This window comes from Phascolarctos cinereus, unplaced genomic scaffold (genome assembly GCF_003287225.1).
Source record: "Phascolarctos cinereus isolate Bilbo 61053 unplaced genomic scaffold, phaCin_HiC Scaffold_7;HRSCAF=346, whole genome shotgun sequence".
Lineage (NCBI taxonomy): Eukaryota > Metazoa > Chordata > Mammalia > Diprotodontia > Phascolarctidae > Phascolarctos > Phascolarctos cinereus.
In genome coordinates this window covers 190,881,181-190,953,269 of record NW_027556180.1, presented here as the reverse complement: position 1 = coordinate 190,953,269, position 72,089 = coordinate 190,881,181, and positions in this window count along the sequence as shown.

Genomic DNA, 72,089 nt, shown 5'->3' with positions numbered 1-72,089 from the left:
AAATCTGATGAGAGTAAGGTTCAAACAATGCTCACCCCCCCCTTCTTTCTCTCTGATTTAATAGGATGTTCTGTCTTTTCCTGGAATGTAATTAACCCTTGTCTGTCTCCTCATTTCTCAGTATATTTTCTAAAATCAGGCTTATCCACTTACTTGGATCCATTCAACCCACTTGATTTTTTGTTTTGGTCATTACAGCAAAGTCAACTAATATCCACCCCCTTTATATATACTTCTTTAACATGGTATAATAAGAATACAGTTCTCAAGAGTTGCAAGTGTCATCTTCCCTTGTAGGGATGTAAACAGCCTGCCTTTATTAACAATATTTTGTATCTGTCTGTCCCATTTACCTTTTTATATCTTTCTTGAATCTTGTACTTGAAGATCAATTCTTTTGTTGATCTCTGGTCTTTTTATCATGAAGGTTTGGAAGTCCCATATTTCAATGAATATCTGTCTCTGCCTTTGAAAAATCACGCTCATTTTTGCAAGGTAGTTGATCTTGGCTGCAATGCAAGCTCCTTTGCCTCGTGGAATATCATGTTCCATGCCCTGTGGTCTTTTAATGTAGAAGCTTCAAGGTCCTGTGTAATCTTGCCTGTGGTTCCATGATATTTAAATTGTTTCTTTCTGGCTGCTTGAAGCACTTTCTCTTTCATCTGATAATTTTGGAATTTTGCTATTATATTCCTTGGTGTTACAATTTGGGATCTCTTCCAGGTGGTAAGTGGTGTATTCTTTATACAGTTATTTTACCTTCTGGTTCTAGGACTTCAAGGCAGTTTTCCTTTATGATTTAATGAAAGATACTGTCCAGGATCTTTTTTTCATCATGATTTTCAGATAGTCCAGTGATTTTTAAATTGTCTCTCCTGGATCGATTTTCCAGGTCGGCTGTTTTACCAGTGAGGTATTTTATGTTTTCATCTTTTTTTTCTTTTTTTGGTTTCTGTTTGACTGCTTCTTGCTCTCTTATAGCGTCATTAGTTTCCATTTGCCCAATTCTAGATTTTAACAGGTTGTTTTCTTCTGTTAGTTTTTGTACTTCCTTTTCCAACTGGCCAATTGTGTTTTTTAGGGACTTGTTTTCTTCAGTGTACTTTTTTTTTTAAATTGGCCAATTATATTTTTTAAGGACTCTTTGACCTCTCTCATTAGACTTTTAAAATCCTTCTTGAGCTCTTCTAAGAAGGCTTTTTGGGCTTTAGACCAGCTAATATTCCCTTTTGTTTGCAGATGTGGGTTTGTTGACAATGTTGTCCTCTTCAGAATTTCTGTCTTGATCTTCACTCTTCTCATAATATGAATCTATGGTATGTTTCTTTTTACTCATGGTGTTTCTTTATTCCATGGCCTTTAAAGAGATCGAGCTCTCCTGCTGGGGAACAGAGGGTACTGACCCAAGCTTCTTGTGTTGGGAGCCTAGATCTTGGTCACTGGCTTTGTGTGCTGGGGCCTCTTATGTTGGCAATTGGAGGCTGTAGGGTTTTGGCAGCTTACCTCATGTTGGGCTGGAATCAGCAAGGCTGGAACTTTCTGGAAATCCTAGGTTGCCTGCTCTTCTTTCTTTTAGCTTTCTTCAATTCCTTTTAGATGGGAGCTGCAGGGTGTTTATCTGCCTGGAACCCCTTGAACTGCTGCCTCCCTCATTTCTGCTAATGCACTGGGAAATTCCTTTGTGGTATAGTGCTGAGGTACCTGGTGGTTTTCTGAGCTGGTTTCCACTGGTTTTCCTGCCCTCACTGATGCACTTGGAGATCCAGGTGTTGGTGTATGTTTGCTCTACCACCTGGTCTTCAGGATCTCTTCCTGGTTAGCAGTTGGAGGCTGTAGGGTTCTGACAGCTTACCTGGTGTTGGGTTGGAATCAGCAAAGCTATGACTTTAGGAAAACTCTAGGTTGCTTTCTTTAGCTCATTTCAGATGAATGCTGCAGGGTGTTTATCTGCCTGCAGCCCTTTGTAGTGCTGATTCCCCTATTTTTGCTGAGGCACTGGGAGACCTATTTCCTGGGTTCCTGCACTGCTGTTCCCCATCTTTCTTCTAGTTTGGCTGTTCCAGGTTTTTTTTTTTTTCTAAGGTGATATTTTCTGGGTTTTCAGTGGTCGATAGGGGAGGGTGAGAGCAACTACCTTTTTACTCTGCCCTTTTGGCTCCTGGAAGTGGAAGTCAACTTGATGGATTTCTGAAGATCACAAGATACCTTGATTTGCTGTGAGAACCAGATACATTTCCACAAACAAATGAAGAGAGTAGCTAACTGTCGTTGTATCTTGTTGTATATCTTTGCTATGTTAGGTGAATGTACTTTTCCTTTTGTCAATTGTTTAATGACTCATGTGAGTGCCTCATTTTGTCCTAAGATTGACCCTGAAGAAAATTCTGGTGTTAAGTGCACTCCAACAATGAAAAAATGAAATAAAAATAACTATGAGACTTCACCTTATAATTGCTTATATGATCTTAAGCAATTCACTTAATTGCTCTGTGACTTGGTGTCCTCATCTGGAATGTGAAGGGATTGGATTTGATGACCTTTTTGGTCCCTTACTGCTTTAATTTTGTGATGCTGTAAATTAGCAAAGAAAACACAAAATATGAACATTGTTGAAGAGATGTGGGAAGACTTGTACACTAATATACACAGGGTATGTGGGCCTGTGAATTGGCTAAGTCATTTTAGAAATCAATTTGGAATTATGCAAGAAACATGAGAGAAGAATCTGTTCCTTTGACCCAGTGATCCTATTTATTTAGCCTATATGCCATCGAAGTCAAAGACAAAAACAAATGTATAATGCATAGTAAAATATCCATAGTAGAAATCCTTACGGTATCAAAAATATTGGAAGAAAAATGGATAACCATGTGGGGAACAAATTTTTAAAAAGAAATTATGTAATACTCCTATGTAATAGGAAAATATTGAAGTGCTACTTTGCAACATGATAGAATGAATATGAGGAATTCCAAGAAAACTGAGATTCCTATATAAATCTATTTAGAACAAAATTAACATAAAATAATAATACATGTAATGACTTCAAAAATGTGATTAAATTAAATTGTTGTAAAAGGAAATAAGATTCTGAGTAATAATTAAAAAAAATCACAATGAAGATCTTCTCCTTCTCATCATATTTACTTTTTATCCAAACATAATGTATTTTTATTTTCTCATAAAGCAGAAAAAGGAACCATATAGTTAAATTGTGGATCTCAATAGATGTTTTCTTGGTCCCTGCTTTAAGTCACTTATATGCAAAATACATTTTTTTCACTTGAGTTATATTCTGTTTCTTGAGTTAATTTATTTAAATATATTTTTTTAAATGCCAACCATTTTGCATATGAATAATTAAGTACTGAAAGTGGCATGATCTGTTTGACACTGAGAAAATGAAGATACACTGAAATAACCATTGTATCAAATAATTTCAACTTATAACCCTTTGTAATATAAGCCAAACACTTTATTCTGTAGAGTTATATAGTTTTAAGGTGGGGTAGAGGGGAACCAAATCTGTGCACATTTACAAATAATAAACTGAGCACAGAATTATGTTTCCTTGATGTTAAGAAAAATGTTGGTTATTACTAATAAATATTCATGTAAACTAATTTTAAAGGAGATTTTGTGTATATTATCATTCTCTTGCAAATATTTGACACCTACAAATAAAAAATTACATCCTTTTGGGTATAATTAATTTTTGAAACATAGGCTTATATGCCTATATTAGGCAAATTTATATCAACATTTACCACTTTTATACTATTCAGCTTAACTAAGCAATCTGACAAATATTCATAGCTTACCTTTCCTGTGCTATGGGCAGGTATTAAAAAGATCAAAATAAAATAATATCTGATGTCACATCCACTGAGAGTTATAAAAGGTATACAAATAACTTCCCTCTTTCATAATATCCTATTTCTGTCCAAGACACCATCATCTTTCCTGTTTCTCAGATTTCTAATCAGCATTATTCTAGAATCGTCACTCTCTTTCAGTCCATACATCTAATCAAATGACAAATTTTGCTATTTCTGCCTTCACAACATCTTTTAAATCTCCACTCACAAACATACCAGCTTAGTTCAGGCCTTTGTCACCTCTTCCATTGATAATTACAACTGACTCATAATTGATCTCCCTTCTTCAAATGTCTCACTTATTCTCCAGGCCATTATATATCCTAATGCCAAAGTAACTGATGCATGTAACTACCCCATAGTTAGCTCAAATTGTTTATCTTTTGCCTCTAAGATAATATATTAACTACTTGTCTAGCTTCAAAGCTCTTCACCCCCTAGCTTCAATGTTTCATGTAGCTTTATGGGATATTACTTCACCTGATGCATTTTGTAGTCTATATGCACCAACATTCTCTCTGTTCCCCACCCACAAAACTATTACCTTCTCCCATCATCCTGCATTCCTTTTTGATAGTTCCTTCTTAATTTTACATGATAGAATCTTCCCTTCTTACCTCTGTTCTTTAAGACAAAGTTCAAGTACTATCTTCTGCAAGAAAATCTTCCAAGTTCCCCCATACTGCAAAGGCCTCCCTTTACCTCTCTGTTGATAAACATTTAACAACTAAGCCTAAGGAAAAAAAAAGTGTCCATTACAAATACCTAAATTTAATCCACATTATTAGCATCTTCTTAATCACTTTCTTAACTGTAGGAAATCAATAACACACTCAATCTCTGATTTGTAGTATGAGCCTAGGTATACATCTTTATACTTAAAATGTAATGATCAATTCTTCAAGATGATACAAAATGTATCTAATACTTTTATCTCTATCCAAACTGCCTGATATTTAATTAATTTTATGTAGATATATATATATATATATAATATACATATTAACTTTATATTTATGTTCTCTATATATTTATGTCTATTTATCTCTTTCATTAGAATGTAAGTACACTGGGAGAATAGGTTGTTTCGTTTTTTGTGCTTATAGTCTCTACATGGCACATAAATGTTTTTATAAAAACTATTGATTTTAAATTATTTAAGTTGCATAATAACTCTAATAACTGGGAAAAGTGGGAAATCAGGAAAGGTTATACATGTAAAGTGGTCCTTGATTTAAAATCCAAAGAAAGCTAGAGATTATAAGAGATAGAGATGAGTGGAAATTTATTGTAGACATGGGAAAGAAGAATAAAATCAGAGAGCTCAAACTGTATGAGGACTAAGGAAAAGAGCCTGTATTTATTTTTAAATTAATTTATTTTGATTTATCAACAATCACTTCCAAATGCTTTTGAATTTAAAATTTTTCTCCCCCTCTCTTCCCACCTCCCTCCCCAATATGGCACACAATATGATACAGCATATATATGTACATTCATATTAAACATATTTTCACATCAGCGGTGTTGTAGAAAAGAGCCTATATTTTGCAGATCAACATTTACTTTGGAAAAAGAAGTTTCATGTGTGGTCAGAAGCCAGTTTGTAATTGATTGAAGAGTGAAAGTCAAGGAAATAGAGACAAGCATAAACAGCTCTTTCCAGAATTTTGATAGTGAAAAGGAAAAGAATTGAGACTTTTGAGATGAATGGAGGAGAACAGAATTGGGATATTGGGAATAGCCACAATGCAATGCCACTTGAGTGCATTACAGCCTCATGCTAACAGAGATTTAGGAAAAGTGCAGGGATTTTCTTTTTTAAGGTATGTTTCTTTTTAAGGGTTCAGTTACCATCCCAATCACTCCCTCTTAAAACAAATAGGACTCAAATTCTTTTGGGATAAGGGATGGAGGTCTTGGCTTCTGAAATTGCTTCCTGCTGGCAAGGGGCATAGAGCTGTCCCCGCCTTGAGGGGGATCCCCAAGAGGAGATTGACCAGAACAGAGTACAGGTTGCATCCAAGGGATTAATTAGGGGTACATTGGCTGGTACTCCCTGTTTGTTACCAACTGTAGGTGAATGGCTTGTACTCTAGAAGACATAAATCTGACAGAAAAGATTGCAGAGCCCATAAATAGGGAGAAGCAAATGTGTAAGAGTCCCATTAAAATCATTTATATTCGCCCTTCAGGATTATCATTAACAGTTAAAACTACAACTTTAAAAGAGAGTGCTTACCTAAGTTCAGAAGCTAGATTCTTTACCTTGAGCAGGACGTGCTAAATCTGGGTGATGCTTCCAGGCCAAAGTTGCCCCAGGGCCCAAGGTCATTGACAGTAGGGCCCATGCTGTAGAGGGTGAATTCAGAGGTGGAGAGGAGGGTGAAACTCTCTTCTCCTCTGAGAGGGGTTGACAGATACCCTCTTGACTGAAGGGAAGGGAGTGGGAGAAGTGAGTGACCAGGGTTGTAAGGAGGTGTTTCAAAATTCCTTAATGATCGATCACAGAATGTCTGGAATCTGCTAAGATGATTTTAGCTCTTCTAACTTTTACCTGTAGCCTCCATGAAGGAGGATTCAGGAGTGTAGAGGGAAGGGAATAAGTAAGCCTCAGGGAACCAAAATGATTGATCACAGAACCAGTGGACTGAGAGCCTGAGAGTGTCAAGTGCAAGAAATCCTAGTAACTGTCTACCCCAAAATCACCTCCAAGCCTTCTTAGGTGCTTAGAAAGTGACCCTAACTGCAGGGCCAGAAAGAAGGGGGGAAGCTCACATACCTTCCAGCTTGCCTACAGAAGAACTTGGGGTTAGACAGAGGTTTAGAGGTTTAGGGGTGCTGGGGCTCCAAAATCACAACACATAGGTCCTGTCTGAAGGAATTCAACTCAAGCCTTCTTTCAGTCAAAGACAAGGTTTATTAAAGATAAACCATAAAGGCCAGACTCAAGGAATCTGAACATTAGTGAACCATTGGCTAGATTTTAAGAATCTAAGTCTGATTATTTTTTAAGGAAGGAAAAATTTAAGCATATTTCCAAAGGAAAAGACCTTTGGAAAAGAAGGGTGAGATATAGAAAAGAAGGGGAATATAATGAATATATATTAATCATCTACTATGTCCCAGGTGCTATGGTAAGGACTTTAAAAATACTATATCATTTAATCTCCATAAAAATCCTGTGAGGTAGGTGTAAAAATGAAGAAAAAAATTAAAATAAATAAATACAAAGAGACTGATAAGATGGAGGAGGGAAGAGGGAGAGAAGAGAGGATTGATAAGGCAAACTCATAGAGGATATTGCAGAGGATGTATTCAAGGGCATCCACTGATGAGGTTTCCTTGGAGAGGAAATGGGTTAACTGTTTCTCACAAAATAGAGCAACAACAACAAAAAAGGAATGGAAAGGAATTATGAGAAGTATAGGGATAGGGGATAGGAGAGAGAGGGAAGTCATGGTGGATGACCCTGATTGTCTTTTTAAAATAAAAGATACTCTGCTGCAAGGGAAAGGGAAAAGTATTATATAAAGGACTGATGGAAGAAATAGCTTTATAATATTTACTAGCAGATATAATGCAAAAATCGAATCAGGAAAGCATAAAATAATTTCCATCTAACAGTGACAGTTCGGTTGTTATTAGGAACCATGCATGGTTTGTGTACCCAGTTAAAGAATCTGTGGGAATCTCAATGCTTACAATTAGATGTAGAAAAGAAGGATGGTTAAGGTAAGCCAGGGATGGGTGGTAAAAAATGAGTAGTGATAGGAAAAGATGAAAAAGAAAAAGGCATATCTATATGTGAACTGGTCAACCATAAGTACGTTATTCATACCACAAGGCTCTCTCTTGGGACTTCTCTTCTTCCTAAATATGCCCTTGATAACCTCACTAAATACCATATGATCAATACTTATATTTTTGCAAAAGACTCCAGAACATATTTACATTCTCTCTGTCTCTGTTTCTATCTCTCTCTCCCCCTCCTCTCTCTGACACATGCACAACAATCATGTAAGAATATATATATAAAATTTAACATTTTATTCTATAAATGTTTACATTTAGATGATGGAGATAATAGAAAAAAATGAATTAAGCTTAAATATCTTTTAAATTGTTTTTTAGATATTTTAAACTAAGTGTCCCATAGGCTTTTCAAACTTTAGAAATCTAAAATGAAATTCTTTATCTTTTCCCCAAAACCTAACTCTTCTTCTTCAGATCACCGCCAGCCTTTCATTCAACCAGGTTCTCAACCTCTACTACATCACTGAATTTTCTCTTCCCTTCACCTATGTAGCCGATCAGTTGGAAAGTCTAATTGATGTTATTTCTATAATGTCATGTGTCCTTGACTTTCTATTTTCTCCATGGCCATTATGATTGTTCAGACCCTTATTTCCCCTGCCTAGAGTATTTGAAGTAGCATTTGACTCTGGAGTCATGCAACTTGGTTCCAAATCTAGCCTCTACATATTCATTGGGCAAGCTATTTAATATTTTCCCTTCATTTGCTAATCTATAAAATCAGTGTTTTGGGCTAGGTCATTTCTACCATCACTTCCAGTGATGAGAATAAGGATCTACCATCTCTGATACAGTTAATGCATTCTCTATTAAAGTAATTTTCCTTAAGCACAAGTAAGTTACTCCCCACCTCAGTAAACTTCAGGGGTTCCTTATTACTTCTAAGGTAAAATAAAAATTTTGTTGTCATCTAAAGTCCTTCACAACCTTCTTCCACCATAATTTTTTCAGTCTTATTTATATATTAGTCCCCTTCATACACACTATATTATAGGTACAATAACTTTCTTACTTTTCCCTATGCATGTGCCCATCTGATTCTATGCTTTTGCCAAGTCTCCATTATTGGTATGTATTCACTTTTTACCTGTGTCTCTTCATATCTTTAGTTTTTGAAGATTCAACCCAATTTCAATTCTCTCCACCAAACCTTTCTTGATCTCTTCTCCTCCCCATATACCATATACTATCTCTTAGTTCCATTATTTATAAAATTTCTTTGCATTTGTTTTATGTGTGTGTGTGTGAGTGTGTGTGTGTGTGTGTGTCTGTTCATCTTCCCCAAAATGATGTAAGCTCCTTGATGTTAGGTAATATTTTATATTTATGTCATATCATCAGCACTTAGTGCAGTATCAGCACTTATTGAATATTTGTTGACAGATTGATTGTCTAATTGGTATATTGAGGGTGATGATGAGCTGTAAACCATGCTTCCACTCTGTGGCTAAGGTGAAATGAAAATGTTATCAGAGCTGAGAAGCCATTAGCATGCACATACATTGAAATTCTGATATGAGAACAAAGATTGGAATAGAGAAGACTTCACTCCTTATGTAATGGGAGAAATTGAGCTACAAGGGGGTTGATACATGTTCTGACATCAAGACATCTAGCCTAGGTCTATAGCATCAATGAAAAATGAATGAATCAGTTTATCACATTCCTACAATACCACAAGAACTCTCATTTAGTATAAACAAATTCCATTTCGTTGTATTTTTTTTAATTACACTTTTTACATTTTTGGTGCTCAAAGAAACCTATCCATGAAAAATTAAGTTGAATAATCTCATCACCTGAGGTCAAAACAGTCTTCCAGTACATTTTAACAACCCATCTTTCTAGCTCTACCTTCAAATTCATTTTGTCTGACTAAATTGGACTGAAAGGAGTAACATTCCTTATGATCCCCCCCAACTATGATTTTGTTCATACTTTTCTGATATCTGAAAAGTGTTCTCTTTGTCATCTCTCATGCAAATCCTTCCTAATCTTTGTATACCTGAAGCATTTGAATAGTACACAGAGAAACACATCTAGTAACGTTCTAAAGCACAAACTATTGCTCATGCTGTTCCTTTCTCCTTGAATTGTTTTTATAAATGTTAAAGCAATCATCAGAGTGTAATTTAAGTCCTGCAAAGCTTCACCAAAATGACTCTACCCCATGGTAATATCTTCTATCCTTGAAATTCTGTAACCTATCTCATATTGTCCATTTCATTCTTTCTTTGTTTCATACATACCTCAATATGTATATCTTGACTGACCTTCTATGTTACAAGCACACAAGATCACATATACTTAAAATTTTTTTCACTTATCATCTAGTAGTATTATGTTGTACAGAGAGTAGAAACTCAATAAGTTCTTATTGAATGGATAAATACATACATACATGCATACATATATATATACATACATACATACATATATATATATATATATATATATATATATATATATATATATATATATATGATACTAGCTTCTACTTTTTATAAAACTACGTCTGGGGAAAATATTGTTCTATTTTATTGTAAGCACTTGAAGTGCCACAAACAAATTGTGTCTTTTAGAACATTATGATGCTCTTTGTTGCTATAAAGGCATACAGATGATTTCCTAGTGTCCCATGTTAAGGGGTTATTGAACTATATAACATAAAATGCGTAATATTAACCTTTATATTACAACATGTTTTCAAAAATCCCTCTTTCTGTATACAATAAGGGATCTGTTGTGCAAGTACTCATTCTATTGTTGTCATGGATTCTGTGTTGTTGAGTGGCTTCTAAGAGCAAATGCCACTACATGTGCTTGCCCTTCTTTCTTTCAAAAGCTTTTCCTCAGTCAGAAAAGGGCAGAGTTAATTGTTTATATCACTCAATTTTAGGACGGATCAGTCTTGCACAAATGATTCCAATTGTTTTTCACTACTAAAAAAAGTCTACATCCAAATTCATGGTCAACTTTTTTCTTTTCTAAAGCAGTTTCACATAACGGAGTGACACTGTGTGCGTAACCATCACTTGAGTCTCTTTGTATCATGAATTTTTCAAGTTTTTTTTATTAACAACTTTCATTTTACAATATATTATCCTTTGCTGATGGATTATTGACTCATCTCCATATCATTAAAATATTTTTTTTATTGGAATGCTGTGGACTAAAGTAGAGAAGCTTGACAAAGTATTTTTTGGTTGGCTAATTTTCTGAATGTTTATCTGTTTCATTTTGTCTGAGATAAGTCAAGATTTCTTTTACTGAAAAGAGAAAAAATATTTTTTTCATGAAAAAAATCCTCTCATGATTTATAATTGCATCATGATGATGGTAGAGAGAAAGTACCTTGTACCTAAGAGTTTGCAATGAAAGTTATAGAATAAGCAAATTGACAAATATTCAAATATAGTATTAACTGTATTATCAGATGACACAACACAGGCATAGAAGACCTGTTCTGTATTGTGTTAGATCTGGTAACATCATTGAAATAACTGCCTCTTTCTGGAAGGTTGACAAAGGACATAATTCCATTCCAGATGACAAGAACTTCCTAAAGACATCCTGAGTGTCTCAACTTATTAAGCATACATTGTGTAATTCTAAATGAATCAGAATATACAGATTTGTGTGTGTGTGTTTGTATTACAGAGACTAAGAGTCAGACAGACACAAAGACAGAGGCAGAAAGACAGAGAAAGAGACAGAGATTGGACGTTGTCAGGAAGCTTTTACACGAAAATTTAAAAAAAAAAGTTTCCACTGCACTCAGTACCTTGATATCTTACTCTGCAACTTGAAGCAGGTAAATTACAGTCACCATCTTTTTCATTAGAACCTTATCATTAAATGTGTATATTATAATTAAGACAGTTCATTTCTCTGTAGCATATACAGTTTAAATTGTGTTCTCCCATAGATCCTATTTTTAGTTACTATAGTGAATTGTTTACAAATAACTTACATATATTTTCTCATTTAATAATGATATCAATGCTGTGAAATGTATTCTGTTATCATCCTAAATATCCTTCAAATAAGGATATGGAGACTTAGAGAGGCTAAGTGACATTTCCAGAGTCACAAAGCTAGTGCTTGTGTAGGGCAAGAGGTGTGATTTCCGCTGTGTAGTAACTCCTAATATTGAAATTCTCTACAGCAAAGTCAATGTATACACATCTGTAACTTATATTTTTATGAGTTGAATCTGAGGATCAAAGAAGATCAATAACTTGTTTGGTTTGTGTCATAGGAAGTATCTGAACCTAAGTAATTCCAATTCCATACCAAGTGTCATATTATCTATGTAACAATGCCTTGTTTCAATTATGAAATACTCACATGGATCTGTAATCTATCCATTCAGAAGTTCTCTCCAACAATCCCCATCAATCTCAATCCATGACTGATTATTGTTTCTTCAGGATTTTTTGGGGGGCAATTGGGGTTAAGTGGCTTGCCCAGGGTCACACACCTATTAAGTGTCAAGTGTTTGGTTTGACGTCAAATTTGAACTCAGGTCCTCCTGACTTCAGGGCCAGTGCTCTCTCCACTGCACCACCCAGCTGCCCCAATTCTTCAGGACTTTCATCTGTATCTTCCCAAAAGTTTGTCACAAGGAATCCACACAATATGCTAAAAACCTTTCTCACTTTCTCCTTGTACCTTAAGGGTCACAATGAAACACTTATGTTTTTCCTTACCCTCTTTATTGGGTCAGTTCATATTCTTCTATCATTTATCTCTATGGTAACAAATCATACCTGAGTTCTTTGGAGTTCCTTGTTTTTTATTTATTGAAGTTTGCTCATATACATAAAACACCTTTCCCTTGCCCTGTGTAATATTCATTTCTAGTTCTTTGGAGTGTTTGCTCCATGTTTACTGCCATATGTAATTAAGGTGTATGATAAGGATTTAGTATTTCAGATATCTATTAATTACATAACCTTTGAGAGAAATTACAGTGGTAATATGCACAGTGTTTATAAGTCCCTTGTAGCCTATTACCAAGCATAATTTCCATGTAAATGCCATGACATGAAATGTATACCTGAAAAAGGAATGAGACAGCCAAGTAGCAAAATTGAGGGATTGACAATCTAATGATGTACTAGTTAAAGAACAAGAGTAAGTAAGGTTCTCAATATTATGTGAATACATTATGGAGGTTTTATGGACAGTTTACTAGAATCATACAGGAAGAGAATACATGGAAGGTTTTTGATCTGTAACAGCAAAAGGAGAAAACACATGCAGTGTTCCTGCTTCATCAGGATTGTTACTGCTCTATCAGGCTCAAATTTGAACTCAGGCATTATTCTCAATTAAAAAAAAAGTAGATTTCCTAGCATAGCATTCTGTTAGTCAATATTAAAGGAAAAGAAAAACTAAGTAAACATTAAACAAATACTAAAGAAACAAGATGTGGCTCATCTCTTCAACCCTATGAAGCTATTTTGAATAGGCAATCTCATAGATATATCTACAGTTTGGATGTCAGCTCAGTCAGAGATAAGGAAAATTTGCTCAATGATGCTACACAAAGTAAATATTAAGATAGATTAAATCTCATGAATAAGAACCATTGAATTACTTATTCATCCATATTGTTTGTATAGATTACTCTTTTATTAATATATTTTTATTTATCTGCAATCACTTCCATAAGCTTTTGAGCTTTAAATTTTTCTCCCCCTCCTTCCTCTCCTCCTCCCCAAGACACCACAATCTGATATAGGCTGTACATATACTTTCCTCTTAAATGTATTTTCACATTAGTCATGTTGTAAGAAAGAATTAGAACCAATTATAGGAAACACAAGAAAGAAGAAAAAAACAGAAGAAAAAACAGAGCAAATAGTACACTTTGATCTGCATTCAAACTCGATACTTCCTTCTTTGGATGTGGATAGCATTTTCCACCTTGAGACTTTTGGAGATGTCTTGCACTGCTGAGAAGGGCAAAGTCTATCATAGTTAGTCATCACACAACCTGGCTGTTACTGTGTACAACATACTTTTGGTTCTGCTCACTTCACTCAGCATCAGTCCATACAAGTCTTTCCAGGTTTTTCTGAAATCAGCCTGCTCATCATTTTGTACAGCACAATAGTATTCCATTACATTCATATACCACAACTTAATTCAGCCATTCCCCAATTGATAGGCATCCTCTCAATTTCCAATTCTTTGTCATGACAGGAAAAGCTGTTATAAATATGTATGTACATGTGGGTGTTTTCCCCATTTGTATGATGTCTTTTTGATACAGCCCTAGAAGTGCTATTGCTGGGTCAAAGGATATGCACATTTCAAAGTCCTTTGGGAATGGTTCCAAATTGCTCTCCAAAATGGTTGGATCATTTCACAACTCCACCAACAATACATTAGTTTCCCAATTCTCCCACATCTTCTCCAACATTTATATTTTCTGTTTTGCCATGTTGGCTAATCTGATAGAAGTGATGTGATACTGAAGAGTTATTTTGATCTGTATTTCTCTAATGAGTAGTAATTTAGAACATTTTTTTCATATAACTATAGATTGCTTTAATTTCTTTGTCAGAAAACCACCTATTTATATCCTTTGACCATTTCTCAATTAAGAAATGACTTGTATTCTTATAAATTTGACTTACTTCTCTATATATTTTAGACATGAAGCCCTTATCAGAAACACTGGCTGTAAAAATTCCTTCCTAGTTTCCTGCTTCATTCCCATCCTTTTTTGCATTGGCTTTGTTTGTGGAAACACTTTTTAATTTAATATGATTAAAATTATTCATTTTGCATTCCATAATGTTCTGTATCTCCTGTTTGGTCATGAATTCTTTTGTTCTCCATAAATTTGACAAGTAAACTATTTCTTGCTCTCCCAATTTGCTTATTGTATCAGCCTTTGTATCTAATTCACGTACCCATTTTGACTTCATTTTGGCATATGGTGTGATATTTTGGTCTATGCCTAGTTTCTGTCATACTCTTTTTCAGGTTTCCCAGCAGTTTTTGTCAAATAGTGAGTTCCTATCCCAGAAGCTGGGATCTTTGGATTTATCAAATAGTAGATTACTATAGTCATTGACTATTGTGTTTTGCATACCTAACCTATTCCACTGATCCACCATTCTATTTCTTGGCCAGTACCAAGTAGTTGTGATGATTGCTGTTTCATAGTACCATTGAAGATGTAGAATGGCTACGCCATCTTCCCCTGCATTTATTTTCATTAGTTTCCTTGATATTCTGGACCTTTTGTTATTCCAAAAGAATCTTGTTATTATTTCTAGCTCTATAAAATAATTTTTCGTACCTTGATTGGCACAGCAATGGAAAAGTAAATTAGGTTAGGTGGAATTGTCATTTTTATTATATTATTTTAGCCTACCTTTGAGCAACTGATGTTTTTCCAATTATTTAGATCTGACTTTATTTGTGTGGAAGCATTTTGTAATTGTGTTTTATATAGCTCCTAAGTTTCTTTTGGAAGGTAGACTCCTAAATACTTTATAGTGTCTACAACAACTTTGAATGGAATTTCTCTTTCCATCTCTTGCTGTTGTGCTTTGTTGGTAATATGTAGAAATGCTGATGATTTATGTGGGTTTATTCTATAGCTTGCAACTTTGCTAAAGTTGTTTATTACTTCAAGTAGTGTTTCTACTTAATTCTCTAAGTATATCATGATATCATATGCAAAGAATGATAACTTTGTTTCTTCTTTGCCTATTTTAATCACTTTGATTTATTTTTCTTCTCATCTTGCTAAAGCTAACATTTCCAGTACCATATTGAACAACAGTAGTGATAATGGATATCCTTTTTTCACCTCTGATCTTATTGGAAATGCTTCTAGCTTACCCCCATTAAATATGATGCTTATTGAAGGTTTTAGGTAGATGCTACTTACCATTTTAAGAAAGACTCCATTTATTCCTATGCTTTCTAATGTTTTTAATAGGAATGGATGTTTTATTTCATCAAAAACCTTTTCTGAATCTATTGTGATAATCACGTGGTATCTGTTTTATAGTTATCTTGTTTAACTATTCTGATAGTTCTCCTAATATTGAACCAGCCCTGCATTCCTGGTCATAGTATATTAATCTCATGATAATTTGCTGTAATCTATTTGCTGATATTTTATTTATAATTTTTGCATCTGTATTCGTTAGGGAACTTGATCTAAATTTTCTTTCTCTGTTTTTACCTGCATTCTGAATGTCCCCTTCTTTCAATCTGCCCTCCCTTGTATCACCTCTGTCCTTCTTTTACCCCCTTCCTCTTCTAGTTTCCTATAGGACACGATGGATTTCTATACTTTGCCTGTATATGTAATTCACAAGTTGCACATAAAAACAATTTTTAACATTTGTTTTTAAAATTTTGAGTTTCAAATTTTCTCCCTTCCTTCATCTCCACCCCCTCTCATTGAGAGGGCAAACAACTTGATAACAGGTGATATATGTGTAGTCATGTGAAATGCTGCTTTTATTTTTCTTCAGCTTATAAATATCTCTGTTAGTATCATTTGGTACACCTTTTCTGTGCAATTCTTTATCAATAAATATTTCAGTTCACTTATATCCCACATCTGCATTCCCATGGTCCGCTGGATAATATTCAACTTTTAATAATTGAAAATGGTGAGGCTCCATGACTTTTACCACACAACATCACCTGAGGAACATTGTTAGAAAGATTGGCATTTGTTTATGGGAGAAGCTTCAGGTTTTTAAAAACTCTACGAAGTCTCCCAAAGCTAACCCAGAATGTTCTCATTCTTTAAGTCAAGACCCAACTCAAATACTCATGTAATGTCAATCCAACATAAACACATAATCACATGTAAATATGTGTATATACATACAGATGTTTGTAGACACAGAAACATATCCACATACAACTGTTTCTGTATATGACTGTTTCTAAATTTGTGTGTGTGTGGTGGGGGGTGTCGGGTGTAATAGAGTAATGTTTTTCCAACTCTGCTACCACTCTTTTATTTTTGCTCCACTGTACCACTCTGCCTCCATTTCTTGATTGATTGATCAAGGTTTTAGAGTGGTCATCAATCTGACACTGAAATTCATGTTCATTTTGTTTCTTACCCAACCTGTTATTTCATTGTTATGATAAAGAAATGATAAAGCTTCATCTGATACACATTGCCTCATTTCATGCTAACATTCAGGGGGATATTAAAATTATAGTAATTTTTATTCCTTCCATGAAAGTTTGCATAATTTTGATTTATTCATAAAGGTACATTGTTGCAGTTGAACATTCAAAGTGTCACTTGCTTTACCAGATTTTCTTAATAGACCATCAAAAAACTCAGTAGGATCTTATATTCTCTGTATCTTTCATCTACTTGTATGACCCTATGGATTTTATAACTTGCTTTTGTCATAATTTGTAAAAGAATTCTCTTTTGGACCTTCATCATGGTTGACTACTTACATTAATCTCAAAATTTTATACACATAGGAATGCAAATATGTGTGTGTGTGTGTGTGTGTGTGTGTGTAATTATGTACATGTAATAGATTATGAATATGTAGCAGAATGTACGAGACTTGGTCTGGGCTGGGTATGAGGTGTGGGAGGCCTCTATGTGTGAGACTACAAACCAACAATGATTTTTTTTAAAGAAACACAAATTAGATAGCGTGCTATGCTTATTTTTAAAAAAGAATGTAATGTAATATATATGTATAGCAAGGTATAAACACTAAATATAGAACTATATATGAATATATTGAACTCATGCATAAAATAAAAAAGAACTGTGGAAAGGATTAAAAATTACATTATAAAAATGTATCCATTATAAAAATGTATTACAGTATAAAATGTATATAATGTATATATTATAAAAATGTATACACTTAACATATAGGGACCTTTTTATTGTTATTAAAGGTAGGAAACCAAAATAAATACTACAGCTGCTGCAATCCTTATTTTTGTGTGATAGAGAGATAGATATGGATAGATATAGATCTATCTATCTCTATAGATATATTTGCAAATGTGTATGTGTGTGTGTGTGTATAAACTGTTATATGAGCAAAATAAGGAAATTATGTTATGCTTAAAGAACAACATAATCAATAAAAACTAATATGAGTGAGTGTCAGAATAAGCAAGAAGGTACAAGAAAAACTAACTGAAATGAAAGAAAGGCTTGATAAGTAAGTAATTATACAAAATTTAAGATCCCTTTTAAGAATTTCACAAATCTAGTTTTTTTTTAATGAAGTTACAAATAATGGACCTAAATAAAATGATCTAAAAGAAATTGATAGAAATATTACATTTTAATGGAAAACTTTTAAAATGCACTAATTTTAAGGTTATAAATATATTTTCAAAATTGATTTCACATCAAAGCACACATAGTGCAAAGATAATTTTAGAATATATATTAACCTTACCTTTAAAAACCACAACAGAATCAAAATTTAACATAATCAGAGAGAGAAATCAAATTTATAATTGTAAATTGAAACTAAATAATGCTATCCTAAATGAATAGTTCAAAGAATAAATCAAGCTAACAATACTTAAATTAAAATGAGTGACAAAGGCAGTGGGAGGCTTTTTAGCCACACTGTGGATCAGCAACTCAGTGCCTTTGGACTTGGCTCAGTAGGCCAGCTATGAGGCTTCCAGTCTCACTACAGAAAGCAAATTGAAAGCCCACATAAATCATCGGCATTTCTACATATTACTAACAAAGCTCAGCAGCAAGAGATAGAAAATTTCCATTTAAAATAATTGTAAACAATATAAAATATTTTGGAGACTACTTTCCAAGGGAAACCTAGGAATTATATGAACACAATTACAAAACACTTTTCATGCAAATAAAGTCAGATCTAAATGATTGGAACAATATTAATTGCTCATGGATGGACCAAGCTCATATAATAAAAAAGACAGTTCTACCTAAATTATTTTACTTATTCAGTGCCACAGCAACACATATGTGTGTATACCTGTGTGTATTTACATGCATACATATGTGTATGTGTGTGTGTGTATGAAAGAACTAGAAAAAATAACACAATTTATCTGGAAAAATAAAAGGTTAAGAATGTCAAGTGAATTAATGAAAAAAAAACATGAAAAGGAAGGTGAACTAGTTATATCAGATGTAAAACTGTTATATAAAATGGCAATCATCAAAACTATTTAATAATGGCTTAAAAATAGAAGGACAGATTAATGTAGTGGGTTAGGTACACAAGACACAGTAGTCAACAAATATAGTAATTTACTGTTTGATAAACCCAAAGATTCCAGCTCCTTGGTTAAGAACTAACTATCTGACAAAAACTACTGGGAAAACTGGAAAATATTATGGCAGAAACATCTCACACACTGTACCAAGATAAGATCAAAATGAATACATGATTTTGACATAAAGGATGATACCATTAACAAACTAGGAGAACAAGGGATAGTTTACCTGTTAGATCCATGGAAAAAGAAAAAATGCATTACCAGATAAGAGATAGAGAACATTGTGAAATACACAATGGTTACATTAAATTCAAAGCTTTTGCTCAATGAAAATTGATGCAACCAAGACTAGAAGGAAAGCAGAAAGCTGGGGAATATTTTTTTACAGACAATGTTTCTGATAAAGGCCTCATTCCTAAAGTGTATAGAGAATGGAATCAAATTTATAAGAATACAAGTTATTCTCCAGTCGATAAATGGTCAAAGAATATGACAGGCAGGTTTCAGATGAAGAAATTAAAGCTTACTATAATCATATAAAAATGCTCTAAATCACTATTGATTAGAGAAATGCAAACTAAGACAACTCTTAGGTACAACATCATATCTATCAAATCAGCTCATATGATGAAACAGAGAAATGATTAACACTGGATAAAATGTGGGATATTTGGAACATTAATGCATTGTTGGTGGAGTTGAGAATTAATCCAACCATTCTGCAGAACAGTTTGAAACTATGCCTAATGGGCTATAAAACTATTCATAACCTTTGATCCAGCAATACCATTGCTAGGTCTGTATCCCAAAGAGATCATTAAAAAAGGGGAAAATTTCCAGAAATACAAAATATTTATTGCAGTTATTATTGTGGTGGCAGAGAGATGGAAATTGAGGAGATGCCAATCCTGTGGCCCTGAGTCCTCTAGATCCTAAACTGAGTCCCCTTGACTGAGTTCAAACTTAACAGAAGAAATCCCCTTAATTAAAGGATTTGTTCTGTGAAATGTGGACTCAGTGAAAGGGCCATACCCAAGGACCTGGAGGGCCATGGGTGGCCTTAAGGCCTCAAGTTCTCCACCTGTGCTAGTCAATGAGCTAAACTGTGGGGATAAGAAAGATAAAATCAATAAGTGAAATAAAGCAAACCAAAACTATTCCCTGAATTTTTTCTTTGGTGAGGCAGTTGGGGCTGGGTGGCTTGCCCATGCTCACAGAGCTAATCTAATAAGTTTCTGGGTCTGAATTTGAGCTCAGGTTCCCTGGACTCTGGGACCTATGATCTATCCACTTTGCTATCCTAAAAAATACCCTGATCCTAAAGAGCTCATCTGTGTTATGTATAGCTGTACCTCAAAGACATTGCGAGTTTGGTTCCAGACAACAGTAATATTGCAATAAAGCAAGTCACATAAAAAAAAAAAAGAAATTGAGGGGATGCCCATCAATAGGGCAATGGCTGAACAAGTTGTGGTATATGAACATAATGGAATACTATTTTGTTCTAAGATATGATGAATAAGTGGATTTCAGTAAAACCTGGAAAAACTTTTGTGAACTGATGCTGAGTGAAGTGAGCAGAAGTAGAACCTTGTGCACAGTAACAGCTATATTACATGATGATCACCTATGATAGACTCTGCTTTTCTCAGCAATACAATTATCCAAGACAATTCCAAAAGGCTTGTGATGGAAAATGCTGACCACATACAGAAAAAGAACTATGGAGTCTGAGTGCATATTGAAGCATACTATTTTAATTTCCTTTATTCTTTTTTCCCCTTTCTCATGGTTTTTCCTTTTTGTTTTGACTCTTATTTCACAAGATGACTAATGTGGAAAAATGTTTAGTAGTATTGTACGTGTAGATGCTTGCTGTCTTGCAGAGAGGGAAGGGAATGGAGAGAAGGAGAAAATTTTAGAACTAAATATCTTACAAAAAAGAATGTTGAAAATCAGATTTACGTGTCATTAGAAAAAAAATAAAGTTCTTTGAAATGTTAAAGAGTAAAAATATTGCTTCAACATTAATTTCTTAAGAGCCTAATATACTAAACACTTGGGACACTGAGACAGGCAGGAATATTATACTTTACAGAACACTTTAGAGATTTCAATGAGCTGTACGTGTTACCACATTTAACTCTCATGACAACCCTGGAAAGTAAATGTTATCATTCTCCTCATTTTATAGATGAGAAAATTGAGGGAGACAGAAGTGGAGTGACTTCTCCCTGGTCACATAGTTAGGAAGCTTCCGAGACTATTTGAACTCAGAGCTTCTTGACTCTGGATCCATTACTCTATCCAATGTGTCACCTTGTTGCAAGGACATTCTGTTTTCAAGGTCCAATGACAAAGAAAATATGCAATCTATTTGTATGAATATGACATACAGCATAAACTGTACACAACCTTGAAGGGAAGATATTGTGATTAAGGAGTACCAGTAAAAGTTTATTGAAGAATGTGGAGCTTTAGTTCTGACTTCAAGGAAGACTAGGCAGCCAGGTGACTGAAATAAGGTGAGAGAGAGTCAGACAATCAGGATAAGAAAAAAAGGGGAAAGGTGAGGAAAGAAAAAAAAAAGAAAATGTGGGGAACTTTATTAAAATAAAGAAAAGACATTACTACCTATTTTTCCCGTGTATATGAAGGACCATGAATAAACTCCAACTGACTTGTTGCTGAAACATTCCATGTTTTCTCCAAAATAAGAATGATCAATGCTTTTTAAGAGGAGGGAGACAATACCATATAGATCATTTGGGAAAATAGGTGAAGAAGGAGTCTTAACAAATTCTTTTTATGATACAAATATGGTGCTGATACCTAAACCAGGAAGAGTCAAAACAGAGAAAGAAAATTGTATACCAATTTTTCTAATGAATATAGATGCAAAAATGTTTTTAAAAATATTAGCAAATAGATTACATCAACTTATCACAAGAATAATACACTATGACCATGTAGTATTTATACCAGGAATGCAGGGCTGGTTCAATATTAGGGAAACTATTAGCATAATTGAACATATCAACACCAAAACCAGCAGAAACCACATGATCATCTCACGAGATGCAGAAAAAGCTTTTGACAAAGCACAACACCCACTCCTATTAAAAACACTGCAAAGCATAGGTAGAAATGGAGTCTTCCTTAAAATAATAAGTAACATCTACCTAAAATCTTCAGCAAGCATCATATGTAATGGGGACAAGTTAGAAGCATTTCCAATGAGATCAGAGGTGAAACAAGGATGTCTATTAACACCACTGTTGTTCAGTATTGTACCCGAAACATTAGAGAAGAAAAAGAAATTGAAGGTATTAGAATAGGCAAAGAAGAAACAAACCTATCACTCTTTGCAAAAGATGCGATGATATACTTAGAGAATCCTGGAGAATCAAGTAAAAAACTACCTGAAATAATCAACAACTTTAGCAAAGTTGCAGGCTATAAAATAAACCCACATAAATCATCAGCATTTCTATATATTACCAACAAAGTCCAACAGCAAGAGATAGAAAGAGAAACTCCATTTAAACTCCATTATAAAATATTTAGGAATCTACCTACCAGAACAAACCCAGGAACTCTATGAACACAATTACAAAACACATTTCACCACACACACACACACACACACACCACACACACACACACAAAATCATATCTAAATAATTGGGAAAACATCAGTTGTTCAAGGGTAGGCTGAGCTAATATAATAAAAATGGCAATTCTACCTAAATTAATTTACTTATTCAGTCGCATACCAATCAAACTACCAAAAAATTATTTCATAGACTTAGAAAAATTAATAACCAGATTGATTTGGAAGAACAAAAGATCCAGAATATCAAGGGAACTAATGAAAACAAATGCAGGGGAAGGTGGCCTAGCCATTCCAGATCTTAAATTGTATTATAAAGCAGCAATCATCAAAACTACTTGGTACTGTCTAAGAAACAGAGCAGTAGATCAGTATAATAGGTTAGATATGCAAGACACAACAATAACTATACTAATCTACTATTTGATAAATCCAGAGACTCCAGCTATTTAACAAAAACTGCTGGGAAAACTGGAAAATAGTTAGCAGAAACTGGACATAGAACAACATATTACATCCTGTACCTAGGTAAAGTCAAAATGATTATTGGATTTAGATATAAAGGTGGATAGTATAAGAAAACTAGGTGAGCAAGGAATATTTTACCTTTTAGATCTATGGAGAAGGGAAGAATTTTTTACAAAAAAGAGATAGAAAATGTTATGAAATTCAAAATGAATAATTTTGATTACATTAAATCGAAAAGTTTTTGCACAAATGAAACCAATGCATCCAAGATTAGGAGGGAAGTAGAAAACTGGGGAAAAAATTCAACCAGCTCTGCTAACAGCCTCATTTCTAAAACATATAGAGAACTGAGTAAATTTTTTAAGAAAACAAGTCATTCCTCAATTTATAAATGGTCAAAGGATATGAATAGGCAGTTTTCAGAGGAAGAAACTATCTACAGTCATATAAAAATGTTCTAAATCACTGTTGATTGGAGAAATGCAAATCAAAACAACTCTGAGGTACCACAACACACCTATCAGAATGGCTAATCTGACAAAACAGAACTATAATAAATGTTGTAGAAGATGTGTGAAACTTGGAACACTAATGCACTGATTGTGAACTGATTCAACCATTCTGGAGAGCAATTTGGAATGATGTTTAAAGGGTTATAAAATTGTGCACACCTTTCAACTCAGCAGTAGTACTTCTAGGTCTGTATCCCAAAGAAATAAAGGATTGGAAATTTAGGGGATGCTCATCAATTGTGGAATGGTTGAACAGGTTGTGGTACATTTATGTAGTGGAATACTATTGTGCTATAAGAAGCAAGAAGACTTCAGGAAAACTGCCCTGAATTCCTAGAACCTGAAGGTAAAATAAGCATGGAAAGAATCCACCAATCACCTCCTGAAATAAATACCAAATTGAAAATCCCAAGGAATACAGCAGCCAAATTACAAAATTACCAGGTCAAAGGGAATACACTGCAAGCAGCCAGAAAGAAACAATTTAAATATCATATAACCACAGTCAAGATTATGCAGAACCTTGCAGATTCTACATGAAAGATCATAGGGCATGGAATACAATATTACACAAGTCAAAGGAGCTTGGATTACAGCCAATGATTAACTACTAAATGAAAACGAGTGCAATCTTTCAGGGGAGAAGATGGATATCCAGTGGAATAAGGGATTTCTAAAACTTCCTGATAAAAAGACAGAAAATTTGATCTTCAAATACAAGACTCAAGAGACACATAAAAAAGTAAACAGGATAGGAAAAAACCATATCATTAATAAGGTAAAATTGTTTACATCCCTACAAGGGAAAATGACACTTGTAACTCTTGAGAATTGTATCATTATTACATCATTTCAAAGGGGTATACATAAACAGAGGTATAAGTTAGATATAACTTAACTTTGATAGTGAAAAAAATGATAAATTATGATAAAAACAGTGTAAGTGGGTTAAATGGATCTAATTAAGTGGATTATGCTAATCTAATAAAGAGATTGGACTGGGAGAAAATTAAAGGAGGAGGCAGACAAGGGTAAACCATATTACAGAAAAAGGCAGTAAAAACATATTACAGTACAGGCAAAGGGGCTGTAGGGAGGGAGATGAGAATTGTTTGAACCTTACTCTCATCTTATTTGGTTCAAGGAGGGAATAACATATTCAGTTAGGTACAGAAATCTTACTTGCCCTATATTCAGTAGGAGGGAAAACGGGAAAGAAAAGGGAGTGGGGATAGAAAGGAGGGAAGAAATGGTAAGGGGAAAGGGGAAAAAAAAGGTAAGGGGCTAAAAGAAGGGAGAGGGGACTGAGGAAGGAGGGACTGAGAGAGGCAGGGTCAAAAGCAAAACTAGTGAGGAGGGAAAGGGAAAAAAGAAAAAAGCATAAACAGGGGGGAAACAGGATGGAGAGAAAGACATAGACAGTAATCATAATTGTAAATGCGAATGGGATGAACTCTCCCACAAAACTGGAGGGGATAGCAGAATGGATTAAAAACCATACTACAATCCGTTGTTTCCAGGAAACACATTTGAAAGGGAGGGACACACACAGGGTAAAGGTAAAAGGCTGGAGTAGAATATATTGTGCTTCAACTGAAGTAAAAAAAAAAAGGATTGGTAGCAATCCTGATCTCAGACAAAGCAAAAGCAAATAATACATCTTATTAAAAGAGATAAGGAAGGAAACAACATCCTGCTAAAATGCGCCATAGACAATGAAGTAATATCATTACTCACCATAAATGCACCAAATTGCTCTCCAAAATGGTTGGATCATTTCACAACTCCACTAACAATATATTAGTGATCAAGTTCTCCCACATCTTCTCCAATATTTATCATTTTCCTGTTTTGTCATGTTGGCCAATCTGACAGGTGTGATATGGTACCTCAGAGTCGTTAAAGAAGTTACAGGAAGAAATAGACAGCAAAACTATGCTAGACTCAACTTCCCCATCTCTCAACTAGATGAATCAAACCACAAAATAAACAAGAAATAAGTTAGGGAGGTGAATAGAATTTTACAGAAGTTAGACATGGTAGACCTCCAGAAAAAAGTGGAATGTGATAGAAAGAAATATACTTTTTTCTCGGGACATACACAAAAATTGACCATATACTAAGGCATAAAACCTCACAGACCAAAGCAGAAAGGCAAAAATATTAAATACATACTTTTTAGATGATGATACAATAAAGATTATATGCAATAAATGGCCATGGAAAGATAGACCAAAAATTAATTGGAAACTAAATAATCTAATCCTTTTTTAAAATTTTATTAATTTATTTTGATTTATCAATAATCGCTTGCATATGCTTTTGAGCTGAAAATTTTTCTCCCCCTTTCTCCCCCCCACCAGACGGCACATAATTTGATAGAGACTTTACATTTACACTCGTATTAAACATATTTTCACATTAATGAAATTGTAAGTAAAAATTAAAACCAATAGGAGGAACCATCAAAATGATGAAACAAAGCTCAATAGAAGGTAAAAATAAGTGATAGCGATTCGACTTCCATAGTTCTTTCTTTGGATGTGGACAGCATTTTCCATCCCTAGGCCTCTGCAGATGCCTTAGATCCTTGTAATGCTAAGAAGGGTTCAGTTTAACAACACTAGTCATTGCATAATACGGCTGTTATTGTGTACAAAGTCCTCTTGGTTCTACTCCCTTCACTCAGCATCAGACCACATAAGTCTTTACAGGTTTTTCTGAAGTCAGCCTGTTCATCATTTCTTATAACACAATAATATTCCATTACATTCATATACCACAACTTGCTCAGCCATTCCCCAATTGATGGGCATCCTCTCAATTTCTAATTCTTTGCCACTACAAAAAGAGCTACTATGAATATTTTTGTAGGTGTGCGTCCTTTTTCTATTTCTTTGATGTCTTTCCATTTTCTTTGATCTAGGGATATAGCCCTAAAAGTGCTATTGCTGGATGAAAGGGTATGCACATTTTTGTAGCCCTTTGGGCATAGTTCCAAATTGTTCTCCAAAATGGTTGGATCATTTCACAACTATACCAACAGTGTATTAGTATTCCAATTTTCCCACATCTTCTCCAACATTTATCATTTTCCTGTTTGTCATGTTGGCCAGTCTGATAGGTGTGATGTGGTACCACAGAGTTGTTTTGATACAATTTAGAGCATTTTTCCATATGATTATAGATGGCTTTAATTTCTTCAACTGAGAACTGTCTTTTCATACCCTTTGACCATTTATCAACTGAGGAACGAACGGCTTGTGTTCTTATAAATTTGTCTCAATTCTCTATATATTTAGAAATGAGGCCTTTATCAGAGAGACTGATTGTAAAAATTCTTTCCCAATTTTCTACGTTCCTTCTAATCTTAGTTGCATTGGCTTTGTTTGGGCAAACACTTTTCAATTTAATGAAATCAAAATTACCCATTTTGCTTTTCATAATGTTCTTTATCTCCTGTTTGGTCATAAATTCTTCTCTTCTCCATAGATCTGATAGGTAAACCATTCCATGTTCTCCCAGTTTACTTATGGTATCAGCCTTTATATCTAAGTCATGAACCCATTTTGAATGTATTTTGGTATATGGTGTGAGATTTGGGTCTATGCCTAGTTCCTGCCATGCTCTTTTCCAGTTTTCCCAGCAGTTTTTTTCAAAGAGTGGGTTCTTATCCAGAAGCTGGGGTCTTTGGGTTTATCAAATAATAGATTACTATAGTCATTGACTACTGTCTTGCATATTTAACCTATTCCACTGATCCACCTCCCTATTTCTTAGCCAGTACCAAGCAGTTTTGATGATTGCTGCTTTATAATACAATTTAAGATCTGGAATTGCTAGGCCACCTTCCCTGCATTTCTTTTCATTAGTTCCTTTGATATTCTGGACTTTTGTTTTTCCAAATGAATCTTGTTATTATTTTTTCTAACTCTATAAAATAATTTTTTGGTAGTTTGATTGGTATGGCACTGAGCAAGTAAATTAGCTTAGGTAGGATTGTCATTTTTATTATATTAGCTTGGCCTACCCATGAGCAACTGATGTTTTTCCAATTATTTAGATCTGATTTTATTTGTGTGAAAAGTGTTTTGTAATTGTGTTCATAGAGTTCCTGGGTTTGTTTCGGGAGGTAGACTCCTAAATATTTTATAATGTCTACAGTAAGTTTAAATGGGATTTCTTTTCTATCTCTTGCTGTTGGCTTTGTTGGTAATATATAGAAATGCTGATGATTTATGTGGGTTTATTTTATAGCCTGCAACTTTGCTAAAGTTGTTTATTATTTCAAGTAGTTTTTTACTTGATTCTCTAGGATTCTTTAAGTATATAATCATGTCATCTGCAAAGAGTGATAGCTTTGTTTCTTCTTTGCCTATTCTAATGCCTTCAATTTATTTTTTTCTCTCATTGCTAAAGCTAACAATTTCAGTACAATACTGAATAACAGTGGTGATAATGGACATCCTTGTTTCCCCCAATCTTATTGGAAATGCTTCTAGCCTGTCCCCATTACATATAATGCTTGCTGAAGGTTTTAGATAGATGCTATTTATTATTTTAAGGAAGACTCCATTTATACCTATGCTTTCTAGTGTTTTTAATAGGAATGGGTGTTGTATTTTATCAAAAGCTTTTTCTGCATCTATTGAGATGATCATGTGGTTTCTGTTGGTTTTGGTGTTGATATGCTCAATGATGCTGATAGTTTTCCTAATATTGAACCAACCCTGCATTCCTGGTATAAATATTACCTGGTCATAGTATATTATTCTTGTGATAAGATGATGTAATCTATTTGCTAATATTTTGTTTAAAATTTTTGCGTCTATATTCGTTAGAGAAATTGGTCTCTAATTTTCATTCTGTGTTTTGACTCTTCCTGGTTTAGACATCAACACCACATTTGTATTGCAAAAAGAATTTGGAAAGACTCCATTTTCACCTATTTTCCCAAATAGTCTATATAGTATTGGAATTTATTGTTCTTTAAATGTTTGATAGAATTCGCATGTAAATCCATCTGTCTCTGGAGATTTTTTCCTGGGGAGTTCATCAATGGCTTGTTCAATTTCTTTTTCTGAGATGGGGTTATTTAAGTATTTTACTTCCTCTTTGGTTAATCTGGGCTATTTATATTTTTGTACATATGTATCCATTTCAATAAGATTGTCAAATTTGTTGGCATATAGTTGGGCAAAATAATTCCTAATTATTGTTTTAATTTCCTCTTCCTTGGTGGTAGCTTGCCCTTTTTATTCTTGATACTAATAATTTGGTTTTCTTCTCTCTTTTTTAAAATTAAATTATACTATAGTTTAACTGTTAATTTAGAAAAAAACAATGAAACAAGAATGGAAAAATAATTGTTTGTTGAAAGTTGATTTCTTTTAAAATTATTAATACATTATATATATGAAAATGATAAAAAAAAACAGAACAAAGTCTAATCCCAGAAAAGAAATAAGCAAATTAACATAAAAGAATGACTGGACTTGTTTACATATCAAAGACATACTTTTGTAATTTTTCGTATTAAAAGAAAGGAAAGTTAGTTTTTATGATTTTAGTAGATCAATAAAAACCTTTTTGAATATGTTAACAGGAAATTTGTTGCCTTTTTTGTTGTATAAATTTACATCTTGTTAGGTAGTATACATTCTTTTGCACCTGCTTTCTTCATTTTACATTAGTTCATGTGTTATCTCATATAGCCATGGTTTTTTCAAATTTATTGTTCTTTATGTCATAATAACATTTGATTACTTTTATTTGTCATAATTTGCTTAGCTATCTCTAGTTATTAGGTTTATAGTTTTCTTTGTTATTTAAAAAATGCTAACATGAGTAATTTTCCACAAATATCATCGACAATCTATATGGTTTTAAAAAACAGAATTACTGGGTCAGAGAATATAGTTTCATGACTTTTATTTTATATGTACGTATAACTTTATGAAATCAATTCGAGTTGTCCTCGTATGTCTTTTCCCACAGGTCTAAAACTTTTAATTTCCCCCCTTGTTTTACTAGCCTTCCAATGTAGTGGGTATATGGTTATGCTGCAAAATTCTTTAAGTTTTTCTGATAATTAGAGATTTAGAATACATTTTTCCTATTTTTCTTAGTATCACTATAGTATTCTAACTTTTAATTTCAGTTATATACAATTATATATGAAAAAAAATCAATGTGGTATACTTGATAGAAAGCCATCCTTATAAGATTTACCAAACCTTGTGTCCAATAAAAAAAAATGCTACAAATTTTGTCACCGACCTTGCATTTCATTTTTTCAACTGCTTTTCACTGTTTGTTGAACCTGATACTGAATATAGTATTTGAACATCCTTTTTTGTAATATTTTAATAGTGTTTTTCTTTTCACTCATAATCAATGTTGTCTTTGGTCACATTTTTCTCTATTTTGCTGAGAAGAGTGTTTTCTGAGCTTTTAAAGTCTTTTTATGGTAACTATTGTCTATCTTTCAAGAAGTAGTGAGCTGTCCTTCATCATTTAAAAAACAAAACAAAAAAAGCAAAAAATAATCTTTGTCCATTTTTTCAGGAGGAGAATGTTAGCAATACTAGGTTATTGGGGGCAAGTCTCCTCAAGAGAAGTTCTTGGATAATTTATCACATATAATACGCTACTCATGTTGTCTTTCTTCATTGACTCAAATTTTAACAACTTGCATTTTGGCTTCTGATTTAATCTGTCAGATTATTCACATAGATCAATCACATAACTATAAGAGTAATAGAATATAACTCTTAGATAATATAACATATTTATGTCCAATATTTAGGTTTGCAAAGAACATTCTGTATGGTAACCTTAAAAGGCAGATGTTTTGCTGTTCCACATATACAAAGGAGCAAACTGAAGCTCTTAAAGATTAACTAATTTGCCTTTGGTAGCACAGCTAATAAATGTTAAATCCACAATTAAAACCAGAACACCTCTAGTTTGAGTGCTTTTTACACCATAGAACTCTACTTGCAAAATGTATATCAATATGATCTCCCTTCTCAAGTAAAAAATTACACAATAGAAATAGGACACATACTTAATGTATCTGAATATAAAAAAAATTCAAAAAATGAGAAAAATCATTTCAAACCTTATTTGTAAGGGTAATGATGAGTATCAAGTACACAATGCTTGCAAGAAGCCTCCTTGAAGCCCAAATTTACAAACAAAAATTTGAATTATCCTGAGAATCATCCAAGCTTTTTTGAGCAGTGGGAGTGACTTGCTTGAGCTCTCCTCCAAACCCCTCTGAATACCTGTAAAAAAATGACTCCAAGCAAATTCTAGAGCAAAATAACCCACAAAAAGAGTGAAATAAATTTCCAGGCCAAGAAAACCTGGATGGGAACCAGGCTAGGAGAGGAGCATAGTTCAGCGTGTGACTCACAGGCTGCAACGGCAAACAGTAGTCCTCTGTGAACCCAGAGGAGTAATTAGGGGATTGAATCAAAGGAAGCTGTGGTGGTTTCTAGACTTCTCAACAAACAATCACCAAAGACAACTTAGAAAGTCAATCAGAGAGGTCTATCTGACTACAGTGAGAGAGAAGCTCAGTCCCACCCCAGTCCCTGTAGCTCTAGGGTGGCTGCTGCTTCTGAAGCTATCACCCCACAGACTGAGGGGGAATCTGTGGCTAATCAGAGGGGGATTGCAGGGATCTCTTTGCTGGTGCTGAAACAGTATTCTCTTGCTTTGCCCATGCTTGGATCTGAGTCATAATTCTGAGTGGTGGTCCTGGGGTAAGTAAGAGCACTGGTGTAGAGGAGCTTGTGGTGGTGGTGAAGAGGGAATCCTCCTCACAGTTCCAGGGCAGAAAATAGTGCATGTGATCACTCATAGAGCAGAGCACAGGCCATGAAAGGATAAATACCTCACCCTTGATCATACCACCTTGGAAGAACTGAAAATTTATAGGTCCCTAGAAGTATCTCTGGAATCAGCTGCACAAAACCCCAGAAACTTGAGAAAGTACATTCTCCATACTGGAAGCAGACCATTACCTAAACAAAGAGTTTAAAATCAAGTAATTGGCTGGTATCATGAGAAAAAAAATTCAGACCACATAAAACCAGAAGAAGACAACAAAGTCAAAGCTCCCACATCCTAAGCCTCCAAGAGCTCAAAAAGGATTTTCAAAAGCAAGTAAGAGAAGTAGAGGAAAAACTGAATAGAAAAATGAGAGTGATACAAGAAAATCATGAAAAAAAACAAATCAACAGCTTGCTAGAGAAGATTAAAAAAGAATACTGAAGAAAATAACATCTTAAAAAAATAGCCTAGCTCAAATGGAAAAAGAGATCCAAAAAGCCAATGAGGAGAACAATGCCTCTACTTTTAAAAATATCATCATTTTTAAATATTTTATTCGCATATCAATTTGGAATTTTTTGTGAATAAGATTGAAAGTCCTTTTCTCTTATTATTTACTAATTTTAAGTTTTAAATAAGATTTTATTACATTTATTATTTTGGAGGTAATTCTTTTCTAATTTTTTTTCCCCAGCAGTGTTAGCCAAATAGGGGGTTTTCCTCATGTGGCTTGTATTTTCACTTTCCATATTTATGCTAAAAAGGGGGCAGTTAAGGGAAGAAAAAGAGACTATGTACAAAAATATTCATAACAACATTATTTAAAATAACAAAATATTGGAAGCTTAATTTGTGACCAATGCTGATTAAAGTGCTAAATATATTTACATATATTGATTTGATGAGATACTACTGTGTGAAAACGAACGACAAATATGAAGAATGCAAATAAATATAAGAAAATTTACATGAAAAAATAGAGTAGAAAAAACCCCAGAACCTAAAAAACAATATGTGATGATGACAAATATATGAGATAATAGCATCAGGTTATAGCAAACTCAATCATTAATATAATGGTCAATGTTGGTTTTACTTTGTTAAAGTTAATACAAATAGACCTATTCCTATAATAAAACACTTAATTTAAAAAGGAAATTTGCTACAAGTAAAATCATTTTTATGGGTTTTTTTTTTTTATGTGTTGTTTTTGTTTGTACTATAATTTGTTTTGCTTTGGAGATTATTTTAGGTTTTTTATTATTTATGCTGATGATTTAACTTATAGTATCCTCTATATAGTTACAATGAATAGGTGTTAAATAAGAAGAGTGGAAGTCCTTGTTAAAGAATTTTTTTTAAGCTTTACTGGTATGAATAAAATAAATAAAATATCTCTTAATTGTATATATATATATATATATATATATATATATATATATCTGTGTGTGTATTGTGTATAGGTTAAATATCTATGATCTTCTTTAGCTGATTTATCTGATTCCATTGATTTTCTATTGCTCTCAATCCTTTTTTCTAATGATTTTTTGCCAGTTGAGCCCGATGACTCATTTTGAGGTACTTGGTTATGTTGACAACAATTGCTTGCATAAATATGTTGTTATTTGTCTATGTTATATGGGATTGATTATGCTATTGCCACCACCTCTACTGGTACTATTACTGTTGCTGCTGCTACTAATGAAAATAATATTCACAAAATGATTTAACATATATAATTTTATTTGATCCTTACGCCAACCTCATAGTCAGTTCTCCAAGTATTTGTACTCTCATTTTACAAATGAGGAATCTGAAATTAAAACATATTAAATGAGACATATAGAAACATAAGTCATAACTGTTAAAAATAGATTTGAACCTAGTTCTTCCTGGTTCAGCACCCTATCCTTTACATCATACTGCTACTCCAAATATATTTTCCTTTAAAGTAATATATTGTACTTCCTCTAGTTTTACTTTTAATACTGTTATATTTAATATTTTTGCCTTTTTTCCTTTTGGGGTCCAATGCAGTTATTTTCATTATTTTTTGAATACTTAGAAAAAATATGATGAAAGAAGTAAAATTATTAAATTATGGGGTTTTTTTGGTTTTGACCTCATAAGTTAGATAAATGGAACTATAAACTATTGTGTATATACATACATACATAAATACACATGTATGTATGTATATAAACCTTTGGTAAATACAATGAAATATTCAGAGTGAAATTGCAAAATTGAAGTTTGTTAACACTACAATCTAGCATTATAATCTGAGGGTGTTGTTTTACTTGATATTAAATGATGAGTCGCACTTCAAGTTTATCAATACAATTTAAATTTAAATCCCAAAGAATAATTAAAATAGTCAAAACCTATTTCAGTCACAAGTATCTACTGGCTTGCCATTAACTTCGGAAAGAAATTAAGGATGTTTTAATATATTTATACCTATATGGGTCCTGTTTGATAATGCATATTATTTTGGTAACTATATATGCTTTACATAAAAACAACAGGAAAGAATTCTTCCACACATTATGTTTATGCAAATAAATATGCCCAAGTTTGGATCTCAGGCATATTTGTAATAGTGAATATTTATGTTAATTAAATACATTTTTTATAAAAATTACATCTCAAAACAAGGCTTTTGTAAGTTATCTCTATATCATTTATAAAGTAGAATTATTTTGGAGAGAATAATACCTTTTTCAGTCTAGAAATTTACCAGTAATCATGTACTTAGCAGAATTAGAAATTCTTAATTGTTTTCTCCACAGTTTAATAAAATCATAGATCTAAGGGAGGGATACAGTAGCAAAATCTTTCCTTCATCTTCTTTTCCTTTTTCTTTTGCAAGTTAATCAGGGTTCAGCATCACACAGCTAATTGTCAAGTGTCTGAGGCTGCATTTGAACTCGTCTTACTGACTCTAGGACTGGTGTCTTTACCTATCTGTGTCTCCCAATTTTTTCTTAAAGATTTTTATTCCATTTTTTCTATCACATTAAGAAATATTTATTTTGTATCTTCTATAAACTGAGATCTGTGTGTGATACTAAGAAAAAGAAAAAAAGAACTAGAACATGAAATAATTGAAGAATGACATAGCACAATGGTATACAGCAAGTAACAGATTCTAATCACTCTATTATTTACAAGAAGGATAAAATTAATTTCCCCCAAAATAGTTGGGCACATTTTTTTGTGCCATAGGTGGAATTTGTGGTGAGCTTTTAGGAAGATTGTAAATTTGGAATTTTATGAAGAAGAAAATCCCTTTCAAACAAAGGAAATGAGAGTGAGACAGAAAGCACAAAGTAGGAATGAGGATGGTGGATAAAGATAAAATGAAAAATAGATGTTCTAAAATTCTGATTCACTTAAGACATTTGTCCAAGTAGACTGGAAGACTTACAAATTGAATGAGTGCAATAAAAATCAGATGGTTTAGCTGTAGACAAACATTGCACGATCAGGCTGAGTAGCATGGATTTTCTTCTCTACTCAAAGGGAATCCATTATCAATTCTGAAGCAAGATCTTTGCATATTGAAAGGATAATTTCTGTCATAATTTCTGTTACATGGTAGGAGAAGGGCAATATGGGAGAAAGAAAAATCATGACTAAATAATGTAAGGTAGATATTTTTGAAGAAATACAGAAATTATTTGGTGATATCCTTCTTGTATTAAAATAGTGGTAGGATAAATTGCATTGAAAGGACAAATACAAGAGACATTGTAAAGGGAATATGTGTGTGTGTGTGTGTGTGTGTGTGTGTGTATGCACATACATATATATGAGATTTAATGAAAACAAAGACCAGAGAGGGAAATCAAACATGCATCCAAAATATCAGGACAAAGAGACTGAGAAAATAAAGATGACAGAAGTAAAGGAATTGAGAATGAAAAACTTGCTTTGTAATGAAAAAGATGGTTAGAATTTTAGGCATAAAAGTTAGGTTTGAATGACAAGACAAGCCCTTTTTGTGGCATATTATAATTCTTATATAAAATTTCTTTTTAATTTGATTTAGTAAAAATATAGGAGAGTTTTCCTGAGGACAAAAAACTGTCCTAAGAGCTAGAGGTATGTTGGAGGAGGACTAGATATGGTCCCTGCTGCCATAGGAAATGATGGTATGTGTACTTATTTAGATTCATATTTACCCCCCATTACACACATATAGTATATATGTATACTTCAGTGTATGTGTATGCATATATATTATACACACAACTTAGTATATAATAACATAGAGAGGTTCTTGAGAATGATTTTTGACTAGAAGTGGAAAGAACATTATCAACTCATTTGGTAGAGGGGAGATCAAGGAAAAATCTCTTGGATAAGTTGTTATGTGAGTTGTTTAAAGGATGAGTCTTAATTTAGATAAAATGGAGAGGTATAACAGTATTGAATGAAGAGAAAATAGAATATAGAAATGTTTGGGGCAGTAAAATGTGAGAAATTGAAAAAAAATCTGAAGGAGTTTGTGAAGAATCATGCACTGAAAAGTCGAGTTCATGGAGTGTAATCATATGAAATGAGCTTAAAAAGTCATTAAGCTGCTAGATTGTTATGACTTTCAGTGTAAAGCAAAGGAATCCGAATGTTACATAAATCCACTGAAAGATCTCTAGTAGAGTAGCAGCATATCTAAATCTACATACAAGGAAAATAAATCTGGCTATTGTAAGAAGAATCAGTTAAAAGTAATAGAAAGTTTGTTATAGTATCTAGCTATAGAAAGGACCTTAAAAATCATATTGTTTAATTCCTTTCTTTTATAGAAGAAACTTAGACCTAGATAGTTAAGATGAGATTTAAAGCAAGATCCTCTGATTTCATCTCTGCTTAGTGTATCTAAATCCAAAATAGTTTACATTTTTTAAATGGGTAATAGATTAAATGATCATATATTTATATGTGATTGAGAATTTTGGGGTTGCCTAGCTCAACACTGCCATATAAATGATGAGGAAGACCAAAAACTTAAATAATTTCCTGAGGGTCACAAAAAATCTAAGCAACTTGAAATAAGATTTCAACCTGGATCCTGGGACTTCAAATCCATTGCTCCACAATAGTGGTGTCCAAGTCAAATACTATTTGAAGGGTCAATAAACCATACGTAATTATCTATGTAGGATAAAAACCTTGAGAGTCTTCCCAGATTTACTTTTTCTTTAATAGGTAAAAGAAGACATTGTTTGCCTCATTTTTTAACCTTACCTTAATCATGGAATGGGTATTGTCTCAGACAAACTGAGACCAGGGAAAGATCTTAGATTAGAAAGGCCATGGTTTCCTACAACAACTGGGACCATCACCAGTCATCCTGATTTATGTCTTGCCATTGGACCCAGATGGCTCTGGAGGAGAGAGTGAGGATGGTCACTTTGCACAGCCTTCCCTCATTTAAATGTGATTCAAAAGTAAGTCAAGACATCACCATCCCAATGTCATTGGTTTCCTTTGATGACAAAGGACAAAATAAAACAAGAAAAATGCATATCAATATTGACGATATATTGTTGTATTTTTATTAATTTGTTAAATATTGCTTAATTTTACCTTAATCTGGTTTAAGATGCACTGGGGAGTGTTGTATGCTACAATGTGAGGCTTATTTCTTTACTTCATTCTGTGCTTTTTGAAGTAGCTGACATTTGGTGTTCGCACACACAGTATTGATATTCTCACTATCCTCCCACTCTCAATGAAAAAGTAATGATTTATGTAAAATATTTAAATCTAAGTTTTCTTTGATTTTTCTAATAACAGTATTACCATTATCCATGCATTACTCAATTACCTTACTTAGATAAAAATAATTCTTTCTTTTGTTATTAAAATATTGTGACTCACTTAGAACTTGAGGCTATATCATTCTCAGCTATTAAATAAGTATTTACATAGTTATTAAAAGATAGAAAAATAAAACTTCAAAATTCATTATTATTCTCATTTAAGGCTAAAATCCTTAAAGTCTCTCCTGAATAGAATTGAATATGCCTTCCATAGCATTGGAAAAGTAATAAGAAAATATTGTATTAACAATTTTATATATATATATATATGTATATATATACATATATATATATATGTATATATATACATATATACATATATATATATATATAATTGAGAAATTTCAGGTCTTATGGATTTACAGGGGAGTGACATAAAGCAGCTTTTGCCATTCTGCAGAAACTTTCTCAAATGACATCAAAAGGTAATTTAGAATTGCTAATTATAAAATAATATAAAGAACTCCAAGGAGGAAAAATATACTGAAGGGTTTGAGCTTGAATTTAGATAATGAACTTCATTAGCAGATAAAGGTGCTACTTATAAATGCCTTGAACTTCTTTGACAATCAGACAATCAAACCATTAAGTGACTTACTGACATCCTAAAGTCAAAGTTTAATGTGAACAGATTCAGAACATCCCATTGCTACACAATATCCACCTTAATATAGCTAGATAGAATAGCAAAAATGAAAGAGAAAGAATTTAGAAAGTATCCAAACTAAAACCTGGGCAATATTAGGGAAAGTCTCCATCACCTTAAGACAAATTTAGCTCAAGACTCTTAGCTTTTCCCCATCAACAAGTAGGAATAAAATTAATAAATGTTCTTGGGCTCCATGATAAATGATTTGAGGGCTTACAGAAATACTTCCGGCACTGACTTCAGAGATCAATGACTGTAATATATATATATATAATATATATATAATATATAATATATATATATAATATATATATATATATATATGTATATATATATGTATGTATATATATGTATATATATATACACACATATATACATATATACACACACAAATATATACACATATACATACATATATACATATACACACACATATATACATATATACACACACAAATATATACACATATACATATACACACACATATATACATATACACACACATATGTGTGTATATATATACATATATATGTATGTATATATATATAATGTATGTATATATATGTGTATATATATATTAACAATATATATATATATATATGTATACGTATAACTGGATTCATCAAATGTAACCAACATTGACTTACTTCCAAGTGGACTCCCAGAGCAACTAACAACTAACAACAGAATCATAACACCTTCTATATCCACATGAACTAAGCCAACAATATACCAATAAATAAGTTTTAAAGAAATGACTGAATATTACATGCTTATATGAAGAAATGGAGAGGTTTATGATGATAGAAGACCACATCACTGTCACCAGAAATTAGAAAAAGATTATTCTTAAAGAACATGGGTTTTTGGTTAATTAAGGTTTTATAAATAAGTGGTTGAATTCATGGGTATGACTACTGCTTGCAAAATTTTGGCACTTGTAGAATACCCAGAAAAATATGTTAAGTGGCCAGAAGTATACTCCAACAAGTTTGCTTTGTTTTATAACCAGGTGGCAAATGCTTGTATTACAAATAAAAATTCCTACATATTCTTGAAAGTTCAACATATCAATTAAACTTCAACTGCAACATCACTAAAGTTTAGACTGTTATCCATAATCATCTTGAACATAATATTGATTGGTTGGTTCAAATATTTTAATCATTATAACAAATTCAAAGCATCAACCATAGTTGGGATAGAAACCTCTCAAATTATAGAGGCTTTTTGGAATAGACCATTTGGAGACATGATGAAGTACATATCATCCTTGTTGTCCAGTCTACTTCTTGAGATTTCTCAATTTTTTAATGAGTCTACAGAATATCAATTTACGCACTACAACACAGTGAATTACAAATGACAATCATTTTGTCAACTTGCAATATAGCCACTTAGACATTAAATGATAAACAACAAGAGTAAAAAATAGACATATCATATTTCATTCTATCTGTACTCCTCTAATTGTGATAGAAACAATAGTATGAAAACTATATTAATAATAATCTATATAACTTTATGACATAAACACTCTCATAAACACTGTTTTATTTGATCCTCACAATAGCCTTATGAGGTAGTTAATTACTATAGTGTAAAGAATATCAAATTTGAATGACTGATAAGTTATTTATTAAGCATGCAATCTTGAGAAAGTAATTTCCATTAAATGCTCTGAACTCATTTTTGCAATTGTAATAATAAAAATTAATAATAGTTCTATCTGCCAAATGGGAGATTGTCATGTCGTAATAGATAGAGGACCAAGCATTAGAACTAGACACCATTTACAAGTTAATTTCTCAGTGGCACAGTGAACTCTTTGCACAAATGTTGTTGGTATCTTAGATTTCCATACATTACAGTTTCCTGTATTGATGAAATGATAGATGCTTCACTGATAAGGTTATGTCTGTACAAATAAATATTTCATAGGGTTGCTTTATGGGTAAAATATGATAAGGTTTATGAAGTACTTTGTAAACCTTAGGTTATTTCATAAATTGTTATTAACTTGGTTAACATCATCACCATCATCATCATCATCATCATCATATCATAACAATTATTACAGTACTATGCCTTCCCCCAAATTAGGATAGTAGAATAATCAGCCATAGGAGAGATGATTCTAGGCATTACTTCATCCTTTTTAAAAATTTTAAACTTTGTACTTTATTCAAATTTTTATCAGCCATACTCCAAAACAATTCATCAGAGTCTTTCCTGAGAAGAGATGATGGGAATAGCAGCAAGGAGTATAAACAAAGAATTGGGATATATGATGTTTGGGAAGTAAGAGAAACCTATCAATAGGAATGGAGTGGGAAAGGGGAGCCTGAGATTATTGATGATAATCTTATTCATATTTTTTTCTCAGGAGGCCCACTTACAAATGAAACATTTTATAAGAAAGTCAAGTGTTTGGTCCACTTCTCCTGATTATGAACTTGGAGCTTTTTATATCCTCTATTAGTAAATCCAACATTCTTAGCAGTAAAGACATATAAGCATTATACTGTGTCTTATGCCTTCCATTTTGCACCTCCTATTTAAATCTCTCTACACAAAAATTGATTAATATAACACATCTGTGAAGGGAGATAGGCAAAGTATAACCTGTTGAGATAAGTAGTTACATCATCCTCATCTTTACCATCAAAAAGCATTTAAGTATCTAATTAGCTCTGCTACATGTTGTACAGACATGCTTTCTGGCCTTACAGTTCCAAGACAGACAACATGGATTCACACATGCACAAAGTTAAAGTTATATAAATTCACGGACAGAAATATATAATGCTGGATTAAGGATGTACAAGTCTGAATGGTCAGAGAAGAGAGAAATACAAAAGAGAAAACAGCCATAGCCACTGTTTCTTCCTGGACATCATGAAATGGAAGAAAACTATTTTATTCTCATTGTCAATATCTCCTGAACTCCAATCCCACATATCCTACGGCCTGAAGGCCACCTGCACTTGAATGTCAACTGGCATCTGAAATTCAAATGTTCCTAACATAATTCATTATTACCTTTCCAAATGTATTCATTTGTATTTATGCTTCCTTTGTTCTCCCAATAATTGTCTTAAAATCAATAAACATTTATTAAGTGCCTACTATGAGCCATGCACTGTTGTAAGTGCTAGGAGTACAAATAAGGGGAAAAAAATGACTGTCCCTTCCCTTTAGGAACTTAAAATCTAATGGGGAAAGACAGCATACAAAAATAAGCTTAAAAGTGTGGGAAGTGTAGGAACCAGAACAAGTGCATCATGATCTGTGCATTCCAAATGAAACAAAATGCCAAATAGAAAGTGGAGAATTAATTGGAAAGTCCTGATCCCACAAGAAATCTTTGGGAGGAATTTAATGATTAAGATGATCTTCTTAAAGACCATGCCATTCCCTTATCAATCTTTTTGTGATTCTTAACTACATATAGAATTAAATACAAACTCCTTAGCCTGAAGCTTTTAGCCCTCCACAGTCTGACTCTGATTGACCATTTTTAGCTTTATTTCATACTTCTTTTCATGAACTCTCTGTTTTAGCTAAATTGGACAGCTAGAAATTCTCAACCCCATTTTGATTTATCTTCCCTCTGCATTCCTGTAGATTATCACTCATACCTATATGCTATTCCCTCTATAACTGTGACTTTTCAAATCTTTTTTTTTAAAATAAAACCCACCTTCCCATCTCCTCTTTATACTTTTTCTTTATCCTCCCTGTGAAAATTCCCATCTCAAATAACATATAATACTTTGTTTAGACTTTTCTTTTGACATTATAATATTTTATTTTAATTATATGTACATATAAACATGTATTATCTATCCTTTTATATCACAATCTCTGAGATCAGTGGATAAGTATTTTTTTTTCTTTAGTGTATCTTCAGATCTTAGCACAATGTCTTGCCTTTAATAATTAATGAATGCCTTAAAGCTATGTTAAACTGAGTTGGAAATTCTCTTTTATTTGGCATTTCCTTACTACTTATATATTTATTATAAGTTTACACTAATGTGTCTTTGTTTGATATTAACGGCATTTTGTTAATGACTTTTCCTGACATAAGAAAGCTTTGTTAGAATGTCTGAGTGTCAGTCTTTTAGAAAGCCCAGTTCAAGAAGCTTGGAGAGGACATTCTAAATATATCTACAATGCAATTAAAGTCAGTTGACTTTTTGGAATCCGTAAGATGATGCTAATCCTCTTCTCTACCTGGATGCTATTGTCATCTAACTGTTTTGGATTGTGACTATTCACTTTATATCGCAACTCTTTTGTTCACTTTTTGTGGCATTCATACCTCCTAGCTTATTTGATAGTTGTTAGGTTCTTAGTAAAGGGCTATGCCATCTACTGCCATCTCCTGAAGTCTTGTCAACACAGCACATCTACCACTGTTGCTTGACTCATAAGTTGAGTTCTTTGATTCTGTGTTTCCTTGAGGCTGTGACAGAATGAGCCAGTGAAATACATGATATACACAGGGTATTTGTTTTCACTTTCTGTTCCAAAGGCTATGGTATTCTGTTAAAGTGATTTTAATCTCTGTTGTGTGTATATTCCATCCTTACTGAATGGATTACAAATTCATTTAAGAAAGAAGTATATAATCTACTTCTTTTGGAATCCCCAGAGGACTCATTAATTTATTATGCATATAGTAAAAATGTGTAATAGATAATGTTGATTGAATAAACAATCTGAAGAATTTATTATTCTTCCAAACATTACCAATTCATACTCAAGGAATCATTTATTCATTTTATTTACATACATGCATATTACACATTACCAGCTGACTGATGCTGTTGCTCAGTTATTTCAGTCACATCTGACTCTTTTTGACCCCATTTGTGGTTTCCTTAAGAAAGAAAGTGAATTGGTTTGCCATTTCCTTCTCCAGCACAATTTGCAGATGAGGAAATGAGGCAAACAAGTTAAGTGTCTTCCCTAGGGTCACACAGTAAGTATCTGAGGCCATATGTGAACTTATGAAAATGAGTCTTCCTGATTCAAGGCCTGGAACTCTATCCCTTGTGCCACCCTACTGATTACCATAGATATAGGTATATATCATGTGAATAATAATAGCTATAAATAGATGTTACTTCTTTCTATTCATATGGTGACCATTTCACTTGACTTATTCATCATGACATGATCTTTGCTATGTGTGTATTTATATATATATGCACACACATATATGTCATATGTTATATACATGTCATGTATCTTATACACACATGTGGATGTATATAACCATTAATAATATATGTAATGATACATATATTCCTATTACATAAATATATCATTCACATGTGTTTAGATATAGATGTGCGGTATGTAGATAATATGTACAGACATAAACAGAGGCAGATAAAGTAGATATGGATATATGTTCTGAGCTAGGCCTTACTCAGGCCAGTTCCCTGGTTGTTTATATTCAACACTGGGAGGTTAGGCATTGGGAACTTTATGAGTTTGTTCAGCAGAGTAAAGTTTCAGTTTCATATAATCCAATAGTCAAGAATCCAAGAGACTCCTCCTCCTCAGGAAATAAGGAAGAAGCATCAAGAGTCTGAGCCTTTAGTCCTCTAAGTCATCAAATCTAGAGGATTATTTCAATATCTTTAAGAACAAACTAGCCTAATATGGATGGGGGTGGTGGGAAAGAATCTGCATATTGCTTCTTCCACAATATAGGCATAGATATGCATGTAGATAGCTATAAATATATAGAAAAATAATTTCATTACCATGAATTTTATTACCCTTGTAAATAAATATATGTAGTAAATATGTAATAAATTTAAATGTATAGACATATAAATAATTTATCTGCTATACTGAAATTTATAACCAGAGTCAACTTTGTGCTCTGAGAAAGAAAAGTTGTTGACTGGATTTCATTCTCCCCAACTGTTACCAAGTATCATAACTACTTTTTTGGCCTGTTATTACATCCAATGCTTTTCTCCATTAAAATTAATTTTATTTCTTCTTAATCTTTAATTGACATACTCATCTATTCCTGTCTTTGCCCTTTCCTCTCCAGTTTTGGTACTCATACACTTAGAAGAATGTCTTCTTAACAATATCCCTCACACCCAAAATCTAACTGAGCTAGTTTGCACAAACAATTCCATTAAAAAACAGTCCATATCAAGGACTTTCTATCCTTACAGGAAAATCCTTCAAAGATTTCAGTACGCTTTTAATAGCAGTAGCATCTAAAATCCCTTTGATGTTGAGTGTCAGCTAACAAAGGCTGCAATAACAATTATTCTTTCTGGTAAAATAACTTTTAATGCTTAATCTACTTAGCATTGTCATCCTCATCCACAGTTATGAGGTATTTTATAAATAATAAATCTATGCTCCTCAGCTTTCCAGGAAAATCAAAATACTATTTTAATCATTAAAATATCTTTCCATGTCAAGAGAATATACTAGAGAATTTGTTATTAAAATGCAGGTGGAAATGTAATTGTACAAAATTCTTTTATCATTTTGAATATAATAGCTTATTGTTTTTAGGCTAATCCTATCAATCAGGAAACATAAAGTGTTATATTTAAAAATTTTTTCACCCTTTTGATTTCTTGTCATACCTTATGTTCTCCTTTATATTTAATGAGACTTTTTCATGAAGGTCTTTTGGCAAAATAATGTTCAATTACTCTTAGATTCTTTCTTATTAAATGTCCTAAAGGTTCCTTGATTATCATATATGCAAGATGGTATCCAGTTCTATCAGAGAGAAATGAAAAAAAAAACACTTTTTTTATCCCATATTTCAATTTCTTTACTTTCCCATACTTTTATTCCCACACTTCTTTTTAAGCTAACAAAGATTGCTAATCATTTTGATGTCTCTGGGTTTTGCCTGATGTTTTCAGTGAAAATGTATTCAATCAGCGAGAAATGTGGAGGCTATGCAGAAGTCACAGAATTAGAGGACATACAGAGGAAGCAAAATGATTATAATATCCTTTTTTTTTTGTTATTTCCAGAAAGGCTTGGACTAGTTATGAAGAAGAGGGGCCTGCAGTAGCCATGGGAGCAGGCAAACTATAATGAGGTAACTTATGAATTTGTTTTGTTGCATTTCATTATTTGTCAATTTTGAATAAAGAATAGATCAAAATCTGAGCTCTAATATCTATCATTACCCTTATTCTTATAACAGAATGGATTCTCCACTTTCCTGTGTTGTCTCTCCAATTCCTTTGGTGGTACTTCAGTCTTGTTATTCAAATTTATATTACATCACTCTTGTAATTCATCCATTCCTTTGTTATGCATGTTTATGCCAGAATAATGATTACCCGATAGACTGAATTATTTAAATAACAAAAAGAAACTGGTAATTTTAAATATTCTTCCCTGGGTAAATCATTTTTATATTTCAATCAGTAGGATAGCTACTTAATGCAGGTAATATATTTTTCTGTATGAATATTTTCTTCATTCAATTGTTTCTATAAGTTCTTGAGGAGCTTCTTCCTTTCTCTATGAGTATAGTCTTAATATCCTATATATCTTATGGTGAAAAGCAACATGTAAAGGTTATATTATAGTCAATACACACACATATATGTATATATATGTATGTATATGTATATGTATATGTATATATATATGTATGTATGTGTATATGTATGTATGTATATATATACAAATTTCCAACTTATGGAGAAAAATAATCCTTGAATTAGTTATATTTTTGAAGTGAATGAATTTTAAATTCTCATTTATTTAAAGAAAAATTATATATATATGTATATATATATATATATACATACATAGATACATACATAAAACATAAGTTTTTATTTCAGAGAAACAAAGTTAGAAAAATTATTGTGGGCATCTATTGTCTACACTTCTACTTGAGTTTTCCTCAAAAGAACTGTTGGAAAGCATTTTTTTTTCCATTTTTGTGGTAAATTAATAGTTAATGAAACCCTAAACTAGAGAAGCTGACATTGTGAGCATGCAGAAAGAGAATGTAGCACAATATTTTCATTCATGTCTATTTCTCCCTTTTCCAAAGAAGAGGGTTGTAGAAATGCCATTTATTCTCTCTTGTGTTTCAGAGTACTGGGATACTGTCATTCACTGACTGAATATCATTAAAATCAATAGACTTGTTATCACAGCAGTACCTCAGCATTTTAAATTTAATAGCAATTTAAAATTTAGGTCAACAACTTTATTTAGGGGAAAAGAAAAGGGATACACACCTGTGTTTTCATTGGTGTGAGCATCTCCTGATGTCGCAAATCCGTCCCTTAATATAAACCAGAAACATGTCTGTAACATAGTTTAAAGAATTCTGAAGCTACTAAGAGGTTGTATTGGAAGTTAGAGGCAGTTCTTGAATTCAGGTCTTCCTGACATCAGCCTGGTCTTTTTGTCCACTATACCTTGTCAGCCTCTGTATGTCAGTAATAGTAATTTAAGAAATTGAAGCCAATAGGATTCTAAAGGCAACTTTTATTTATATCTTACTTCAGTAAAAATAGGGACCAAAGGACAGGCCAAAGGAAGTAATTGTGGAAGACACTGGACCAGAAGAGGCTCTACTATAACTTGTACTGTAATTCTTGGTGAGTATCAGGGAATTTCTCAGTTAAAATATTATGGAGAAATGGCTTACAAAGGTATATTAGGATAATAAGATAATAGATTTGGAGTATGAAGATAATATAATTCACCCCTCTCATTTTACAGATAATAAAATTGAAGGGCTAAGAACTTAAGTGACTTGGTCAAAATCATACAAGTAGTACTTTTAATTTGATTTATTAAAAATGGATCTGCATTTCTAAGAATAGCTGTGGTAAGTTATACTCTTCTAATTTATTGATAGAGTATTTGTATAAAAGTATTTAATATTTTACTTCTCCTGTATTTCATTTAACTGAAGAAATACAGGCTTTTTTTCAATATTAACCAAAGGAGCAAAAATTTCACCTGGTAGTAATTGCCTGAAACTGAAGGAAAAAAAAAACTGGTCATACAGGTTCAAAGAGAGTTCTAACAATACTTATTTAGTTTATTCAACTCATATATTTGATGTATTATAACTCTAGAATCAGATTTTGCTTAGTGAAAATGTTTTCCGAGACTAACTTTTTATATTTAGAGAGACAGTAATCTCTGCAGAAGCAGTATATTGATAAATTGTGATGAACACTGGATTTAACATCAGAAGATTGATAGTATTTTATATTAATTATTATTAATCAATATTATCGATAATAATGCCAGTTATATTTATTAGCTGTGTGACTTCATGTAAATTATTTTGCTCTACATCTAAAATGGAATATGAAGTTTGGTAGTACATTTGAAAGAACACTGGAATTGGGGAACCTCATTTCCAAGCCTATTCTGTCACTTGCCGCTACTAGTGTAATCTTGGGCAAATCATTTCACACTTCCAGGCTTCATGCTTCTCATTTATAAAATGAAAAGTTTGCACCAAATAATCTCTAATATCCCATCCAAGTCTAAATCTGTGATCATATGGCTAAACAACCCTAAAGTTATTTTTCATTCTTTCATTAAATAGTTTCATTAAAACTATTTAGTGATACTGTTGTCGTTTTCATTTTACTTAACTAGCTAATATGTGTGTGACATTCGGTATAAAACTTGCTTCTTTTTAACAACATAATTAAGACCATTTGTCATTTCAAAAGCTAGTCAAAAACTGAAGCCCTTCTAGGAAAATTTACCCATTTTGACTGCTAAGAACCACCATTGAGTTTTCTTCTCTTTTTCTCCATCTCTCTTTATCAAAACAGTTGTTGAGTCATGTTAATCATATATTGGCAATGGCTTTTGCGTCCATCCCCCTCCTCACTAATACTCTTGTTCAATTTATATTTACATCTTGTGTAGAGTATTATAATTGCTAGCCAACTGGCTGTTTTGACTCCATTTTCTTTCCCTTGTTAGTCTATCCTTTTCAGTTTTCTCAGTGCACTTTTCCTTTCCCTAGTTGAATGTCAGCTTCTTGGGGGCAAGGACTATTTTCATCTAAATTCTAAAAAAAAAATAGTATAATTTTATTGATGCTTTGGATAGTACTGTTCCTGCTCAACAGTTAGGAACAGAAATTGAAAATCTCACACTCTCTGCAATAAATAATATACTCTATCAAACACCACAGATTAATTCTGAGGAAATATCAAAATCTATAGTTCTTAGAGATCTGACTGTCTTCATCCCTAAGCTCTTCCCTTTCTGTAGGTGGAAAAGATTGTATTCTTAGTCTCAGTTTTTATTCTGTGTGAATTCATTCAACTAATCCACAAACATTGAGAGATTATTAGTTTTTCCCTTGCAGCTGAGTTTCACTGTACCTATCAAAGAGCAAAGTAGAGGCAATCTCATAAGTATGACTTGAGCGTATGCAGCTATTTTCTCATGAAGTAGCTCAACCAAAAAGAGGCAAAAGGAAATGAAGAATTGGTAAGTGAGAACAAAATTTGAATATGAAATTCTACTTTTGTCAGATATTAAAATCAATGCTAAAAGTCTATAGCTTGCAGAATCTACCTTATTCTCATTTTTTTTTGAAGATTTTAATTCAGAAATTTGCTCTTCACTAATCTTATGGTACCTTCACCTTAAGAAATGTGAATGCTGGAGGTGGAGCCAAGATCACAGAGTAAAACAGTGACTTGCTTGAGATCTCCTCCAAACCCCTCCCAGTACCTGTAAAATGGATCTAAACAAATTCTAAAGCAGCAGAACCAACAAAAAGACAGAGTGAAACAAATTTCCAGTCCAAGACAACCTAAATGGTTGATTAGAAAGGTCTATTGCAACAGGCTGGGAGAGGAACAAAGTTAAGTGAAGGCACACAGGCAAAACAGGCTTCAGTGAAGGTGGAGCAGGCCTCAGAGGACTGAATCACAGGCACCTGTGGCAGTTTCCAGACTTCTCAACACACAAATGCCAAAGTGAACTTAGAAGGTCAGTAGGAAAAGTTTGTGACCACAGTGAGAGAGAATCTTGGTCCCAGACCCAGTCCTGGCACTGCTCCAGAATGGTGGATGCTTCCAAAGGTGTGGGCCCACAGACAGATGGGGAATCAAGTGGCTGATCAGACGGGGATTGCAGGGATCTTTTTGCTTGTGCTGAGGCAGGATAATCTTGCTTTGCCTGTGCTTAGAACTGGGTCACAGTTCTGAGTGGTGGTCCTAGGACAAGGAAGAGTGCTGGCATGGTAGAACTTGTATTGGAGATGAAGAGGGAATTCTGCTCTCAGTTTCAAGGCAGAAAAGAGTGCTTGTGGTCACTCATAGACAAGAGCACAGGCTAGGAAAGGATAAATACCTCACCCTTGATCATACCACCTTGGAAGAACAGAAAATTTACAGGTCCCTAGAAGTATCTCTGAAAACAGATACACAAAACCCTGAAGCTTGGGATAATTAATTCTCCACACTGGAAGCAGACCCCTACCTTAACAAAGAGTTTGTAACTCAACTAATTGGCTGGGATCATGAGCAAAAAAAGTCAGACCACAGAATCTTTCTTTGTTGACAAAGAAGTGGAAATTTATTGTAAAGAATCTTTTTTCTTTGAAATTCCTGATTTTAATATTTTAATTAAACAATTTACTTTTAGTTTTCAACATTCTCTTCTACATGATTTTGAGCTCCAAATTTTCTCCCCAGCTCTCCCCTCCCCCCACCCCAAGATGGTGTACATTCTGATTATCCCTTGCCCCAATCTTCCATCCCTTCTATCACCTCATCTTCTGTTATCCTCTTCCCCTTCTATTTTCCTGTAGAGAAAGACAGATTTCTATATCCCATTACCTATATATCTTATTTCCCAGTTGTATGCAGATACAATTTTTAATGATTTGAGTTCCAAATTCTCTCCCTTCCTCCATCCCTACCTATCCTCATTAAGAAGGTAAGCAATTCAATATAGGTTATAAATGTGTAATCATGCAAAACACTTCCATAATACTCATATTGTGAAAGACTAATTATATTCCCCCCATCCTACCCCATTTGTTCTATTCTTTCCTTTTACTCTATCCCTCCTCAAAAGTGTTTCCTTCTGATTACTGTCTCTCCCAATCTGCCTTCCCTTCTATCACGCCCCCACTCTGATCTCATTCCCTTCTACTTTTCTGTAGGGCAAAGTAGTTTTCCATACCATAATGAGTGTATATGCTATTCCCTCCTTAAGCCAAATTTGATGAGAGTAAGATTCACTCTTTCCCTCTGAACTACCCCCCCATTTCCCTCCACTGTAAAAGCTTTTTCTTTCCTCTTTAATGTGATGTAATTTACCCCATTCTAACTCTACCTTTCTCATTCTCCCAGTACATTCTTCTCTCTCAAACTTTAATTTTAGTTTTAGATTTCATCCCTTCATATTCAACTCACCTTGTCCCTTCTGTCGATTTATATATATGTGTGTGTGTAAACATATATGTATGTATACATATATATGCATACATATATACATATATCTATAAGTCTATGTGTATCTTTATATCTATCTATAGATATACAGATATATATACATATATGTCTATGTATATCTTTATATCTATCTATAGATGCACAGATACATACATATATATATACACACACACATATATATATCTACGTATATCTTTATATTTACCTATAGACATACAGATATATATAACATTCCCTTCAATGACCCTAATACTAAGAAAAGTCTCATGAGTTACAAATATCATCTTTCCACGAAGGAATGTAAACAGTTCAGCTTTAATAAATCCTTTATGACTTCTCTTTCCTGTTTACCTTTTCATTGTATTTGATAGTCAAATTGTGTACTCAATGCTGATCTTTTCATCAAGAATGCTTGAAAGGACTCTATTTCATTGGCCGTCCATTTTCCTCCCAAAGGATTATACTCAGTTTTGCTGGGTAGCTGATTCTTGGTTTTAATCCTAGCTCCTTTGGCCTCCAGAATAACATATTCCAAGCTCTCTGATCCCTTAATGGAGAAGGTGCTAAATCTTATGGATCCTGATTGTGTTTCCACAATACTTGAATCACTGCTTTCTGGTTTCTTGCAGTATTTTCTCCTTGACCTGGAATTCTGGAATTTGGCTATAATATTCCTAAGAGTTTTTCTTTGGGGATCTCTTTCAAGAGGTGATCAGTAGATTCTTTCCATTTCTATTTTACCCTCTGGTTTTAGAATATCAGGGCAGTTTTCCTTGATAATTTCTTGAAAGATGATGTTTAGGCTCTCTTTTGGATCAGGGCTTTCAGGTAGTCCAAAAACTTTTATATTGTCTCTCCTGAATCAATTTTCCATGTCAGATGTTTTTCCAATGAGTTATTCCACATTATCTTCTATTTTTTTCTTTTTTTCTTTTTCCTTTGTTTTATAATTCTTAATTTCTCATAAAGGCTGTAGCTTCTATTTGCTCCACTCTTATTTTTAAGGAAATATTTTCTTCAGTGAGCTTTTGGACCCATTTTTCCTTTTCATCAATTATGCTTTTAAAGGCATTGTTCTCCTCGTTGACTTTTTGGACCTCTTTTGCCATTTGGATTATTCTATTTTTAAGGTATTATTTTGCTTGGTATTTTGAGGGTCTCCTTTAGCAAGCTGTTGACTCATTTTTCATGATTTTCTTACATCACTCTCATTTCTCTTCCCAATTTTTCCTCTTCTTTTCTTACTTGGTTTTCCAAATTCTTTTTCAGATCTTCCATTGTGGAAGCTCAATTCATGTTTTTTTGTAGGATTTGTAATTAGGAGCTTTGACCTTGTTGTCTCCTGGTTGTATGTTTTGATCTTCTTTGTCAGCAAAATAAGAATCTACAGTCTGTTTTTTTTCCCACTGTTTCCTCACATTTCCAGCCAATTACTTGACTTTTAAATTGTTTGTTAAGGTAGGGGTCTGCTTCCAGTATGGAAAGTGTACTGGCTCAGTCTTTGGGGGATTTTGTGCAGCTGTTTTCAGAGATATTCTTAGGGACCTGTAAATTTTCAGTTCTTCCAAAGTGGGATGATCAAAGGAGAGGTGGTTATTCCTTTCCTAGTCTGTGCTCTGGATTATGAATGACCACAAGTCCCCTTTTCTGCCTTGGAAGTGTGAGGAGCATTCTCTCTCCACTGCCACCACAAGCTCCACCACAAAAGTATTCCTCCTCTCTCTAGGACTGACACCTAGGATTGAGACTCAGATCCAAGCATGCACAAAGCCAGAAAATCCGGCCTCAGCATCATAAAAGAGATCCATGAAATCCCCCTCTGATCAGCTCTTCTTTCCCTCTATTATCTCTGAGTTGGTAGTTCCAGAAACAGCTGCTGTCACAGCTACCCCCCCCCCGGTGCTGAGTCCACACCATGCTCCTCTCTCACCCAGGTCTCACAGACCTTTCCTACTTACCTTCTAAGTTGTTTATGGTGTTTGTGGGTTCGGAAGTCTAGAAACCACCACAGCTGCCAGTGATTCAGCTCCCTGAGAACTGCTTTGGGTTTTCTGGGGCCAAGTCAGTGATAGTGCATTTTTCATTGGAATTATTTTATATATTCTTTGAGGATCTTCTTTTGATAATTCAATTCAATAAAAATTTTGAAGCATTTACTATAGGCAAGCAGAGAGTAGAGTAAAAGCAAAGATATCCTTAGTCATTAAAACCTGTGTTCAAAACTTGCCTGTGACACATACTAAATATATGACCCTAATAAGTCCTCTGTCCTTTCATTGAACCAAGAAAACTTTCTGGGACTATAATTTGCAGATGTCCAATAACTCCACTAGTAGAGGGAATTTGTGCAGTGGAAGTTCTCTACTCCAATAAAATGAAAGATCTTGGACAAAAAAATAGTTCAAATAACTGTGCTAGGTATTAGAGATAAGAAGATGTATGTGTACACACACATACACAGAAATATACATATATACACACATATATATGTACACACATATATGTGTGTATATATATATAAATGTATATACACATATACACATACAATATATACACAATATACACATGCTAGATATTAGGATATTTATATTGTGTATACATATATACATACTTCACATTTTATTATATATTATGTTTGGGAAATAAAATATATGATGCTAAATATTAGGCATATAAATTATGTGTGTATTTTTATATGTAACATATTGTAATATATGAATATATAATATAGCAATACTACTATATATTATGCTACTAAATAATAAATTATATAATATATACATATATATATCTTCATACATATGTATCTATATCTGTATATCTACATGTTTATACATATCTTTATCTATCCACCATACTGAAATCTCAAAAATTTTTTATTCTGCTTTTTATGTACTCCTCCTTTTTTCTTCCCCTTCATGAAATTATCACTTTAGCTGCTATGATAAAGGAGCCTGCTAAATTGAGTAAATCAAGGGAAACTTTTATTACTGTGATATTTTAATCAATAATAGTATTCTTGATATAGAAATAAAAGCACAATTTCTAAGGTATATGTAAGCATGCTAATTAGTAAATGAATAACATGCAAACTGATTAGAGTAATGTAGAATGAATTTTTCATACTGCTCATTTCACTTGAGATAATACTAATAAATATAAATAATAATTACCATCTAATTTTTTTTTCTATTTTTCAGAGACACTAAAGTATTCATTGTATTTTTTGCTGTTGGGTGTCACTTATCAGTGGCATATGTCTAAGGCCAATAACTTCTTAGTTGAGGTTCAATTTTGGGTCAAAATTACAAACTTGCAAGATATTGAACATTTATCACAAAGAGATTTACTTTCCTATAACACAGCAAGGATATGTAACAAGGACACAGTGACAATTTCTCTGAACACAATCCCTGTCATCTACATATGCATCATATCCAATCAATGGGCAAGGGTAAAGTGACCTGTGTGGACTTCAGAAACTGACCCAGTCAAAAGGTCTAGAATGCACATGGCTAGAATTTTTTATGCCCTTAGATGATCACACAAAGATGTGTAAGATGAGACTGGACCAGCTTTTTCTCCTTTTAGGTAAAGCACTCAACCAATTCCCATATTGTGAGTGGCAGGAAAAAAAGCTGTATGTGGGAAAGGCTGATCCTATCAGAAGATAACCACTCCTGGCCAATGGTTGATAGGCCACTAAACTTTTTAGAATTTGAAGCTTTTCCAATTTGGGAAGAAAACACACTAGTTGAATTATTAGTGATTTTACAAGGGACAAAGGTTTTCATCCACAAGGGCTAAGGCAAGGCATATGTGACTTAATGGGGGGAAAATGAGGAGAGAAGGGGAGAGGTGGCAATCATCCCGCAACATTTATGTGATTGGGGCAACACTGGTGGCTGCCACATCTTAAGTTACCTTTTATAAAACCATAAGAGTGTCACCTGAATGGGCTAACTGAGAGGGTCCTGTGACTGTGTTTTATTGAGGATGCTCAATCTCCAGGAACAGGAGCATTGAGAGAAATAAGCAAACTGAGAACAATGGGCTGAATCCTCCCCTGATGTCCCAGTCTTACTTTCATTGTTTATTTGTTTTTCCTTAAGTTTATTCTGTTAAAAATACACTTGCTATATTATTTCCCATAAATGTTTGTGGTCAACTCTGTCCTATTGTTGTTGTATCTTCCATTATTTGAAATATGAAGGTGCAATGGGATCCACACAGGAGAGAAAGTTTTTTCTCATTGCTGGGATGGAAGCTCAACCCAAGCCAATTGTCAGAGTGTTTTGTTTTCTGGCTGGGAACATAATCATGAGCCATTTCATAATCTTGATTCTAAGTGCAATATTGCTTCAAATTCAAGCATAAATTTACCTCAGAGTGAGACAGGGATCATTCCTCAAAATTCAACCTATTTCCAATTCCTTTCTCTGAATGAAACCTGACAGAAATCTACATATACTTTGAATCTGAAGTCCTACAGGTTCCTTACTCAAAGTAACAACTCTTTATTTCCCTATATATTTATTAATTTATGTAACTATGTGGTATGGTATATATTTATGTATGTATTTATGTATGTATGTATACATCTTTTTTTCTATAAAATCTGTGCAATATGTATTATATTGTTGCAGATGCTAGCTCTCCAAACTAATTGCTATGACTTTCCAAAAATCCACACATATAGCATATATGTATATATATATGTATATGTACGTACATATGTATGTATGTATGTATGTATGTATGTATGTGTATATATGTATGTGGGTGAAACAAAATTTTATTTTGCATTCCCAATATCTGACTACTGAAAATATTCATATTTTCTGTTTTCACTACATACAATTTTAACATGAAGTTTCTCATTTTATAAAAGATCAGATGCCAAGATAAAGGCTGCTTTTTAGTATAAGAACTTATTTGATAATGTTAGCTTTTGGGACAAAGAGCAGAAACTGTGGAAAAGTGAGGCAAAAGAGAAACAAAAAGAAATTTAAGGAAATTTGGGCAAGATGGGAAGAAATATCACTCCATTTAAATCCAGTTAATCTGTCTTCTTAAGTATGAAACTACTATTTCTTCAAGCTACTTATTTATGCTACTTTTTTTTAGCAGAATTTTTCTGAGACAAAAACTCTCCCATGACTTTCTGTCTTAAATTTTAGTTAACTGTGTTTCATGGCCAACCCCTCTAAGTGACATGTAGGAATATATATAACTCTAAACAAATGAGAGTATGCTTTTTGTTTGTTTTTCAGCATGGTATTCAGGTCTTCATTTTTTTGTCATCATGTTACAAAATGTCTTTCACTTTTATTTACCATCAATTATTTTAAGCAGTAAGCAGGTGAAATCTATTATCAGTTCAAGTTCAGTGTTGTAAAACTGATATATGCATTTGTGTGAGCTTTGTGTCTATATATTCAAAATTATTTCCTGATTTATTTATTTATTTTTGTTTTTTTTTATTAAAAAAAAGCAGTGTTCTACCAAACATATTTTTAGGCAAGAAAAATGCAGTAGTTTGAGAGCTTTCTAACCTTATTTCAAACCTCTGACTGCTAACAAGTCAATTTGGCATCTAGATCATCATTTTTGTTGGAGACAGAAAGGAGCAGCTCAGTCCGTTTCACACAATTTACTTAAGGGAGTAAGTCACTATGATTGACCATTCTGCAAAATTTATCTATCTATCTAACTATCTATCTATCTATCTATCTATCTATCTATCTATCTATCTGTCTGTCTGTCTGTCTGTCTGTCTGTCTGTCTGTCTCTGTCTGTCTGTCTGTCTGTCTGTCTGTCTATCTGTCTATCTAGATATTCCCATAGTATATAAGACTTCTCAGTCTGGTATTGCCATCATGAAAGTTATTCATGATTTTCTCACCGACCCAAAACAGAACTATTAGTATAACCTCACACACCATGTGTGCTTCACTGGAGATGAGGGTCTAGGGTCAAAGACGGCAAAGCTTTCCTGGCTTGATTAAAACGGATTCAACTACAGTTGTTGCACTATACCTACTATATATACATATGATGTAAGAAAACATTTTTGAAGCCTTTATTTGCAAAAGCTTTAAAAGCAAATAATACCTTCTGTTTTGCAAGTAACTTTTCTGAAGAAGGACCCCCAGTGACAGCGTTGTACCTCAAGGAGAAAAGAATGTTAAAGTACAAGGGAACACGCCGATCTGGCAAACAGCTAATGCGACTGAGTTAAGTGCTGGTCATGCACATACACCATGACTTGCAGTCCATCGTCATCTCTGAGCAGCGTTTAATTTACCCATTACCCAAGTCTTCCTTCACATGCTCTGGCCTGCTCACATGCACCTATCTGCATGGTTGAGAAAGTATTTCACAGTTATTCTGTCAATATATAGAAAATATATCGCAAAGATATACACACAAAATGAACAAGCATTACACTCCTCAGGTGACTTTATTATTCACTCTCACTTGTCTTGTCCTATTGTTTTACAACAAATCACTTCATAGTTTTTTTCTTCGTAGCAACTACAAAGGCATAATCTCGTCTCTTCTAATGTAATTTGGTATAAGACATACCTAAGGTGACTTGCTGTCTTTGGACTTACTGACTTGTGGAGTCGCCAAAACAAGGGCTCGGTAAATACAACTATCACACGGGAGGGCGAGGGGGGTAAAGCGAGCGAGGAAGCGGACCGAAGCAAAGGCGCGCCGGCGCCACGGCAGTGCGGGCAGCGACGGCACGCAAGCGGGAAGCTGCGGCCAAGCACTTCTTCAGTACCAAAGCCCGTTCAGAGACCGATCCCAAACTCAGCGGGCCTGGCAAGCGGGGCTCCGAAGCCCCAGGCTCAACTCTTCAGGAGCCCCTCCTTCCCTTTCGGGAGAGCTTTGCCAAGTTAACAATTTTGTTCCTTGGGTCCAAAACAAGAGAGTGCTGCGTAAAACTGGCAAATGATCAACTTTCAGGCTGACAGCAAGGAAAACCCAAATTTCTACTAAAACAGTCTATTTGAGTCACTCTTTAAAGAGCAAAATTGATGGTCCACAATCTCAAATAGCTAAAACTCTTGCACACTGGAAGGAACAGACATGAAACAGGGCAATAAACTACAGTCAGTGTTTGTTAATCTGGGAAAGGGGGGAAGAGGTGTGGGGTACAAACTAAAACCAAGTAGATATGTTTACCAAAAGATTGAGCATGGTACGGATGTTTCCCTTGGCCACACATACTTGCTAACAGATGGATTAATTATACAGCCGAATTTAACCTGAAGACTCTTCTACTTATCAGGATCTCTGCTGGTGCCGATGCGGTCGTCCTGCTACTCCACCTCGTCCTCGCCACAGAGTCAAGCCTCAGCGGCTGCCCCATACAGGCCTCTCACCAGCGCGGGAGAAGGGGCGCCGGAGCCGAGCGGCGCCACTTCTCCTCACCCAATATATATATATTTTTTTTAATTTTTAAAAGTGCTTCTATGTGGTAGAGTAATGGCTTTGCTGGAAGGATTTTTGCCTATCGAGCATATTACTGATTCTATCCTTGCTTCACTTTTTTTTTTGGGGGGGGGTATTACAACCAAAAAAGAGACACTCAAAAGGCAATCTCTGCCTTTTTTAACTATTGAATTGCCAGTTCTGCTGACTGACAGGTGCTGCATTTTTCCTTAATTTCCATTTTAAAGGTCTTAATGACATAACTTTTGTCATTGGCATAGAGTAATCATAAATGAAGACACTAGGAATGTATTCTTACAGACGCATATAATTTATTCCAAAAGACGCTTTTAGAAAAAAAAAAGTCTATGCCTTGCGCTAAAAATATCTTTAAATAATCAATAGATTGATCAATCAAACTATCCTAGACTTTGAGGATTCAAAGAAAAAGAAACCCCACAATATCTGGCCACGGAGAACTTACATTCTATCTATGCATTTTAAGACTACCCAAAACTTCTAAAGTATGGCAAGTAACCTGATATAGAAATAACTAGAGCTGCAGCTACACTATTCATTTTCATTTGTCTTTTTTTGGGAGGTGGGAGTTTCTGGAACTTTAATTTCATAGACGTGAGAAATTTAAATATAGCAACTCTCTCTGCTAGTACACATTAGCAACTAGTTTGTAACTTTGGGTCTTAGTGAACTGTTTAAGACATTGAGAGGTTGAATTACATTTCATATTTATAAAGACAGTAGGCATTAGATACCATAGACTATGTCTTGATGACTCAAAAATACCCTCCCGCCTACTATACCTACCACAGGTAGTCATCACAATAACTAACTAATGAATGATAGAATATCTACAATAGCATAGGAAAGAAATGGCAAGCTCATAGCTAAATTCTTATTTTCAGGGTTATATTCATAAATAAGTTTAGCAATAGGCAACTGTCTGTAATAGGAGATTTGAAGGACTCTTATCCAAAAATATACATTTTTTCTTAGTGACTTCCTATGTTATCTAAAATTCTATTAAAATAGATTTATTTTTTGTCACCTAGAATACGGTAATATTTAAGGGTCTTATCAGCTAACAATTTGATAGTGATTACTTCCTACACCCTTCAAACAGTGAGTGCTAAATAGATAATAACAATGCTCTACAGGAAAAAAAACAACGTTAAAATAGAGGAAAGAGAGGACAGGCACCAAGAGAAGGGAGATGAAGTGAAGATAAGTATAAAAAAGAAGCATTTTAAAGCTGTCAGGCACTGTGCTTAAACACTTCACAAATATTGCATCATTTGATCTTCACAGTGACTCTGGGAGAAAGGTGCTATTATTTTTGTCATTTAGCAGTTGAGAAATTGAGAAAGATAGAGGTTAATTTTTTTGGCCAGGTTCACAAAGCTCATAAATGTCTAAGGCCAGTTTCAAATTTAGGTCTTCCTGACTCCAGACTTGGTATTCTATTCAGTACAACATCCACCTGCTTTGAATACAATAAAAGCAGAGATAAGAAAACAAACGCATACATATTTCCTAATTCACAATTTATTTATTCATTCTTCATTCATCCATTTATTTATTTATTTGTTTGTTCATTTGTTTATTTATTAATTCATTCATTCATTTGTTCATTCACTAATTGATTTATTCATCTATCTATATACTTATTTACTTATTTGTTTGTTCATTTATTTATTTATTCATTCATTTGTTTGTTTGTTTGTTTTTGGCTAGGTAATGGGGTTAAAGCAACTTGCCCAGGGTCACACAACTAGTAAGTATCAAGTGTCTCGTCAGAGGCCAGATCTGAACTCAGTTTCTTCTGAATCCAGGACCAGTGCTCTCTTCATTGAACCACATAGCTGCCTCCACAATTTCTTTTTGACAGCTCTACCTACTATTTTGAGACTTTGTTATCAGCCTATTTGTTACAGTCCAGATCTTAATATAAATTGGGTTATCCATCAATATGTCTGAATGCTGTTGGAACATAGAATCATAGTTGTACTGAATCTTATTTCATTCCAATACATACTTGAAGCATAAATTTTCTATTAAAATATTTTAACAGATTACCCTTCACACTCCTTTTAAAGACCTTTGTTTACACTAATAATAACACTTCAAATTCATGCACTGATATACTTGATTGTTAAAAACAACTCTGTGAGGTAAGTGGTTTAAATATTATTGTCGTCATTTTGGAGATGGTGAAACTATCCTGTAGACATTAAGTAGTATAGAGCTACCAAATACCACTGCCAAGGCATGAAACTATGTAGTCTGGCAATAAATTGTTTTCACAATATTAAGTTGCTTCCCAAGACATTCTATTCAAGATTGTTTTAATTGTTAGTAACTAATTGTATTTAAGTAAGAAAAAATATAAAAAGAAAATACATTTGCCATAATATCTGGTTTGAGAAAACATACAAAACACTCACTTTCCCATGAGGCTATGTATGCACAAAGTAGTGGAAATTGGTGAGCTCAAAACTGTGAATTTCCCTTTTTCTAAGAACTTGGTAATTTCAAAATTTGGTAATTTTGTTATTTTCTCCTAATGTTTCCCTATTGCTCACTTTCTAACTCTCTCCCTTGTGTTGATAATTTCCCTGGGTGGTGGGGAGATGTGCAACGAAGGGTGATTTCTGTCATTTGGAGTATGGATCTCCAAGGCACTGAAAGAACAGAAGGATTGGGTTGTAGAATAGAGTGATATATTTAAGCCCACACATGTATTCGGCCCCCTTCCCTCTGTTCTTCCAATTTCCTACAATGATATTTCACTGCATAGAGCACTGTTACTGTTTAAACTTCCATGGTCTGGAATTAGAATTCCCCAGAATGAGGAAGGGAGGCCTGGGGCATATTATTGGGCTTTATTGAAATTCCATGTGTCATACCAGCTAGGCCAACCACATTGCTAGTAATATGGTGGGTTGTGATGGTAAAGAGATGGTGTGGTGTAAGCACAGTTTTTTTAAAGCTTTTTTGTGTTCTAGGCCATGAAATAAGGAGAAATTACTTTATTTTGGTGCTTTATTATTTATTTCTGTTTTGGAAAGATCTCAAAGTTAAATGAGTGCCATACTTACAAAAAGAAACTACACTAATTTCAGAAAGTCACTGAGATTGCTTTCTGTTTCTTTACTACAAAGATTAAATAATTAGAATAACTTATCCAAAAGGATACCTTCAGCTAGTAAGTGTCTTCTTTGCCTATTCCAATACCTTTTTTCTTCTCTTATTGCTAAAGCTAACATTTCTAGTACCATATTGAACAACAATCGTGATAATGGAAATTCTTATTTCACACCTGATACTATTGGAAATGCTTCTAGATGTGTTGTCATTTTAATGAAGACTCCACTTATTTCTATGCCTTCTACTGTTTTTAATAGGAATGGGTCTTGTATTTTGTTGCAAACTTTTTCTGCATCTATTGAGATAATCCTGAGGTTTCTGTAAGTTTTGTTTTTGATACGATTAATTAAACATGCTGATAGTATTCCTGATATTGATCCAGCAGTGCATACCTGCTCATAGTGTGTTGTTCTCATGATAGGTTGCTATAATCTTTTCGCTAATATTTTAAATAAAATCTGTATTCTTTAGGGAAATTGGTCTCTAATTTTCTTTCTCTGCTTTGACTCTTCCCCTATTAATACCATATTTATGTCATGAAAAAAATTGACGAGACTCCTTCATTGCCTATTTCCCCAAATAATCTATATAGTGTTGGAAATAATTGTTTAAATGTTTGGTAGAATTCACTTGTAAAACTATCTGGCCTTGGAGATTTTTTTCTAGGGAGTTCATTAATGCCTTGTTCACCTTCTTTTTCTGAAATGGGGTAATTTAAGTATTTTAGTTCATTTTTTGTTAATATGGGCAATATATATATTTATAAATATTTATCCACTTCACTAAGATTATCAAATTTATTGGCATATAGTTGAGCAAAAAGGCTCCTAATGATTTAATTTCCTTTTCATTGGTGGTGATTTCAGCTTTTTCATTTGTTATACTGGTAATTTGCTTTTCTTCTTACTTTTTTTCACTTAACCAAAATTTTGTATATTTTATTGTTTTTTTTCCATAAAATCAGCTCTTAGTTTTATTTATTAGTTCCACAGTTGCCTTAATTTTAATTTTATTAGTCTCTTCTGTGGTTTTCAGTATTTCTAATTTGGTATTTAATTGAGAATTTTTAATTTGTTCTTAAGTTTTTTTTAGTTGCATGCCTAATTCATTGATCTATTCTTTCTCTATTTTATTCATGTAAGCATTTAGAGATATAAAAATTCCCTTAAGAACTGTTTCTGCTGAATCGCATAAATTTTGGTATGTTGTCTTGTTATTGTCATTCTCTTGAATGAAGTTACTGATTGTTTCTATGATTTGTTGTTTGACCCACTGATTCTTTATCAAAAGATTAGTTAGTTTCCAATTAATTTTTAGTCTATCTTTCCATGACCCTATATTACCCACATATTTTATTGCATCATTATCTGAAAAAGATGTATTTAATATTTCTGCCTCTTGGCATTGGATTGTGAGGGTTTTATGCCCTAGTACATGGTCAGTTTTTGTGTAGGTGCCATCCAATGCTGAGAAAAAACATATTCCTTTCTATCGCCATTCAATTTTCTCTAGACACCTACCATATCTAACTTTTTAAAAATTGTTTTTGCCTCCTTAACTTCTTTCTTGTTTATTTTGTGGTTAGATTTAGCTAGTTCAGACAGGGAGAAGTTGAAGTCTCCCATTAATATAATTTTGCTGTCTATTTCTTCCTGTAACTCACAGAACCTCTCATCTGAGAATTCAGATGCTATACCACTTGGTGCATATATGTTTTCTTATATTACTTCATTGTCTATGATGCCTTTTACCAGGATGTAATTTATTTACCTCTTTTAATAAGATCTGTTTTTGCTTTTGCTTTGTCTGAAATCAGGTTTGATACCCCACTTCATTCATTCATTCATTCACTTCATTCATTCATTCATTCACTTCTTTCTTTCTTTCTTTCTTTCTTTCTTTCTATTTATTTCATTCATTCATTCATTCATTCATTCATTCATTTATTTTACTTCAGCTGCAGCATAATATATTCTACTCCAGCCTTTACCTAACCCCTTGTGTATCCCTCTGTTTCAAATGTGTTTCTTGTAAACAACATATACTAGGATTATGATTTTTAATCTATTTTGCTATCCATTTCTGCTTTCTAGGAGAGTTCATCCCATTCACATTCACAGTTATGATTACTATCTGTGTCTTTCTCTCCATCCTATCCCCCTCATTTATGCTTTTTTTTCCTTTTCTTTTTTCCCCTCCTCATATCAGGTTTGCTTTTACCACCACATTCCTCAATCTGCCCTCCCTTCTATCAGCCCCTCCATTTCCCCCTTTTCCCTTACTACTTCTTTCCTCCTTTCCTTCCCCCTTACCTTTTCTTTCCCCTTTCACCTCCTGCTCCCTATAAGTCAAATTTAATTTCTTTACCTGAGTATGTAATTCCCTTCTTGAGCCAAATCTGTCTAGAGTAAAGTTTGAGCAATGCCCATCTCCCTCTTTTTTTCCCCTATACTCTTATATGTCTTTGTGCCTCTTCATATTATTTTATTTAACTTTTTCTGCTTCCTCCTTTCCTCTTCTCCCATTACAATTCCTTTTCACCACTTCATTGGGTTTTCTTATAATCACATCAAAGTCAACTTAAACCACACCCCTGCCTATGTATATCCCTTCTAAATGTCTTAATAAAGACACAGTTCTCAAGAGATATAAATATCATCTTCCCACGTAGGTATGCAAACAATTAATCTGTATTGAATACCATGTACTTTTCCCCTTTCCTGTTTAACTCTTTATGATTCTCTTAAATCTTGTATTTGGAGATCAAATTTTTCATTAAGCACCATTTTCAACAGGAAAGTCTGAAAATCCCCTATTTCAATAAATGTCCATCTCTTCCTCTGAAAGATTATGCTTGATTTTGCTGGGTGGTTGATCCTTGTCTGTAATCCAAATTCCTTTGCCTTATGGAATTTCATATTCCAAGGACTATTATCTTTTAAAGTAGATGCTGCAATGTCCTATGTAATCCTGACTGTGGTTCTATGACATTTGAATAGCTTCTTTTTGGCTGCTTGCAGGACTTTCTCCCTGACCTGATAACTTTGGAATTTGGCTGCAATATTCCTTGGCAGTTTCAATTTGGGATCTCTTTGAGGAAGTGATCTATGGATACTTTTGATAACTATTTTCCCTTCTGTTTCTAGGGCCTCAGAGCAGTTTTCCTTGATGATCTGCTGAAAGATGCTGTCCAACTCTTTTTTTCATCACGACTTTCAGGGAGACCAATAATTCTTAAATAATCTCTCCTGGATTATTTTTTCAAGGTCAGTTGTTGTTCCAATGAGGAATTTTACATTTTCTTCTATTTTTTCATTCTTTTTATTTTGTTTAATTGATTCTTTTTTTGTTTGTTTCAAAACTTTCAGTGGATTTATTCCTTTTCCTTTCTTTTCATTACAGTTTGATTGTATTTATTTATTTTAATTTTTTTGTCACCATAATAATTTATGAAGTTTTAGTTTTCAACATTGACTTCCACAAGAGTTTGACTTCCAAATTTTCTCCCCACCTCATCCCTTCCCTCACCCCAAGACAGCTTTCATTCTGAATATCCATTCCCCTAATCTGTCCTCCTTTCTATCTCCCCCAACCTTCTTATTCCCTTCCCCTTCAATTTTCCTATAGGGCAAGATAGATTTCTATATCCCATTGCCTGTATATCTTATTTCCCAGTTGCATTTGACAACATTTTTTTTTACATTTGTATTTAAAACTTTGAGTTCCAGACTGTCTCCCTTCCTCCCTCCTCACCCACCCTCATTGAGGATGAAAGCAACTTGATGCAGTTTATACATGTGTAGTCATGCAAAACACTTCCACAGTAGTCATATTGTGAAAAACCAACTAAATTTCCATTCATCCTATCCCACCACCCATTTATTCTATTCCCTATTTTGGCCCTGTTCCTCCTCAGAAGTGTTTGCTTCTGATTACCCCCTCCCCTCTATCATCCCTCTGCTCTCTTATCCCCTTCCCCCTATTGGATAGATTGCCATACCCAGTTGAGCATGTATGTTATTCCCTCTTTGAGCCAAAACCAATGAGAATAGGATTCATTGAGTGTGATTTTAAAGGAGAGAACAAATACTGTCATCTCTAAAAAGTAAAATTGATCTTGGCCCTTCCTTTGGAATTGCTGAAGCCTTAGATGTGGCTATAAGAACACTATCAATGTGAGAAACCAATAATATTAATGAACACTACAGATGTGGCATTTTATTTTCTGTAACATGCTTCACATTACTTCATCACTTTCTTATTTTCAGAGTTTATGATGAATTCATTTAAAGGATATTGTCGGGGCAGCTAGGTGGCCCAGTGGATTGAGCTCTGACCTTCGAGTCAGGATGACCTGAGTTCAAATCTGGCCTCAGACACTTCACACTTACTAGCTGTGTGACCCTGGGCTATTCACTTAACCCCAATTGCCTCATTAAAAACAAATAATTTAAAAAAAGATATTGTCATGTTCTTCATAATATTTTTCTACCTTTTTATCTTCTGCAACAAATGTTACTAAATCAACTATAATATCTTTATTAGGGTATTCTTACTTTGGTCTTCACGCACTCTTTCCATGCATCTCTTTAGTCTTGTATTTCAAAGTCAAATTTTCTAGTCAGCTCTGATCTTTTCATCAAGAATGCTTAAAAATCCTCTATTTCATCGAATATCCATTTTTTTCCCCTTGAATGATTATACTCAGTTTTGCTATGTAGGTGATTCTTGGTTTTAATCCTAGCTACTTTGACTTCCAGAATATCATCTTCCAAGACCTTTGGTCCCTTAATCCAGAAGCTGTTAATTCTTGTGTTAGCCTGATTGTGTTTCCACAATACTTGAATTGTTTCTTTCTGGCTGCTTGCAATATTTTCTTCTTGATCTGGGAACTCTGGAATTTGGCTATAATATTCCTAGTAGTTTTCCTTTGGGAATCTCTCTGATGAGGTGATTGTTAGATTCTTTCAATTTGTATTTCACCCTCTAGTTCTACAACATCAGAGAAGGTTTCCTTGATAATTTCTTGAATGATAAGATCTATGCTCTTTTTTTTGATCATGACTTTTGGGTAGTCCAATAATTCTTAAATTGTCTCTCCTGCATCTATTTTCCAGATCAGTTGGTTTTCCAATGAGATATTTCACATTGTCTTCTATTTTTTTTATTCTTTTGGTTTTGTTTTATAATTTCTTGATTTCTGATAAAAATCATTAGCTTCCATTTGCTCGATTATAATTTAAAAAAATGTATTAATTTATTTTGATTTATCAACACTCACTTCCATAAGCTTTGAGTTTTAAATTTTTCTCCTTCTCTCTTTCTCCCTCCCTCCCCCAGAGGGCACACAATCTGATATAGGCTATACAAATACATCCTTTTAAATATATTTTCCCATTATTGATATTGTAAGGAAGAATTAGAAACAATATAAGGAACCATCAGAAAAAAGAAAACAAAACAAAAGAGAAGAAAAAAAATAGCAAGTACTATGCATCAAGCTGAATTCAAACTACATAGTCCTTTGTTTGGATGTTGATAGCGTTTTCTATCAAGAGACATTTGGAGAAGTTTTAAATCCTTGTATTGCTGAGAAGGGGTAAGTCTATCAATGTTAGTCATAGCAAAACGTGGCTGTTACTGTGTACAACATTCTCCTGGCTCTGCTCCCTTCACTCAGCATTAGTTCATACAAGTTTTTCCAGGTTTTTTCTGAAGTCTGCCTGCTCATCATTTCTTATAGCACATTAATATTCCATTACATTCATATACCAACAACTTGTTCAGCCATTTCCCAATTGATAGGCATCCCCTCAATTTCCAATTCTTTTCTACCACAGAAAGAGATGCTATACATATATATGTACATGTGGGTCTTTTCTCCATTTGTATGATCTCTTTGTGATACAGCTCTGGAAGTGCTATTGCTGGCTCAAAGGATATAGACATTTTTATAGCACTTTGGGAATAGTTCCAAATTGCTCTCCAAAATGGTTGGATCATTTAACAACTCCACCAACAATGCATTAGTGTTCAAATTTTACCACGTCTTCTCCAACATTTGTCATTTTGGCCAGTCTGATAGGTGTAATGTGGTATATAGTCATTTTGATTTGCATTTCTCTAATCTATAGTGATTTAGAGATTTTTTTTTAATATATATGACTATAGATGGCGTTAATTTCTTCATCTGAGAATGGCTTGTTCATATCCTTTGACCATTTCTAAATTGGAGAATGCCTTGTATTGTTATAAATTTCACTTAATTCTCTATATATTTTAGAAATGAGGCCCTTATCAGAGACAGTCATAATCCCACGCCCCCAACTTTTTACTTACCTCCTAATCTTGGTTGCATTGTCCATTCTAATTTTTAAGGAATATTTTCTTCACTGAACTTTTGGACCGCCTTTTCCATTAGGGAAATTTTGCTTTTTAAGTCATTCTTCTCCTCATTGGCTTTTTGGATCTGTTTTGTCATTTCGGTTACTCAATTTTTTATGATTTTATTTTATTCAGTATAATGATTTTCTTGCATCACTCTTATTTCTCCTCGCAGTTTTTTCCTCTATTTCTCTTACTTGCTGCTCAAAATCCTGTTTGAGCTCTTCCGTGGCCTGTTTTACTGATTCTTGCTGTTTCGTAGCGTCATTAGCTTCAATTATGCAATTCTAATTTTTAATGAATTATTTTCTTCACTTAGCTTTTGTACCTCATTTTCCATTTGGCCCATTTCACTTTTTAGGGAGTTATTTTTTCAGTGTACTTTTTTAAATTTTCTTCAAATAAACTGTTCAATTATTCTTCTGCATCTCTTATTTGACTTTTAAAATCCTTGAACTCTTCCAAGAAGATTTTTTGAGCTTGAGACTAGTTAATATTCCCCTTCGAGGTTTCAGATGTGGATATATTGACAATGTTATCCTTTCCTGAATTTGTGCTTTAATCTTCCCTGTCACCAAGATATTTTTCTATGATCATTGTTTTTCTATGTTTCTCCTTGCTCATGTCATTTCCCTTTTTTCTGGCTTTTATAGTTTATCTCTGCATGTGGGGTGTAGGGGACACTCTCCCAGGCATCTTGTTCTGGGGTCTAAGGCCTGGTTAATCATTTGCTAAGGTAGGGCTTGCCACTGGCTTGCTGGGATGACTCCATTTCTGTTATGGTCCCCTTTAGCCACAAGAAGAGATATATTTCTCATTAACACCCCTAGCCTCACAAGCTAAAAGACTGCTGTATCTAGTTTTTCTGCTGACTCTACTATTTCAGGATTATTTCTGGGGCAACATTTGCTGTTTTTTTAAAGGTCAATAAGGGAGGGTGAGAGCAACTTACTGCTTACTCTACTATCTTGACTACTAGAAGTAAAAATAAATTACTTTAAAACATTTTCTCAGTAGGCTAATAGCTCCAGAAGTAGCACTGTAGCCGTTCACTCCACTGCTGCCACTACTGCTGCTAATTCTGTCACTCCCAAAGCCTATTCTTGTTTTGCTGGTGTTGAGTGTGTATTTCATGCCTTGCAGCCCTGCACTTGACAGAGCTTCTCTGTCACCCAGTTCAGACAGACCCCTTCCTCGGACCTTCTAAGTTGTTTCTGATGTCTGTGGGCTGAGAAGACTGATAATCATCACTGCTGCTGGTGATTCTACTCCCTGGAAGCCTGCTCAGGCTTTGCTTAGCCCGGATCTGCTTTTGTGCCCTGTATGCTTCATGCCCCTCTCTCAGGCCAGTGCAAATGACTTTTCCTGTTGACCTTTCAGGTTGTCTTAGGCCATAAAATTGCCTCATTCTGTCTCTTTGTGGGTTCTGCCACTCTAGATTTTTTTTTTCAGTATCACTTTTTAGAGGTATTTGAAGAGATTTGTGAGAGAACTCAGACAAGTCTATGCTTTCACTCTGCCATCTTGGCTCTAATTCCTAGTAAGTGTCAGATAGGACTTGAACCCAGACCTTCCTGATAGCAAATTTCATCCATCCATTGTGCATAAGAGCTGTAATTTAATTTTTAGGCCTGTTAAAATTGTGAAAGTTCACTGTTGTTTTTTTTAAACTAAGTGGAAACTGAAAACAAGCCAGAACATTCAGATGCCATTGAAAATCTTGCATACCCTGATTTGAAATCATTTTAAAATGATTTTAAATACAAAATTATGTGCTGGCAGGAATTCTGAAGACATAGCTATAGTAAAGTGTGTGTGTGTGTGTGTGTGTGTGTGTGTGTATTTGAAACAGGTGGGTTCTATTATAATGTTTTAATTTTCTGAAGAAGTAATCATCACAAATGTAGGCAGCATGGCCATTCTTCACCTTGATATCCTCCTCATCCATATTCACTTTCTCTAATAATGATAATAACTATTGAACAAACTCGCGGTGATTTTAACATTATCTTATAACTTATGCAAATTTTATAGACCTCAGTGCATAAGAAATTGAATTTCCATCCAAGCTACTTACACAGTCTAGTACTGAAAAGCAAATTGAAAGTCCTTCATCTAGGTTTCTGTACAGGTGTCAGTGAAAACAGAATTAATTTTTCAAGTAAATTTCATGAGACACTGTATCAAATGCTTTAATAAAATCCAGACATGCAGTATAACATTTACTTCATGTGTTCAATTTCTTGAGCATGCCCTTTCATACCTCCTGCCTCCTCAGGGTTTGCATCTAATATAAAACATGTTTTGTCAGTAGGTAACAAGCATGCTTCTTTAATGAAATACTTCAATTTTAGGAACAAGTGGTCTAGAATATTTTATCTTGACACAAGATGAAGATACTTTGACTTGAAAATAATGTAGCAAGTAAAATATGATGTCTGTCCATTTGAAATTGAATAGAAAATTTTATCAACAATATAATTTAATATGCTATTCTACTTTCATTCCTTTGGGCTGTGAATCATTATTAAATTAAAAATATACTGGGATTTCTTTTTCCTTTTTTACTTTCCACAGGATGTGTTTTTATTTGACTAAAAGCACAAAATTTAAGCCAAAGTAGAGTATGTTAATTTAAAGTTGTGTTTATCAGTGTAATGCAAAAACACACAAAAATTCTGATAAACAGCATTATTAAAGTGACAAAATTAATTCTTTGACATTATTAATCTGAAGCTGGAGCTGATGCAGAACTGAAACTGAGAATACAGGATTACTTTAGCTGAGATTAGAGAATTCTTTAATCTTTCCCTTTTATTTCAATTGTTCAATGTCTTCAGGTCCTTGCATTTAAACTTTTGTGATTATGAATTATATACAGTGTAATAATAAACTCATAACCTTTAAATAATCTCATTCTTCATCTACAAAATGACTACTTGAAACTTTTGAAACTATTGACTATTGCATACCTCAGATTTTTTTTCCCTTACTTCCTGGGTTTTCATGACATGCCTGTCATGATTCTTGGCAGAATATTTATTTTTCCTCTTTATTGGTTTATTATTAATGCTCTTCTGTCTATGCATTGATATATACTAGGATTTTTTCCTTGACCCTGTCTTCTTCTTTCTCCAACCTTTCTCTTGATTGACTGAATTATTTCCCATGGATTCAACTCTGATTACTATACTCCCAATCTGCATATCCAGCTTTCATTTCTCTCTTGATCTCCAGTGCCTAATTTCCACCTCTCTGTTTAATATCTCCACTTGGATGTCTCATAGGACAGCTCATATTAAATGTGTCAAAATGGATATTGTGCTCATCTTAAGCCTATCTCTCCTCATAATGACCTTGTTTTATTCATTATCATTATTGTAGTCAACAAAATTCTTAATCTAGAACTTATCATCAATATTTCAATATTCTTCATCTGTATAGCTAATCACTAGTTAAGTGTTATAGATTTTACCTTCTCATTGTCAATCATATTTGTCGCCTTCCATCACCTCATATTACAACCACAGCACTCCCTTCTCTTTGCTATTAGTAGAGATGCCTAGTTGGATACCCTGTTTCTAATCTCCTCTCTATATAGTCTATACTCTATTAAGCTTCCAAAGTTGTATTGTTAAAGTCCATGTTTAATTATCTCATTGGTCTGCTTGAAAAGCTCCAATAGTTCCAAATTACCTTTAAGCTAAAATATCAATTCTTCCCTTAGTCACTTAAATTTTTTAATATCTTTTCTCTAACCTTTCAATGTTGTCTCTATATTCAGTGCCTAATTTTCTGAAGAGCTAATCCTTACAACTGTAGGCAGCACGGTCATTCTTCACCTTGATATCCTCCTTATCCATATTTACTTTCTCTAATAATGATAATAACTATTGAAGAAATTGGTGATTTTAACATTATCTTATAATCTATACAAATTTTATAGACTTCAGTGCATAAGAAATTGAGTTTTCCCTAAAGAGTCAAAATAAAAAGTATTCCAAATGGAAATGGAAAATGCAGTGTGTTGTAAATGGTACAATGTTGCCAATAATGTAATGTGTGATTGCAAAATGTAAAGTGTTTGGAGGAAGGAAATAGGTTATTTTTGTCTTTGTGAGAGGTAGTTTCCCTTCTAGATTTTGCCAACTTTATACACCCAAAGATGAAAAAAAAAAGAAAAAAAAAGAAACAGTTGTGAGAGAACCTGAGGGAGAACAGTCCTCATGGAGAAGAAATTACTGAAGTCAATGTTAGCCAATGGTAGTCAAGCAAATCATGCTTATTTAGTACTTACAATGCACTAAGTTCTGTGATGAGTGCTGGACCTACAAATATAGTTAAAATCAAAGACAGTTTTTGTTCAGTAAGAATTACACACTAATGAGGAATGACAAAAATAAAAAGGAACAGAAAAGTTGGGTGTAGGAATGAGTAGGGGATATGGGAGAAAAGTTAGTTTCACAAGAGCATAATGACAAAGACCAGAGAGTCAGGAGCATTGTTTGAAAATGGGAAAACAAGTCTGGCCTAAGCCCAGCATCAAAATGAATCTGCAATGGAAGAAGGGGTGTAGCATGGTGGAGGGATCTTCCAGGGTGAGAATGTAGCTGAGCCATGGTAGCAAAGTCCAGTGAGTCAGCAGCCCAATAAGTAAAAGAAGGAAGCATGGCTGGCCTGAACTTGTCCCTAAAATGATAGTCCCTAAAATATCATGTTTCCCTGAAACTAATTTAT